The sequence below is a fragment of the Delphinapterus leucas genome, chromosome 5 (genome assembly GCF_059928025.1).
Source record: "Delphinapterus leucas isolate spDelLeu-1000000601 "Yukka" chromosome 5, BTC_Dleu_Yukka2, whole genome shotgun sequence".
In the NCBI taxonomy this organism is placed as follows: Eukaryota; Metazoa; Chordata; class Mammalia; order Artiodactyla; family Monodontidae; genus Delphinapterus; species Delphinapterus leucas.
In genome coordinates, this window is record NC_143133.1 from 28815921 (window position 1) to 28888009 (window position 72089).

A 72089-nucleotide genomic window follows, 5' to 3' on the forward strand; every position below is an offset into this window, starting at 1 on the left:
TCCACCATTAAAGCCTCTAACTCACTTAGGACTTAACCCTTTCTATCATCTATCACTATGAAATAGTTATTCTCTATTACCTTGCTCAAATCATTTGTCTTTCTAAATATTACAGATAATTACTCAAAGGTGCCCTTTTTCTGCCCTTTTATTTCCAGTAAGTCAGCTGTAATTACCAAGCAGTTTCCTGCCTGCGACATCACTGCAATAGACCTTTATCAGGCTATATAGTTAATCTTAGCCATAATGACAGAACTTGTAATATTCTAAAATCAAATCCATTTTACAGCTCATTTTACGGCTCCAGGGTTAGTTGTAACAGTGATAGCTCCTGTGTGATGAGATTAATATATCTTTTACTAAACATGTAAAACATTTGTTCAGCTAACTTTTGCTAGTGATTTTAATATTCTTCACCACTTCAATCAATGACTAAAATAGAAATAATAAGAAATGCTATTCATCTTTGAACTATGTCGGCTCTGAATTGTGCAGGATACACACACATACACATTCACATCATGAAGGCTTCAGTTTTAATTCATTTCACATTAATCTGCCTGAGGATATCTTCATATTGATTTCATGACACTTAATGACCAAGAGCCTTAGTTTCTTTTTTCCTTCCCTTTATTGGCCATTCAGTAAAAGAAAAAAAGTTATCAGAAACACTATGCCAAAAGAAAAATAATAATTGAGGACAGCTGAAGAGCAAGAGTAAACTACACTATTTAATTATTTAACAACTACATTATTTAATGTAGCTTCCTTTATAAGAAGACATTTGAAATCCTATAACGTATCCTGTTACAACTATTATTCTAATTTGTATATGTAACTTCAGTTCTATAAGTTAAATGTGAGCAATTAGTCGATTTTCTTCATAATAAGATTCAGAAAATATAAAATGTGAAGTTAGGTCTTATTTATTCTTATATTAATGATTATGATATATCCCAATTCAACTTATGATTCCTTATTTATAGTTTGACTTTTACCTTAGCACTCATATCTGAATAAAAGAGCACAAGTTAAAAATGATAGGTTTGCATGGGGTCTTCTCTGGACTTTAATGAATTAATATGAAGTAGTTAATGAATTAACTATGTGACCATAAATAATTTATCAAATCTAGGTCTTTAACTTTCCTCTATTAACTGGTGGTAATAACACCCATCTAAATCAATTTATCATGACAATAAAATGAAATGAGCAACCAATATGAAAGGGCTTTATCAATGGAAAAGCCTTCAAGTGTGAGGTATTAAATAAAGTTTGTCTTCTTCCTGACTGTTAGTGTGGGCCCAATGAGCCCTTTGCCTTTCAATCCCATCTGCCTAGAGGAAAGAAATCTTCACTCTGTGCTTTTCTTGACACTACTCTGTCAGAAAGGCCTTTTCTCTTCTTCACAATCCAAACACTTTCTATTCTTCAAGACTCATTTTAACTCCTGCTGCATTAACATCTCTCCTATTGTTTTCTGTCTGTGATAATCTTTTTTTTCTTGGAATTTATATAAGTTTAATATTTTGGTTTATCTGTATTTTCTGGATCGTCCATACACTGAACAAATATGTTTTGTGCAATGTACTCATAAAATAATTTTTGTCTCCTTCTTTTTCTTTGAATTTTTATTTTATATTGGAGTATAGTTGATTTACAATGTTGTGTCAGTTTCAGGTACACAATAAAGTAATTCAGGTATACATATACATATATCTATTATTTTTCAGATTCTTTTGCCACATAGGTTATTACAAAGTATTGAGTAGAGTTCTCTGTGCTATACAGTAGGTCCTTGTTGATTATCTATTTTATATATAGTAGTGTGTATATACTAATCCCAACCTCCTAATTTATTTATTCTATCTGTGTTAATCTCTTTAACTGTATACCTACTATCTTATGTCAAAAATAAAGACATTTGTTTTTTCCAAATAAGATCAATGTTTTTTTCTCTAATTACAATGAGAAAGACTGGCTTCAGGGTTCCATGATCACTTTACTTCATCCTTCATACAAATATTGCAGGAAAAATTAGTAAACTTTAATAAGTAGTAGTAGAAACTATTCAAAGTTGAACACAAAAGAACTAGAAAAAACCAGTATCATTGAGCTATGGGGCAATTTCAAGTGATGGAATATACGTGTAATTAGGGTCCCCAAAAGAGGGGAGATTAGGGGACTAAAAAATTTTGAAGTAGTAATAGATAAAATTTTCCAAAGTGATAGAAATTATAAACACACAGATTCAAGAAACTCAAAAAATCTCAAGCCCAAGAAACCTGAAGAAAACTATACCACAGCACATCATATCAAATTATTTAAAATCACTAATAACATGAAAAACAAAAGGAGGAGGAACCAGAGAAAAAGACACATTATGTAAAGGGGAATAAAGATAAAGAAGGCAGCAAATTTCTCATTGAAAACAGTGCACACTGCAAGTCATAGAGCAATAATACCTTTAAAGTACTGAAAAAAAAAAAAAGTCAAAACTGTCAACCTAGAATTCTTTACCCAGCAAAAATGTCTTTCAAAAACAAAAGCAAAATAGAGACTTATTCAAATGTACAAATGTTAAATAAGTTTATCATTAGCAGATCTGCTCTATAAGAAAAATAAAAGGGAGTCATTCAGGCAGAAAGAAAGTGATGCCAGGTGGACACCTGTACCTACACAAAGGAATAATATCATAGGAAATGATAACGACATGGGTTACTATAAATAATTTTGTTTATATTGTCTCAAAATGTGTCATAGACCTAAATGTAAAACTTAAAATTAATTCTATAATGCCTTTAGAAGAAAATATAGGATTAAATCTTTATGACCTTGAGTTAGACAAAATTTCTTAGATACCACTCTGAAATTATGACCCATAAAAGAACAAATTGACAAATTTGACTTCACCCAAATTTAAAATGTCCACCCTATGAAAGACACAATTAAAGAAATGAAAAGACAAGATACCATCTGGTAGAAAATATTTGCGAAATCTAGTAAGAACTTGTTTCCAGAATTTATAAAGAATTTCAAAACTCAGTACTAAGAAAACATACTACCCAATCTAAAATATGGGCAAAAGATTTAAGTAGACACTTCACTAAAGATACTATGTGAATGACAAGTAACTACATGATAAGTTAGTCAACATCATCAGTATTAGAGAAATATAAATTAAAGCCAAAAAAGTGCCTAGCCCAATGCTGGGCTTGAAATATGAATGTTTTCAGTAAATCACTCAAAAGTACAAAAAATATATTGAAAGTTAGGACCAAATGTTTTCCAACTCTTATTTTGAACAATACCAATGTATTTCCTATTATTCAAAGAAATGCAAAAATATCAACTCTAAAAATTAAATTATTTTTGTTTAGCTTAATTTAATAAATAAATGCCAAAAGGCATTCTTAGAAGTGGGCAGGGAAATGTTGAAAATTTTATGATACTGAAGTAGTGAACCATCATGATAGGCAAAGATGTCAGATGATATAAATGTTTCCTTCTGAAATCTTATTGTCTTGAATGGTCTGATGTAGAATATCACAGGATCCCAGATGTCATCTGCCCAAGGATATCACTTAATATGTGTATAACAGCGTTCCTCATCCAGTGAGTCTAGGCCACTTCCTATCATCCCTCATGGACACTGGTATCATTTTCCCAGATAGAGAATGTGGGAGACAAGCAACACCTCCAATAACTTTGATATTAAAAGCACCTTTATATTTAACTGTTTATTTTCTGAGTTGGTCTTAAGGAAGAGATATGTTTACCTCACTTAATCAGACTGGCATGATTCTCGAAGAGTGGAAATAGAGGAAATGTCAACTCTGAAACTGAGTCTTTAAGCCACCAAGTAGCAGTTTAAAACTCTGCTCTGCTTTTTTCTCCTCTGCGGCCAACTGAAGACGCCCTTGGTCTGTGAGTTGGACATTGAAGGGAGAAAAGAAGGCAGACAGAAAAGAGAACATATAAAATTAAGAGATGTAAGAGCAAGGACAACTTGAATTAAATATTATACTAGATTCACTTTTAACAATATTATCACAATGTTATGTAATCAAAGAAATATTTTATATGTTTAAAAGAGATCTGATTTCATTTAAATCCAAGAGGGGAGAGGAAAAACCAAAAGACTTAGGAATGTGATATTGAGGAGAGAAATTCGAAAACAAACAGTATTTTCCACTGTCAGCAGCAACCATAAAAAGGCAGCACACAGGTGGAGGGAAACTCCTCCTCTCTTGGCAAGCCGGAGAAGCTACCTGAAGTGTGAAGATTTTGGCTAAAACCCTGGAGAGGGCATTTTGCAATAAACAACTTGATACCACTTTATCTTGTACAACCCTGAAACTCTTCACAATAATTTGAAAATGTGCTCCTCTGCTTTGTACACAGGCAAAGCTCCCACTAATGTCTGCATAAGAAGAACAGGATCAAGCATGCTGTATCTAAGTGGAAGAGCCCTGGTCACCCAGGCAGCTCTCTAGCTTCGATTGTTGTATTAGCTCTAATTCTTCAAGGAAATCTTTAAAAAAGGAAATGCAAACACCACAACAGCTGGAGGAAACAGTCAAGTCCTTGGATTATTTCTAGGCAGTGTTTCACCTTAATGTTTTTGGAGGTTAACTGGAAACAATCAAAAGAGTCTATGCATATATATATATATATATATATATATATATATATATGTGTGTGTGTATATATATATATATACACACACATATATATATGCATAAATATGTGTATATATATACACATATATATATACAAACATATATATATGCATAAATATGTACATATACACATATGCAGATATATATTGGGTTGGCCAAAAATTCATTTGGGTTTTCCCATAACATCTTACAGAAAAATCTGAATGAACTTTTTGGCCAACCCAATACACTTATATGTATATATATGCATTCAGTGATTAAAATGATTATTTTGGCCTTCATACTTAAAAGTACTATAGAACACATTTAACATTTAACTATGCTGATGCAGATATTATTTCCTAGTGATAGTTTCCACTTAAAAGTTATCTATTGCTGATTAAAGAACACATCACATAGGTAGTTAAATACAAATATTGTACCATAATAATAATTCTTTGGCTCTGTCACAGCACATTTGAATAGAAAATACTTCAGTGATTATACTTTTTGTTCTGAAATATTATGCACCAAAGTAAACATGGTGGTAATCTCCAATTGTGAGAATATAGGTTTTAGTTGTTGTTGTTTAATTTTGATTGGCTTCTTCTCCTTTTTTCCTACAGTCATCATGATTTTGCTATTGCTCTACATTTTTTTTTTTTTTTTTGCGGTACATGGGCCTCTCACTGCTGTGGCCTCTCACTGTTGTGGCCTCTCCCGTTGTGGAACACAGGCTCCGGACGCGCAGGCTCAGCGGCCATGGCTCACGGGCCCAGCTGCTCCGCGGCATGTGGGATCTTCCCGGACCGGGGCATGAACCCCTGCCCCCTGCATCGGCAGGTGGACTCTCAACCACTGCGCCACCAGGGAAGCCCTATTGCTCTACATTTTTAATCTTTAAAAAGACAAATACCTTGTGTTGAATAATTTCTATTTGCCCCTCTAGACCCAGTCTCCATTATTCCTCCCACCTTCCTCTGTGCCCAGGAGGCTGATACATATAGAGTGCATGGGTGGGTTTTATTGTCATTTGGCTACCATTTTAAGTTTGGTCAATGAGAAGTAGCAGAAGATCACAACAATAATGAAATTCAATATTAATTCATGATTTTTAAATTCTTAGTAAGCTAGGAATGGAAGGCTTGTAATTACTTTTACTAACAGAGTCATAGATTTATATATTTTCTGCTTTTCTAAAGTTACTTAGTATTTTTTGAAGAATTTAGCCATTTCATTTAAATTATCAAATATATCTGTGTAGCTTATTAAAGTATATGTCTGTAGGAATTGTTTCTCTCTTTATCTTTCTTAATCTTCGTTCTTTTTTTCTTATTTATTAGTTTGGTAAAATAATAAAATTTCCCTTCAGATTAAAATAAGACAAAGATGTAAGTTAACATCACAGCTATTCATCATTTTGCTAAAGGTCCTATTAAGAGCAATTATACTATTGACTTATTTATATGCACTATATTTCTCAGTGCTTCAATCCATAAAAGTGAAAATGAACACAAACATATGTGGACTACGAATTTACGACAAATGAGCAAAGAACACACAGTGGAGAAAGAATCGTCTCTTCAGTAAATGGTGTTGGAAAAACTGGACAGCCACATGCAAAAGAATGAAATTAGACCACTTACATCACACACAAAAGTTAACTCAAAATAGATTAGAGTCTTGAATGTAAGACATTAAGCCATAGAATTCTTAGAAGAAAACATAGGTAGTAACCTCACTGACACCTTAGTGATGTTTATGTGGAACTGACCCCAAAGGCAAAGGAAATAAAAGTGAAAATAAACAAATGAGACTACATCAAACTAAAAAAAGCTTTTGTACAGTGAGGGAAACAATGATCAAAATGAACAGTCAACTTACTGACTGGGAGAATATTTTTACAAATCATATATCCAATAAGAGGTAAATATCCAAAATATATAAAGAACTCAAACAACTCAACAACAACAAAACAAACAACCCAATTAAAAAATGGGCACCTAGTGGGAAGCAGCCGCATGGCACAGGGAGATCGGCTCGGTGCTTTATGTCCACCTGGAGGGGTGGGATACGGAGGGTGGAAGGGAGGGAGATGCAAGAGGGAGGAGATATGGGGATACATGTGTATGTACAGCTGATTCACTTTGTTATGAAGCAGAAACTAACACACCATTGTAAAGCAATTATACTCCAATAAAGATGTTAAAAAAAAAAGGGCAGAATTCCTAAATAAACATTTTTCCAAAGAAGACACAGATGGTCAACAAGCACGTGAAAAGATGTTCAACATCACTAATTAGGAAGATACAAATCCCAAAACAACAAGGAAATATCACCTCACACCTGTTAGAATGGCTGTTATTGAAAAGACAAAAAATAAGAAATGTTGGAGAGGATGTGGAGAAAAGGGAATCCTTTTGTACACTGTTGGTAGGACTGTAAATTGATGAAGACACTATGGAAAACAGTGTGGAGATTGCTCAAAAAATTAAGAATAAACTTACCATATGACCCAGCTGTTCCACTCCTGGGTATTTATCCACAGAACATGAAAACACTAATTCAAATACATGCACCCTCATGTCCATTGCAGCATTATTTCTGATAGTATGTGTATATACATATAATGGAATACTACTTAGCCATAAAAAAGAATGAAATCCTGCCATTTGTGACAACATGGATGGACCATGGAGTTATTATGTTAAGTGAAGTAAGTCAGATAGAGAAAAACAAATACTATATGGTTTCACTCATATGTGGATTCTAAAAAAAAAACATCAAAAAAAAAGTAAAACAAAACAAAACAAAAACAAACTCATAGATACAAAGAACAGATTAGTGGTTACTAGAGTGGAAGGGGGTTGGCGTGTGGGCAAAAATGAGTGAAGGGGGTCAACTTTATGATGCTGGATGGCAACTAGACTTGTGGTTATGATCACTTTGTAGTATATGCAGATGTCCAATAATAACACTGTATGCCTGAAATTTATATAATAAAAATTTTAATTAAAAAAATAAAAGTGAAAATGTAGGCAGATTTTAAAAAGATAGATATAAGCAGATAGATATGACAAGTCATAGTTCTTACTGAAGCTCTCTTTTTGCCCTCAGGATATTCTCTCAGAAACTTTGCACTCTTTTACTGTATTGGCGGATGGAAGAGGTGAAACCATTAAATGAAGATTGTCATCACTACTGTACAATATACCTAGTTCAGCACATCCCAACATGAACCCAGATACTCTGTTTTTAATGCTGTAATTTAGCCTTAACAGACATTTGTATAAGATACAGAAAGATATGAAGTCACACTGTGCTTTGTTCATGTCTTGAATAAAGAGGGCTCTGCCAGTTACCTAAATATTGATTTGTGACTTCTTTTTTATATATTGCCAAGGTATCTTACTGAGATTCAGGATGGCTGAGAGGTATGTCTTTCTTTATAGAGTGTGAAAGGGGTAACTAAAAAAAATGTAAGAAAGGAGAATCTGTAAGATGCTTCAATTCCAGGCTTGTTCTACAGCAAATCAGCTTCAGAAAAGAGTGAATATGTAAGGTAGGATTTAAAAAGTTGACTTCCTCAATACTATCCATGCCCTCATAGCATGTAAAAGTCTTTCTGAACCTCCAGATATATGAGTAATTTGGTTTAAATGCTGCAGAGTATCTGAGCCCTAGCAAACACTCAGTTATGCTGGGTTTGGAAATATAGGGCTTATTATGTTGTAATGGAGGACAGCCATGAGTTTGCTTGGACAGCATGGTCTGGAGGCCTTAGCTACAAACTGAGACAACTTGCTAGACCCGGGAGGACCCTTGAAGGAAAGAAGAGGAGCGTGAGGACCATCAGCCTGGGGTAAGGGGACAGAGGCTTCCTCTGTGAAGCAGCAGAGTAGATGAGAAGCAGTAGGAGGTCCTATGTGCTTCCTGAAAAGGCCAGCCTCTAGCAACATCTCTCCCAGGGGTCAGGCGGGTGGCGATGCCAGCAACAATACCAGCAGAGAAGTAAACTCAGATGTGCTGAGAAAGGTACAGGGCCAAAAGGAAGGATGCCCTCCTTCCAATGAAGTCTCTGCCCCTTTAACCTGATGCAAAGTGGGCTAGGTATTTTAAGTCCTACCTAGGGAAATTTTAAAATTCATCTAGACTCTAAATATTTAATGTAACAGCATTTTTGACCCTGTTTGCTCAATCTTATATAACGTTTCACTAAAACTCCAGTCATCTTTAAGATTAGAATCTCCCTAGTTTGGAAGAGAAATAAATGAAAGAAATAGAACAGTTTCTTGAACTAATAGATATAAGTACAGCTTATGTTCCTTTTTATTCTTCTAAACAATGAGCTGGATAAGTTTGAAAGCCCAGAGGGAAAAAAAAAGTTTCTTATAAGAAACAAAGTTTAGGAACTCTCTATAATGTTCTCCATCTTGGACTCCAAATGACAGAGGTCAAGGTTAGCATTTGAAAAGAGAAAGGAAATGTATTCTTCCTTCAGATGAGAAGATGAAAGAACTGATGTAGCAAAAGAAGCATATTCAAGTGGGAAGGCATATTTGTGAGTGGATTATTTGGGATGGTATTGAATACAAACCTCAGCAGTCTTTATTTTCATGGATGTTTTAAAAACAACATCCACTGAAACATTTGTTAAACTACATGATTCTCGGGTCTGTGACAACTTTGTAGAAACTATTCATATAGTCAGGGGAATTTACTAAGCTTTGTAATTAGGACTGATTTAGTGTCGCTACATAGGTAGACTCTGTTCTAAAATGAGAACCCTAATTATTCGAATACTTCTTTCTAGCAATTGTGGTTATTTATCTAAAGTATTTTTTAGGAGAGGTCGGTTGAAGATGGCAGAGTAGAAGGATGTGCTCTCATTCTCTCTTACAAGAACACCAGAATCACAACTAACTGCTGAACAATCATCAACAGGAAGACACTGAAACTCACCAAAAAAGATACCCCACATCCAAAGACAAAGGAGAAGCCACAATGAGACGGTGGGAGGGGCGCAATCACAACAAAATCAAATTCGATAACTGCTCAGTGGGTGACTCACAAACTGGAGAACACATATACCACAGAAGTCCACCCACTGGAGTGAAGTTCCTGAGCCCCATGTCAGGCTTCCCAATCTGGGGGTCCAGCAACAGGAGGAGGAATCCCTAGAGAATCAGACTGAAGGCTAGTGGGATTTGATGGCAGGACTTTGACAGGACTGGGGGAAACAGGTAGTCCACTCTTGGAAGGGCACACACGAAGTAGTGTGCCTATCGGGACCCAGGGGAAGGAGCAGTGACCCCAGAGGAGACTGAACCAGACCTACCTGCTAGTGCTGGAGGGTCTCCTGAAGAGGCAGGGGGTGGCTGTGTCTCACCATGAGGACAAGGACACTGGCAGCAGATTCTGGGAAGTACTCATTGGCGTGAGCCCTCCCAGAGTCTGCCATTAGCCCCACCAAAGAACCCGGGTAGGCTCCAGTGTTGGGTTGTCTCAGGCCAAACAACCAACAGGCAGGGAACACAGCCCCACCCATCAGCAGTCAAGCAGATTAAAGTTTTACTGAGCTCTGCCCACCAGAGCAACAGCCAGCTCTACCCACCACCAGTCCCTCCCATCAGGAAACTTCCACAAGCCTCTTAGATAGACTCATCCACCAGAGGGCAGACAACAAAAGCAAGAAGAACTACAATCCTGCAGTCTGTGGAACAAAATCCACATTCACAGAAAGATAGACAAGATGAAAAGGCAGAGAGCTATGTACCAGATGAAGGAACAAGATAAAACCCCAGAAAAACAACTAAATGAAGTGGAGATAGACAAAATTCCAGAAAAAGAATTCAGAACAATGATAGTGAAGATGATCCAGGACCTCAGGAAAAGAATAGAGGCAAAGATCTAGAAGATGCAAGAAATGTTTAACAAAGACCTAGAAGAATTAAAGAACAAACAAACAGAGATGCACAATACAATAACTGAAATGAAAACTACACTAGAAGGAATCAATAGCAGAATAACTGAGGCAGAAGAACAGATAAGTGACCTGGAAGACAGAATGGTGGAATTCACTGCTGCGGAACAGAATAAAGAGAAGAGAATAAAAAGAAATGAAGACAGCCTAAGAGACCTCTGGGACAACACTAAACACAACAACATTCACATTATAGGGGTCCCAGAAGGGGAAGAGAGAGAGAAAGGACCCAAGACAATATTTGAAGAGATTATAGTTGAAAACTTCCCTAACATGGGAAAGGAAATAGCCACCCAAGTGCAGGAAGTGCAGAAAGTCCCATACAGGATGAACCCAAGGAGAAACATGGGGAGACACATAGTAATCAAATTGGCAAAAATTGAAGACAAAGAAAAATTCTTGAAAGCAGCAAGGGAAAAATGGCAAATAACATACAAGGGAACTCCCATAAGGTTAACAACTGACTTCTCAGCAGAAACTCTATAGGCCAGAAGGGAGTGTCATGATATACTTAAAGGGATGAAAGGAAAGAACCTACAACCAAGATTACTCTACCCAGCAAGGATGTCATTCAGATTCGATGGAGAAATCAAAAGCTTTACAGACAAGCAAAAGCTAAGAAAATTCAGCACCACCAAACCAGCTCTACAACAAATGCTAAAGGAACTTCTCTAAGTGGGAAACACAAGAGAAGAAAAGGACCTACAACAAAAACCCCAGAACAATTAAGAAAATGGTCATAGGAACATACATATCGATAATTAAATTCAACATGAATGGATTAAAGGCTCCGACCAAAAGACACAGGCTTGCTGAATGGATACAAAAACAAGACCCATATATATGCTGTCTACAAGAGACCCACTTCAGACCTAGGGACACATTCAGACTGAAAGTGACGTGTGGAAGAAGATATTTGATGGAAATTGAAATCAAAAGAAAGCTGGAGTAGCAATACTCATATCAGATAAAATAGACTTTAAAATAAAGAATGTTACAAGAGACAAGGAAGGACACTACATAATGATCAAGGGATCAATTGAAGAAGATGATATAACAATTATAAATATATATGCACCCAACATAGGAGCACCTCAATACATAAGGCAACTGCTAAACAGCTCTAAAAGAGGAAATCGACAGTAACACAATAATAGTGGGGGACTTTAACACCTCACTTACGCCAATGGACAGATCATCCAAACAGAAAATTAATAAGGAAACACAAGCTTTAAATGACACAATAGACCAGATAGATTTAATTGATATTTACAGGACATTCCATCCAAAAACAGCAGATTACACTTTCTTCTCAAGTGGACACGGGACATTTTCCAGGATAGATCACATCTTGGGTCACAAATCAAGCCTCAGTAAATTTAAGAAAATTGATATCATATCAAGCATCTTTTCTGACCACAACACTATGAGATTAGAAATGAATTACAGGGAAAAAAACATAAAAAACACAAAAACATGGAGGCTAAAGAATACATTACTAAATAACCAAGAGATTACTGAAGAAATCAGAGGAAATCAAAAAATACCTAGAGACAAATGACAATGAAAACACGACAATCGAAAACCTATGGCATGCAGCAAAAGCAGTTGTAAGAGGGAAGTTTATAGCTCCACAAGTCTACCTCAAGAAACAAGAAAAATTTCAAATAAACAATCTAGCCCTACAGCTAAAGGAACTAGAGAAAGAAGAACAAACAAAACCCAAAGTTAGCAGAAGGAAAGAAATTATGAAGATCAGAGCAGAATTAAAGGAAATAGAAACAAAGAAAACAATAGCAAAGATCAGTAACACTAAAAGCTGGTTCTTTGAGAAGATAAACAAAATTGATAAACCATTAGCCAGACTCATCAAGAAAAAGAGGGAGAGGATTCAAATCAAGAAAATTAGAAATTAAAAAGGAAAAATCACAACTGACACTGCAGAAATACAAAGGATTACAAGAGATTACTACAAACAACTATATGCCAATAAAATGGACAACCTGGAAGAAGTGGACAAATTCTTAGAAAGGTATAACCTTCCAAGACTGAACCAGGAAGAAATAGAAAATATGAACAGATGAATCACAAGAAATGAAATTGAAACTGTGATTAAAATCTTCCAACAAACAAAAGTCCAGGACCAGATGGCTTCGCAGCTGAATTCTATCAAACATTTAGAGAAGAGCTAACATCCATCTTTCTCAAACTCTTCTAAAAAATTGCAGAGGAAGGAACACTCCCAAACTCATTCTATGAGGCTACCATCACTGTGATGACAAAACCATAAAAAAAGAAAATTGCAGACCAATATCACTGATGAATATAGATGCAAAAATCCTCAACAAAATAGTAGCAAACAGAATCCAACAACACATTAAAAGGGTCATACACCATGATCAAGTGGGATTTATCCCAGGGATGCAAGGATTCTTCAGTATATGCAAATCTATCCATGTGCTACACCATGTTAACAAATTGAAGAAGAAAAACCATATGATCATCTCAGTAGATGCAAAAAAGCTTTGACAAAATTCAACACTGATTTATGATGAAAACTCTCCAGAAAGTGGGCATAGAGGGAACCAACCTCAACATAAGAAAGGCCATATATGACAAACCCACAGCCAACATCATTCTCAATGGTGAAAAACTGAAAGCATTTCCTCTAAGGTCAGGAACAAGACAAGGTTGCCCACTCTCACCACTATTATTCAACATAGTTTTAGAAGTCTAGCCACAGCAATCAGAGAAGTAAAAGAAATAAAAGTAATACAATTTGGAAAAGAAGAAGTAAAACTGTCACTGTTTGCAGATGACATGATACTATACAGAGAGAATCCTAAAGGTGCCACCAGAAAACTACTAGAGCTAATCAATGAATCTGGTAAAGTTGCAGATACAAAATTAATGCACAGAAATCACTTGCATTCCTATACACTAATGATGAAATATCTGAAAGAGAAACTAAGGAAACACTCCCATTTACCATTTCAACAAAAAGAATAAAATACATAGGAATAAACCTATGTATAGGGAGACAAAAGACCTGTATGCAGAAAACTATAAGACACTGATAAAAGAAATTAAAGATGATACCAACAGATGGAGAGATATACCATGTCCTTGGATTGGAAGAATCAATATTGTGAAAATGACTATACTACCCAAAGCAATCTACAGATTCAATGCAATCCCTGACAAATTACCAATGGCATTTTTTACGGAACTAGAACAAAAAATCTTAAAATCTGTATGGAGACACAAAAGACCCCGAATAGCCAAAGCAGTCTTGAGGGAAGAAAACGGAGCTGGAGGAATCAGACTCCCAGACTTCAGACTATACTACAAAGTTACAGTAATCAAGACAATATGGTACTGGCACAAAAACAGAAACATAGATTAATGGAACAGGATAGAAAGCCCAGAGGTAAACCCATGCACTTACGGTCAACTAATTTATGACAAACAGGCAAGGATATACGATGGAGAAAAGACAGTCTCTTCAATAAGTGGTGCTGGGAAAACTGGGCAGCTACATGTAAAAGAATGAAATTAGAACACTCCCTAACACCATAAACAAAAATAAACTCAAAATGGATTAAAGACCTAAATGTAAGACCGGACACTATAAAACTCTTAGGGGAAAACATAGGAAGACCACTGTTTGACATAAATCACAGCAAGATCTTTTTTGATCCGCCTCCTAGAGTGATGGAAATAAAAACAAAAATAAACAAATGGGACCTAATGAAACTTAAAAGCTTTTGCAAAGCAAAGGAAACTACAAACAAGATGAAAAGACACCCTCAGAATGGGAGAAAATATTTGCAAATGAATCAGCGGACAAAGGATTAATCTCCAAATTATATAAACAGCTCATTCAGCTCAATATAAAAAAAAAAAAAAACCCAATTCAAAAATGGGCAGAAGACCTAAATAGACACTTCTTCTAAGAAGACATACAGATGGCCAAGAAGCACATGAAAAGCTGCTCAACATCACTAATTATTAGAGAAATGCAAATCACAACTACAATGAGGTATCACCTCACACCAGTTAGAATGGGCATCATCAGAATATCTACAAACAACAAATGCTGGAGATGGTGTGAAGAAAAGGGGACCCTCTTGCACTGTGGGTGGGAATGTAAATTGATACAGCCACTGTGGAGAACAGTATGGAGGTTCCTTAAGAAACTAAAAATAGAATTACCATATGACCCAGCAATCCCACTACTGGGCATATAGCCACAGAAAACCATAATTGAAAAATACTCATGCACCCCAGTGTTCATTGCTGTGCTATTTACAATAGCCAAGTCATGGAAGCAACCTAAATGCCCATCGAGAGCCGAATGGATAAAGAAGAAGTGGTACATATACGCAATGGAATATTACTCAGCCATAAAAAGGAACTAAATTGGGTCATTTGTAGAGATGTGGATGAATCTAGAGACTGTCATACAGAGTGAAGTAAGTCAGAAAGAGAAAAACAAATATCGTATATTAACGCATATATGTGGAGCCTAGAAAAATGGTATAGATAAGCCGGTTTGCAGGGCAGAAATAGAGACACAGATGTGGAGAAGAAATGTATGGACACCAAGGGGGGAAAGCCGCCAGGGGGTTGGGTGGGGGTGTGATGAATTGGGAGATTGGGATTGACATGTATAAACTGATGTGTGTAAAATGGATGACTAATAAGAACCTGCTGTATAAAAAATAAATAAAATAAAATTTAAATAAATAAAGTAATTTTTAAAGGGAGGCACCTGCCTTAAAAATGGTCAGTGTAGCAGCTCTTTACTAAGCATACAGTTTATTTTTTATGCATTAGCCAATATATTACAAAATGTGTACCTGAAAATACTTCTTTCTACACAAATACATGTGCACACACAGAGTTTTATCAAGATTTGTTGTCTTGACTGTAAAATACTGCTTAATTGCTCTCTAACGGCATTGCAATAATTTAACTTCTATGAGTCCCCATTCCCCAACCCTCCCTTGCCAACACTTAACGGTAGCAGTCTTAGTACTGTTGATTTGAGAGGTATGAAACTTCGTATTGCATTATTTTCATATTAATTTATTTGGTTGCTATTAAGGTTGAATATATTTTTTATCCTATTGTCCACTTGGTTTTCTCCTCTGAATTTCCTGTTCATATTCTCTTCATATTTTCAATGAGTTGTTTAACTCTTCCTTAATGATTTGTAGACGTTCTGTGACGTCAATTCTTTGTGATTTTTATGGGATGCAAATATCACTTTCCAATCCTCAGATTGTAAATTTATTTCTATTTATATGTTTATTTATATTTATGCTTCAATGTCAGTCGTTTCCTCTAATTACTCCTTCACGTTTCCAATTCTTTCTTTAGATGATTCTGATCTCTTTTTAAACACTTCCATTGATATTTCTATTTCCTTGGGTAACAGTTTCACGTCTAGAATTTCCATTCCCTTCCGCAACCAAATCTCTTTTTCATTTTTCATAGTGTCTCCATTTCCTTGAGATAATCCCTTATATCCTAAACTGTGCAGGTCATCTCCAGAACAGTGTTACATTTGTTCTGCCAGGCATCACTACCCAGAGACCAGTTTTGTTGTTGATACTCTTGTTCATTTCTTAGTTGGAATATGTGAGTGGTATGCAGTGATTTCTCATGGAGGAAGCTTTTTTTTGCCACCACTGTTTTTGCAGCTACTTGATGCTCCAAATTTTATACAGGGTTTTCAGTTACATTTTGTCATGTCATGACAACTCCACATACCCTGTTTCTTTCATTGCCTGAGGATAAAAATTCAAGCCTCTATATTTCTAAATTTGATAACTCTACCTATCCCTATTCCACCCCACCAGCAGAGAGCAGCATTAATATCTGCTCAAGTGCTTATACTCTGAATTTTGGGTTCTTCACTTTTGGCAATAGGATATATTGATAGATGTATACATATATGTATATATACGTAAGTATATACATTAACCTCAGCTATACAATTAAAATAACCCCAAATATATTTTATTGATTTGGCATATTTAAATTGGGTGAAATATCATATTATGTTAGCCTGCTGTTTGGTTTTTTTTTTTTTTTTTTTGCGGTACGCGGGCCTCTCACTGCTGTGGCCTCTCCCATTGTGGAGCACAGGCTCCGGACGCGCAGGCTCAGCGGCCATGGCTCACGGGCCCAGCCGCTCCGCGGCATGTGGGATCCTCCCGGACCGGGGCACGAACCTGTGTCCCCTGCAACGGCAGGCGGACTCTCAACCACTGCGCCACCAGGGAAGCCCCTGCTGTTTGGCTTTTTGCTTGTTTTTTATTGGTTTTTCCCAGAGCTATGGATTTTCCCTATTTAGGTATTGTGCTCATGGTGGGGACAGACACACACATATGCACACTCAGCTTACTAGGAAGTCATTCCAGATGAATACATGTGTCAGAAATTGGCTTCAGAAAATAGAAGCATACCTCCTCTTCCAGAAAAGCAAAAAGAGGTTTTTTGTCCTTCAACAATTGGTATGAATGAGAAGGGTGCATCATGGTCACCTTCAGAACAGAGAATCAGTCAATCAACTCGCACACTTATTGAGTTTTCGACTTCAAATAAATCCCAACTTTAAGAACAGTGTTAATGAATTCCTAATACATCACCCTTCTTACTATTCGTATATAAGTTTTATAGGCCAAAAGATATTTAACAAATGATATTTTCTCATGAATACACTATCTTTCTTTTATTTGAACTTATCAAAGATATCAAACTGACAATAATATAATTGTGATTTTGAAATGATTATTCACAAGCCACAAATCAGAAAAAAATTAGCATAAAGTAGTCTTCCAGTGCTACGTTGTACTATTTTGCTTTAATTCAGCAAAAAAATTAAAATTTAGTACATAACACAGATCATGCTAAAAAATATAAATAGCTTTTAAAATAACTGCTAACAAGCAAATTAGCTACTGAACGGAGTGGCAGCAGATCAATAATGACAGTAAAACTACAGAGTTCTTGCTGATCTCATATCGTCTGTGAATGCAAACTGTAAAAGAGGTCCCCACAGGACTCCAACAATAACCTACAAAGAATGAGACACAAAGGGTATCGAGCATAAAAATAGTTCAATTTCCCAAGACAGCCAGCTCTTGTCACATCAAACTACCTATTAGTCACAAACTCATACAACTAAGAATTCTCTGGCCTCCTGAGATCACCTGTCATCTTGAAAAAGATAATACCAATGAAAGGTACCAGTTTCTTCTGTAACATATTCAGTTTATTGTTTCCAACAGATCAAGCAATTTATGATGTTGCTATTACATATAAATAAGGTGCTATACTCTTAGATTGGAAAATGGCATTAATGTGTCAGTAAATGGAAAAGGAAAGGTAAACAAAATAAATGTGGAAATATAGTAATATACCCCAAAGGACACATATCTTCCTATTATTTCATATATCTTTATATTATTTAGAATTACCCAAAAAGGTGTTAATCAAATAATAAAATAAAATGTAAGAAATTTTAGCTTTCATAGAGTAACTAAAAAGCTTGTCTAATCTCCCTATTCGATGGATATAAAAAATGAGGTTTAATGAATTTAAATAGGGTAACACAGTAATTTAATAGTAACATAGGGACAGGACTCTCAAGTCAACGTTTGAACACCTTTTAGAATGATTTAGTATGCACATAATCTTAAAACATTTCCTATATAGGTAGAGTTATATATAGGCCATATGATGCAACAGGAAAAGCAACAAATTTGTTAGTGAATTGTCATCTTTATAAATGAGTATCGAGTGGCTACAGTCTGTCAGGTTGTGAGCGAAATGCTGGGGTTCTAAAAATGATAATCCATCCTCAAGAATTATGTAGTATAATGGGAGAATGCAGACAGGTATTTCAAATGGGAAATAATTGGGGTTTGTTATGGCTGTAGGCACAGGTATTATTTGAATACAGAGGAGAGACATCTGAATTGCACTGCAAAATGGGGAGGATTCTAAAGGCTTTCTAGAGAATGAAATTCTTGAATTAAGTTTGAAATATAGTGGGAGAGACCTAGAGAGGAATAAAGGGGCTAAGAGTATTCCAACAAGAGACCACAGCAGAAATGAAAGGAGAGAGGAATTAGAGAGGGAGGTCAGGGTACGGTGACAGGTGGGGTGCAGAGAATTAAAGGCCTTGTGGATCAGGCTTAGTACTTTCAGGGTTTTTTCCTCTTTGATATGAAAACAATTTAAGATTTTTAGCTAAAATGTCGCTTTGCAAGCATTGTGGAGGGTAAACTGAAAGATAGCGAGACTAGAGGCACAAAGAAACTCTAAAAGGGTAGTGGAAGCCAGAGGCCTTGTCAATGGGTAGGGCGGAAAGGAAGGTCTGGATTAAAAAAGGATATGTGGAAGGTGTGGTCTACAGAACTTGGTTGCTATGGGGTTTGAGAGAGATGACTACAGTTGTAGCCAGGTTTCTGTCTTGGTTTCTCAAACAGTAAGGAAGTACAATTAAAAGAGAATGTTTCAGGGTGAGAAAAGGGAATATTTCTATTAATTATGGGCATGTTGTATTTCAGACAAAAATAGGACATCCAAGTGGAAATATTGCACAGTTAATGGGGTGTAATCGAATTTAGGTAGCAAAGATTTGGAAGTCATCAGTGCATAGGAAGATCTGAAGTCATATGTTTAGATAAAGAGAACATATAAGGATAAGAAAGCAAAGCTTTCAGGAAAGACTTCTAGGGCATCCAAACTTTTGAAAAGAAAGCAAAGGACAGAGGACCCAAGCAAGGAACTATGGAGTTAACGGAGAAACAGAAGAAGATTAAAAAACCAAAAGAATAGCATCATAGGAACCAAGGTAGAAAAGTTTTTTAAAAGAGGAAGCATTTATTAGCCTCAATGCTGTAGAAAGGCCAAGTTGGAGAATATAAAAGTGTCCAATAAATCATTTTAATTTGAAGGCCATTGGCAACCTTAGTGAGAAGAATTTTAATGTAGCCTCTAGGTGAAACTGATTAAATTAAAGAGTAGGAAACGAAGAAGTGGAGAGTGCATGTATAGATTGCATTTCCAAGAAACTTACCTGTGAATTAGTACTATGATAATAATTATTACAAGGTTAAGCCTTTTGAGTGGTTACTATGTGCCAGGCTCTGTGCCAAGCACTCTGTAGTAACTAACCCATTGAATCATTCAAAATCTATAAATATTACTATCCTCACTTTACACTGATAAAACTGAGGCCTTTAAAGGTTAAGTGATATGCCTGAACTCCCAGAGTAAATAACATTCTTAACCACTATTCTGATGCCCACTAACAGATGGAGAGATTTACATCTAGAAATAGAAACAATAGATTGAGGAAAGGCATTTTTCTTCAATATAGATATGAGGTGAGACTGATCATGTTTCTACATGGATGGAAAGGACCAGGGTCAAGGGAAAAGCTGAAAAAAAAAAATTGAAGGAAAGAAATCTTAGGGAACACCAGAGCTCATAGGGTTTATTACATAGTTGGTGGGACCATCCTCGTGTAAGAGATAAAAATGAATGCACCTTCCAGGACAGCAGGACTCAGAGAGATATAGGATTATACCTCTACTTAATATCTTAAAACTTCAGTTTTCTCAACTAAAAAAGGGGGATGGCAATAATTGCTCTACGAATTCTGTTTGGATTTTATGAAGAAAAATAAAACAAGAAAAGCTGAAGAATTTCAACTGGACCACGCATTTCAAAGAGTGGGTGTAACAGTAGTCTGCCGGCACATATGTGTGTGTATTAGAATACCAGAGCATTCCTGAATAGAACTGGATCATTAGCAAACTCGACCCATCCACCATGCAGTTATGGTTTCTAGGTACAACCTGTCTCCAATTGCTCAAAACCTTTTCTTCTCCCCTTTTTTCTTCTCCCCTTTTTGGAGCTTGTTGACCATAGCAAACATTCCAGGTCTTCCTCTTGCTCCCCATAATGCTCTAGAGCATTCTCATAGCACTCCTGTATCTACAGATCCATAACTCTCTGTCTTTGGTCACACAGAAAATGTCCCCTGATCTTTCCTTAGAAAAAGGGTTGGCGTCTCATTTTAAAAACTACTCTCTTTACCTGTGTCCTAGACTTCATCCCTAAAGACTTGGAATAAACAACAGGCAAACAAAACTGAGGTGTAGTCCTGCTTCTAGTGCATATTTAAGCACGTGACTTGGGACAATACTTTAATCCTATTAAATTTGAAAGTCCTCATTTGTAAACTGAGGATAATCCCAATTCGTAACAGCATTGCTTGAGGCTGAAGTTAGGTATTACATATGGAAGTGTGTGAAGAGTCTGTTCTCATTCTGTTTCCTAATCCTCGAATTTATATATTTTTTCCTACAGTATCTTTTTATCTCTTAGTTTTCCACTATTTAATCTCTCCTTGTTTTAAAAAACTATCACCATACTTTTATTTTTCTCTTCTTCCACAGTCTTTATCTAACTTCTTGAATAAATTGTTTATATGGCCAATCCTCACTTATACACCATTTTCATATCTACCCCTCCCCCCAAATTAAATCTTCTATAGACCTCAGCAGAAGGCAGGCTACATAAGAAGTGCTTGTTGGATTAATGAATGGAGTAAAGAACGTCTGTTTACAAGTTCATTTTATAAACACTTCAGTAAACTATATCTTGATTACAAAATCAATAAGCTAAGCTACACATTTGGTTTATACAAATGAAAACACAAAATGGCTTATTATATCAATATCAGTAAATTTAGATGTCAGCTATGGCAGAACAAAGATCATCCCTATAATGGCCCAACATTTTACACTTTGCTAGTTACATTGATTTAGTTCAGAACGCAGGTTAGTGATGCATCTGGAAGAAACATAAGGACATAGCTGGAAAGAGACAAGCAAGAAAGGGAAAAAAGGAGTTTGCTATTTCACCTTTCACTGAGTAATTGCCATTCCTCTTTCATGATAATTGTTCATCAAAATGGATTGAGGGGATTTTATTTATTCTGTTTTTTTAATCATTATTTATTAAAAACCATTTGTTCTTTTAGAAAGTGATGCAGTAAGTGATTTTGGCTTTCAATAAAACATAGTAAGGTTGATTGGTTGCCAGAATCCCATGTGAGGGCAGTGTTTACTAGTTTTACATATTTCTGTATATCATGAGTTTTCATCTCTCCATTACTCACCGAAAGGAGAGCGTAGAGGCAAGCATTTCAAGGACCTCACAGGAACTTTTGTAGCATGCACGGTACACATTTTCCTGGAAACACCCAGAAGACTACTTTCTTAGTATACATCCCTATATGACTCAGTCATTATTCCCGGATCAAGTAATATATACATTGGCATGTGCTGTGATTTGAGAAGTGCCAGAAATTACCCTCCCATACCAATAACTCATCCACCACCTTAATTACCAAAACAAGTTAATGACATATGAATTATCCTCATGAGAGGATAGTCAAAATGCAGTTTGATTGCTTGATTAAATTTTTTACCCATTCAGTATTGAGTGCCCATCTGGAGCTTACACAATCTAACCAAGTAGACAGGAGAAAAATTAAATAACAATTCACAGCAGTCTATAATTAGGGAACAAACAGAATCATATATAGTATGGGTATGGTTCAGGAAATATGGTCATTGTAGCCATAAGCAGTGAAAGAAGTAATCCAAACCACACTTATATCTGTCTGGGGAAATATCACAAAGGATACAGGATGTGCACAGGATCTTGATGCATGGGTAGCATTTGAATAAGCTATGGGTATGAGAAAGACATTCCCAATGGAGAAACAGCGTGGATATGTGCACAGCTTGGAATGAACTGGGTGTGAACGGTGTCACCTAGGGTCAAAGACTAACATTTTGGAGCCATGAGAGATAATGCTAAACATACACACAAATTTTGGGACATCTAGTCCAAAGAACTTAAGTGGTAAGATATAGAAAATTGAATAGATGAATGGTAAAACTCATTAAGCAGATCTAATGCCTGTTTATATGGATTTAAGAGAAAGAGTTTCAAAGGCCATCTGATAAGAATAAAATTTTGAATCAAGATGTTTTTAAAGCTTCCTTAAAAATACTCCTTATAGGCTCTATACTGATAAAAGTTACTAGTAATATGTTGTACATACGGTTTTATTGTCATGTTATAAAACTGTTCCTGAGGGGGAAGAAATTATTGATTGCATAACTTTTATACAGGAGGACTTCTGCATACACATTTCTTTTGTTCCAGTAATAACAAGTAGAAGGTAAGCTTCATGAGGTTAGAAGTTAGTCTGTCTCGTTCACTGCTCTCTTCGCATCTCCCTGAACTTTACTTGGCATATGGAAGTGATTCAATAAACATATATTGAGTGAAGAGTTAATATTGGAACAAATAGTATGATCACTATCTTATGAATAAGAAAGCTGACATTTTTACAGAGTTTCATTCATGCCAACTTGACTCTAAAATCTTCCCTCTTTACTTGGAAGGATAAATGAGTGACAGAATCAGAATTAAGATTATCAATTTGCAACTCCTATACCTTCCAGCTATCTGGCTCAGCCATAGCTCAGGGCACAAAGACATCATTCAGCATGACCTTTACGTCTTAACAGGGGGAGAGAGAAAAAAATGATTCCCCCCCCCTTTTTTTTTTCTCTTCATTCCCTTTTTGGCCCTCCTGTTAATTTGGCATTTCTTTTTTGTGTGTTTCCATTCACTTTATTGAATTAAAACCAGCTCAGCCTCTAGGAAGTAAAAAGTTACTACCATATGATTTCCCCTTTCTGTTCCATCTATCTGTCTATCTATCTATCTTTCTATCTATCTATATATCTATCTATCATCTATCTATCATCTGTCTCACATATCTCCATCATATCTGTCATCTGTTGTGAGACTGTCAGATGGAATCGGGTTCCTCCCTCCCAGTCCCCGCGGTCCCTGAATCCGTGACTGCATTTGTGAACAATGTGGACTCCTAGACTGAAGGGAGTGAAGAGAAGACCCTCATCCCTCCTTTCCTTCAGAGTAACAGTATTTCCACAATTCAGTTGTTCAGATGAAAAGTTAGCATGGGTTTTATGTTAGCCATTAGAAGTGTGTCTTTTAAAGCTGCCAATAACTATTCTTTTTTTCTCTCTTTATTTAACTTGTACAGCAACAGAAAAATAAATCAAATTACTTGTTTTTGTGATTTGCTTATATTTTCTACTATTAAACCTGTATTCAATTCAAAAACTTAAAAGATAAGTGTAGCTGTTGATTATGGTAATGTAACCAATTTTAGTAATGTAACCAATTTTTAAATGGGTGTTTGTGTGTATCTGTGTGAGAGACACACAGAGAGACACAGAGCGAGACAGAGACAAACACAGAGGCTGCAGATATAAAGGTGGCAACAGACGGAGCACAGGTGTAATGAAAATGCAAATCCTTCTTGACCCACTGCTGACTTGGGGAAGTCTTCAGTGGCTTGGTTGGCCTCAGAGTCTATTTGATGTGGCTCTTTCAACCCTTACATGTGTTTACATAGCCAAATCCACTGGGCTCTTTTTCCAAACCACATTTTTTAAAGGTCTGTTTCAACTAGCAGTTTGGGATCACTATCCCAACTGAGATTCACCAATTATGTTGGCAATATCTAGGTAAAAGTAAGGAAATCACATATTTAGCAGAATACTAAAATTAGTATTTTTATTTGGCAAGTGTAGAAATTATTTTATTTTCATATTAATCATAACTTAAGTACACACCACAAACTGGATTGAAAAATAAAAGTTTAAAGCAAGATTTAATCAGATTAATCTCATAGAATCCCCTGGCTCTCTTTTATAGTGCTTATCAACATTTTAATGTATTAATCATGCAATTTTCATTTAATGTCTGCCTTTCTCCCTTATAATTCCATGAGGGTAGGGTCTCTGATGTCTCTCTCAGCAATATACCCTGCTTCTATATAGTGTCTAACAAATAATAGCTAAGTACTGAATAATTATGTGTTGGTTGAATAAGTGAATGATCATTGAGAGCTTATTATGTTTTTAGTACTCCACTTGGGGTAGAAACAGTACCAAACAACATAATTGGTTCAGTTAAAATGCTGTAAATGTTCAGAGGAGTACAACAACCTGCTCAAAAAAGAGCATAGCTTTTGTGGTGGTTTATTTGAGGAGACATGACCAATATGTGTCTTCAGTTAAAAAAACTCTTGGGGACTTCCCTGGTGGTCCAGCAGTTAAGACTCTGGGCTCTGAATGCAGGGGGCCAGGGTTCGATCCCTGGTCAGGGAACTTCATCCCTCGTGCCACAACTAAAGATCCCGCATACCACAACTAAGACCCGGAGCAGCCAAATAAATAAATAAATACTTTTTTAAAAAAAGAAAAGAGGGGCTTCCCTGGTGGTGCAGTGGTTGAGAGTCCGCCTGCCAATGCAGGGGACATGGGTTCGTGCCCCGGTCCGGGAAGATCCCACATGCCGCGCAGCGGCTGGGCCCGTGAGCCATGGCCGCTGAGCCTGCGCGTCCGGAGCCTGTGCTCCGCAACGGGAGAGGCCACAACAGTGAGAGGCCCGCGTACCGAAAAAAAAAAAAAGAAAAGAAAGAAAACTTTGGGATTCCTCTCAGTTTATGAACTACCACATCAATCAATCTGTATGACCTTCGTGTACAATAGTCTCTGTTAAGGACAAATCTGAGGTTACTTTAACTTTGGGAGTTTCCAGATAAAGCAACTCAATTTCCCATCATATTTTAAAGATTAGTAGCCACAGACTATAAGCTTCTTGAGATCAGAGATTTCAAGTTTCTTGAAGGTTCCACTATAGTGTTAGCTCTGTGGTTTATGCATAGGAAACAATAAAGAAGTGTCAGTCAGCATGAAGACTCTTTATAGCACATGGAGATTGTGCTACGTATGTGTCTATTATTGCATTGACAGCCCTGGGCACTTAAATGACCTGCATTTTTTGTGAAGCAAATATTATTTCATAATGAGGTGACGGGGGACACACATTCCAACAGATACTGGGAAGCAAGCAAAGGCTATAGTTAGATAGTTCTTTTAGTACAAATCCATGGTCCCTTTACCTGCCCTTGTTACATGGAAGATAAATTCAAAATGAGAAAAGCAGTAGTAAACAAGGCTGCCAGGAATGCCTATAGATTCTAGAGAAAGAAGTAAAACAGAGAAAGGTGGTCCAAAAAGGAAGAGACAATCAGAAAAGGAGCTGAAACTAGAAGAGCACTCAATGCAGAAAGAAAAACTTTTTGCCTATTTTTGTGTCCTACTAAATGTTCCCATTCCTAGTTCTTGATTGATTTATTTTCTTGAACTTGTCTTATATTAGCAGCTTTCTCCTCATTGGGGATTTTTCTTCAACTCCTGCTAGAAATTGGAGCCTAATAATATATACAGTCTTTTCCAGCTCCCCTACTCTAAACTCAGCAGAAGTACTGACCATTGCCCCTTCAAATTCATTTATTCACTTGGCAAATAAATACTATCTGCCTACTATGTGCCAATTACTGTTCCAGGTGTTGAGGATCCGGTGATAAACTAAACAAAAAGGTCTGCCTTCACAAAACTTAGTAAATGTGATCTCTGACAGCAAGAGCTACGTGCCAAACTAAATGCTTTATGTCAATTATTTCACTTAATCCTTCAATCCTTTGGGATAAGCACTGATATTATTCATATTTTACAGAGGAGGAAACTGAGCTTTGATAATTAAAGCTACTTGCAAAGATTACATAGCTTGTAAATATGAGTCAGGAACCCAATCCAGTCAGCCTCTAGAGTGCTCACCTGAAACAGCACTCTGCATTGCTCCTTTCATATCTGAGAATGGGTGCAAAAACAAATCCTTTACCTTGCCTAATCTCAGAGCACCTGACTCTCCGGTTTGAGGTCTATAGCTCTATGACGCTAACTCATAGTTTCCTTCTTCAAGAATGAAATTTGGGATAAAAGCCTCATTTCCTCATCAAAGAGCCTCTTTAGTAGTTCACTGGACACTTGCCCAAGCAATTACAGAAGAAAGTTAGAATTGAAAACAAGGGGAACATGCTTTCAGAACATCATGGTTATTAAATGACTGGAAAAATATAAAGACCAAAAAGTTTTATAGCTACTTGACAGCTATTTTAAATCAGTACTAAACGTGGAGAGAAACAAAAATACATTATATTTTCAACTTCTATTGGCAATTTGTTATAATAACTGAATGATGGATGAAACAAATCATCCACAGTAAATATAATCATCATTATCAGTTATTATTAAAAACATGCTTCAAGTAAACAAGAGTTAAATCTACTTAATATATCAAAGTTTAAAAATTCTTATAACATTTAGAAATAAGAATTTAACTTGACTTGGATGAATCATTAAGCTTCATACACTAGGCACCCCTCTGCTTACTATCTTCCCTTGCCAAAATTCCTACCAACAGAGCAGCTACTGCTTTAGTCTCCACTGTCTTTGTCTCCAGCACAATTCTTTCCTTTTTGCATTTATACCACTGCCCCTAAGGCAAAATTTTGTCTCTGGACCCCATAAGTCTTCCAATCCCTCCTAAGATGAGCCCTTGAATTTCACATTACCATCACCAACAGCCTCCTCCCAGCCAGTTTTTTCTTTTTCCATCAGCAGACAGAGTTCTACGCTCCTTCAAAGGATCATCAGCCACAAAATTCTGGCCCACTAGAAGCACTTCTTAAGGCCCCAGTCAAAATGTACAAACTTCAAAATAAGACTAACAAGGTAGGTCACACCAAACAAAAAGCAATTCAAATGTTCTAATCTTTGTGTTTCAGAGAGGAAAGAGGAAGAGCAAGGTTTACTCCAAACATGACAATAAAGAACATTTTCTTTAAGAATTAGGTAAAGCCCACAAATTATTCCTTAAGATGTACATGTGTTTCCTTTGCGTTTTCTAACTAGCCACAAGCTTCCTTCTCCATGCAAACCAGTCATCAGGAAAGCAAAACCAACAAAAATCAAAGTGGCCTCTGTGTGGGGAGAGTCTTAGTCTATCTAGTGTTAAGCTTGGACCCAAGGGATGTTATCTCAGATGCCACTAGAACGAAACGGAATTAGCAATTACACAGATCTTCTCCACTAGAATTGCATTTAAAATAATTTAACATACTTGTTACGTATACTTTAATCATGTTATCCCGTAAGTAACGAGACACTGGTCTCAAAGGTCAGTATATAATTACAATGTATGTACAAGGGGGAATACTAGCCCTAGAATTTGGAATGTAATGTTGCCTCTACAATTCTTTTTTCCTTCCTTTCTTATATAGTTCATCTGAAGAAGCTATCTTCTTACCTCTCTTCGTCAAAATTATGAATGAGAATTCTTAGAGGAAAGGTGCTATAGATCTGGCATGTCGCTTGAAATATAACAAAAATACATTGTCTTCACATACAAAGATAATATCATCATTAAATAACTTTGTTGCCATTGTTTCAAATCTAGTATATGCAGAAGTATTTATTCTACCATGGAATGGAGAATCTCAATCCACCATATATGTGTATATTTAACTCATGACCTTTGCCAGGGATGCAAAAATAAATGTATATATTTTTTCAACAATCTTGGCTGTGTGCTCCCATAGCAAACTGCACTTCACCTTCACAGATTTTCTCAGAGTTAGAACCTGTAGCGTGCTCAGTTCTTGAGCATGGAATGGGAAAATATCCTCTCTGTTACTTATCTATCCAGGAGTCTATTATTGAAACTTATACCAAATAAGCCAGAAAAGGATATTGCCGCCCTATGTCGTTTTCCGTGTTCAAGAAATTATTCATATATGTTCCTTTATGGTACATAAGAAGCTCTGTTATTGTGCACAGAGAGCCAGAGATGATGTGATAAAAATATAGTCTAGCTTATTAGGCTTTTGCTCTTTCTGGCTCTCCACTCTTAGACTGCACAGCAAACAGGGTCTACAACACAGAGAAAGGATGATGAGATATATATATATATATATATATATATATATATATATATCCCGATGCCACTACCTTCTATGTGAGTCTACTTTGAACACCAAAGGAAAAAGTGCCAAATGCCCTTCTTTCAAAGCAACATTAACAAAGTAAGTCAGTTCCTCTTATTCTGAAAAGGGAAGCAGTAATATGCCTAGCTTCCAAAGCTTAGTGAGAAGAAAACAGGGGAAAACCTATCACTTACTGACTGAGTTTTATGGTGAAGAATTCTAGGCACTCACATATTGGTAATCTGATAAACAGTCAGTTCCCTAGCGTGTATTTTCTCTACATGCTGATAATTCTACCCCAAACTCCCTCAAATTGTGCCTTTAATACTTTAATATTTTGTGCATAAATGATTTGCCTTTTAGCTCCTAAATCTCTGATCTTTTCCAAGTTAAATATGTCACCAATCTTATATTCCTCAAAAAATATGTTTTTTTCTATTTAAAAAATAGATGATAGATAGATAGATAAATAGAACACTAATAAAAACCAGACAAACAAAAATTCAGATGTTAGACTAGGGATGATTACCAAAAAAAAATTGAGAACCTTGAGTAGAAACATTTTTGTTTTTTTGTTTCTTCTTAAGAGAAACATCCCAACCAACCAGAAAATTAAATTATTACAAAATTATGCCTTTCTCCCTATCTCCTGAGTACATTGCCTTAATGATAGAGTAGCTACAATAAAATATGTTTTCTGGCCTTCTCTCTAATTAGGACCATATTTTGAACTAGCTGTGTGTCTTTCACATACATTACACATATGTATAATGGGTATCATCATGCTTTATAATATAAAGAAATAGCCTATGCAGTTGTCCAATTAATATTTAAATGTCTGAGCTTTGTTTTTTGGGTTTTTTTTAGTTCTCTCATCCTTTTGAGTGTCTGGTAGCTTGTTGCTCTATGACATGTCCATTTTTGGCTGCCCCATGTCAATGTTAGTCATCCCAATGGTTTTAGCTGCCATGAGTCACTGTTTGCCGAAGTTGCCTGTTACCACTCCCCAAACATTATAAAGGGGCTATTGTTCCCAAGTGTGAACCTTAGTGTTTCCAAATGTGACACACTGAATGGCCATGATGAGTTCAAGACAGGATCCCCATTTCTCTGTTTTGCAAGTAAGCAAAACATGGGGTTTATGAGAGCATTCTTCTCTCAATTTTCTCAGCATTTTCATCTACCTTTTCCTGCTCTCTCATGCCAGTAATTAGTTTCCATGGCTGAATTTTTAACCTGTACACCTACTCTAGACATTTCTTCCTTCATGATCTCATTCTCTCAGTTGCATCTTAAATCAGTCTTTTACTAGATCTACTCCTCTACCTGTAAACATAGTCAAGCTTCCACGTCTTAGGAAAGAAAATTATAATTTTTACCAGTCACCACTGTATATCCTTGCCTGAACTATTACAGTGGCTTCCAGCTTGCCCCCTCTTCTTACTCCAGTCTTACTCCCTGCAAAATAGTCTTAATACAACAATCACAATGATCTTTTAAAACTATGAATTATATGATTAGCTCCTTTGCTCCAAATCCTCCAGATAATCTTTCCTGGTTTTCTCACACGCTCCACTCTGGGTCATGTTCCCCACTTTGTGCTCTTATAATATCCGTGTATACTTCTATTATGCTAGGTTGCAATAATCACTTTGTGTCTTTCCTCCATTGAAATCTTTGAATTCAAGTTACAGTATATTATCCATTTTTGTATCCACAATGCCTAACAATAATAGGTGCTTAATAAATATTTCCTCATAAATGAAAAAATAAATGAATATATTGTGAAGAGCTCACATTTTTCCTTTATCAACACCTTCTGAGTGTTACAGTTGCATGCTTTCTCATTCCTTAGTATTCTCCAACCTAAATTTAGCTTTTCATGTCTTTCACGTTTCAAGCAATCATAGCAAATGATAATCAGTCTCCAAAGAAAGACAAAGATTGTCCAAGGGGGAAAAAACTTGGGCTTAGAAGCAAAAGACCTGGATGAAATCTTTCAGGATTTCCCCAGTATATGCCTTTGGTTAAGTCACTTACTTTCTTAGTTTCTTCATCTTAAAATGAAATTATGGACTCGTTATAATAGTCAAAGGGTAATATCTGAGAAAACATTTTGTAATGTGTCAACTTCTACACAAATGATAATGCATGTATGTAAGGGTTTATAATTTAGGCAGCAGACATCATTCTAACAGCATCAACTGTTTTAACTTATTTAACACAATAGCTTTTGAAAGGTGACATGAGGCACAGAGATATTATATGAGGCACTTATGAAAACACAGCAGATAAGTGACAGAGCCAGTGTTTGATCCTAAGAGATGTGACTCTAGATTCTGAGTTCTCAACCTCTATCAAACAAACAAACAAAAAAACCTCAACCAAACAAAATATCAAGAGAAAGAGAGGCCCAGAAGCATCATGGAATGACCATAACCTACTTCACTGTCTAGTAGGCATAGTATCGTTGAAAAATATTTTAAGGAAGGACAAGGAAGATTGAGGATACTAAAAGGATCATTCTTCTTTTCATACTTCTCCTGTGTTCTCTGGTCTCCTCTTTTCCCACATCAAATCTCCCTGGCTTTTTGCCCCTTGCAGTTCACAGAGACACTGGAGCCAAAGGTGAATGGTGGGGCTGCAGCCTACAGACAGCTGCCAACAGGGCCTGGGCCAGCAGGCAGCCCGAATCCTGGCAAGCCCTGAAGGTACATCCCAGGGCACTGCAGGAATTCTGCAGAGGCATAACAAGAAAGGATAAGTCTGGCAGAAACTCATCAAAGAGAGGGACAAATCATCTCCAAACTTGGAAAAAAATGTGTGTGGTCTTTTCCTGATACTCACCCCAGTGATGAATTCAGAACAACATTCAGTTTGCAGGTTTTACTGAACCCAGGAGCACAGCATTTGAATAAAGGTAAGAGTGAAGAGACTTCTTAATTAGGCAGATTCTCAGAGACCAAAGAAAAATCTGCTATTATCGAGTGTTTTTCTTGAATGGTAGAGAGGTATTTAGATACTAGAGCTAATTTGTAAAGTTAGCACCTCATAAACTCAAGGATGGAGCAGCCAAAACATTGGAAAGGAGTTTTGTATAATCATTTGGATTAAAGTAGTGATTTTTGCAGTAGCTTCAATATGACAAACTGAAAAAAATAAATTCAATATAGTTTAGCAAATGCAATGCAATGGTTGATAATTAAAATCAAGAAATTAAAAGTAACAGTTATGGAGAGAGAGAAAAGAGAATTAATGATGCATGCCTCAAAATGATTCACTGTAGTTTTCACTAGACAACTCTATTCCTAAAAAAAAACAGGAGCTAAGAGCTATGGCCATTTTCAAGGACTGCATCAAGAACAATTAAAACTGCTCAGTGGAATTTTTGTACTTGCTCCATGATGTAAAGGTAAATACAGGTCTTAAAGGCTCTAGAAGGAAAGGGAAGAAGGGAATGTAAAAGGAAGAAGGATTATTACTTCAATTTTAAGTTTGAAACAGAATTCAATTTGAAAAATAAAATTTCCATTAAGTCTTAGCTGTAATTTCTCAGTACAAAAAAAACAAAGTTAAATATATTTAAAAACGTGTCATTTAGAGCTTATTAACAGCAAATATATAAGGCATATTTTGATAATGTTTGTGATGTTAATTTTAAGTAAATTTTGGTTTTAAAATTTGGGGAAAAGTATTGTGATTGCCAAACATGTATTACATTCTTTTAACTCAAATCACTTGGGGGGAAAGAAACAAACAGGAATTGCCCCAATATTTTGCCTTCCTTGATATAATCTTTATAATATATTCTCTTTGCTATGCCTTATTTCTTGGACATACATACTCTACTCAATGCAAAATAATTCTTCTAAATAAATCTTATTTTTCAGTGCTTTGCATGAAAAGCAGCTGTAGTTTCCTCTCCAACATTACATGGTAAAAAGTTTGGTTAAGGTCATATAAAAGATGGTCAGAAATTCTAAAGCAGATTGTTAAAAATACATTGAAAGAAGCAATGATAAGATAAAATAGTGTCAAAAGCTTGTTATAGTGAACAAAATTTTAAAAGCATGAGGGTAATGTAGTCATTGAATATCCCAATATTAGAGTAACCTAAATAAAGAATAAAGTATATATTATTTTGAACCTTTTCTATATCTAGGATCCAAATAAACATCGACAACTGAACATGATCAGTATCAGTTTGAGTTTTGTCACGGTTAACAAGCTAAACTGATGCAGATCAAAACACCTTTTTCATGTCAGGAATAGAGCCTGGTTGTCAAAAAAGCATAGTGATGAGTGACCATGGGGAGAGATCCCAGCAATAATCAATCGCCAATCAGTCATGGAAAGTGCTTATTCTGCTCTTGTACGAGCCTCTTCATTACTCGCTGTGCACCAATCTCAGGAGAGAGAAGATAAAGGTTCCTTTCAATGAATAAAGCAATAGTTTCTACACAGAGAAATGGAGAGAAAAGCAACCTAGATTGCGTTTAGAAATTACTTTTTTTTTTATAATGGTTTTGGGCTTTTTCTTTCCCATTTAAAAAGATAACTTTTTTAAAAAGTGACAATAGAAATAACTAAAATGGTGCTAAATTTGCTTTCCTCAAAAGGGGTAATTCAGCATTTCCTTAAATAAATGTCATAAGTCAGAGATCTAAATATGAACAGTAGAAACTGACTAATTGCAGTGAATATGTTCTCTTTAAATATATATGTGTATATATACACATATATATGAGAATATTTCTCTGTGTGTATATATGGTGAATGGAGTGATGGTACATGGCAGCGATATCTTAAGAATATTAAAAGGTTAATCAAAATATTAATTTCAGGTAAAGGTTACATAGTTAAATGTGTATGATTCATAAATGTAACTGCTAAAGCAGAACACTCAAGTGGCTTGAATTTACAGATGCTTTTTTTTGGATATTAAAATTCTCTTCTCTTGGGATCTGTACATAATAACACTGAATCCCACCAGAAGGCCAAAAAAAAAAAAAAAGTTATTTCTTCTCTTCTGCCTGTTTATTTTTGAAGCAGATGCATTCTCTTTTCCTTAAGTGAGTCCCCAACCACTTTGGCACCTACCCTGAGCTGCTCAGCATAACTAAATGCTTATGGTAGGAAAGCTGGTCAGGGAAATGATTTTAAACGTATTTTCATAGTGGAAAACAGGTTTGCCAAAATAGTTTGACTTTATGAAAGGGGAGAACAGCTGTATTTGGTTTATAATAAATCTTTCACAAATCAGTAAAAGCAAATAGACAGCACAACTGCAACCCATAAAAGTGGAAAATATTAAACAACAGGCAGTGAAGTTGTTAAACTTTCCCACAGACACTGCATGTTTGAAAAAGAAAAAAAAAAAAAGCATCTAGAAAACCCACACGTGCAACTCACATGAAAAAGTGGATGGAATCACATCAGAAGGAGAGAAGGAATTATTGCTGATTAGAGGAAAAATCCTGTTAAGGTGACTTTTCTAGGCATCAGGATGAAGGTGTCCATGGCAGTTTTCCTCCTCCTATTATGGAATGTTAGTGCAGAATAATTACTTGCTTGCCCAAAATGACAGGACACTGACCCTGCAGACTTATTGAATTCTCATTGCCTGCCTCCAGGCCATGTCGGGGGTTATTCAATTTTGCCTGAGGAGGACAATCTATTATGAGAGTTGAGTCAAGGAGGCATCCTCCTTGATTGCCCACCAAAACCATTATCGTAGCACAGAGAGGGCATCAGCAGGGAGTGGACAGACAAGAAGACACTGATCTCAATTACCCAGGGACAAGATACAATTTACATTGCTTGAAGCCACAGGACAGAGGGCAATCAGCCCTGGGAATCAGGCGGCAGGCCTGGAGCGAACAGGTATTAACAGCAGAGCTGCATCTGAGCTACTTGCTTATGCCAGTCATGACCGTTAGCCTGACCAGGTAGTAACTGATTAGTTTGATCTGTAATTATGTAAATCATTTTACACTGAGAAACAGGATTGTTCTCAAAAATGAGAAACAAAAACCAGACTGCTAAAATATGAAAATCTATGGATCATATTGACTTCAACATATCTGTCTTAGATTTTCTGTGCTAAGGCAGTTTCACAGCCATAGCAGTTATTTTGACCCAGGGAACTTGTTGCAACCAAAATTGTCTACCAGTAGAGAAAACAACAGCTTCAGTCTTACCACGGCTGCAATCCCTACAGCCTACAATGCCTCTTTTTTCTTTTTTTTTCTCGAAGTTCTGGATAATGAATGAAAGTATCCTTTAAACATAAGGCCCCAGTGTGCAATGTGCCCGGAATGATGCTGTAAAATTTTGATTTGAGAGTCTGCTCGATAAGCCAATTTTACGGGGCTAATGATAACATATAAAGAAATCGAGTAATGCTCTCTCTTAGACTGGATTGTTAGCTAAACCTTACGGGATCCCAATATCTTGTTAAACTATCCTACTAAATTGGAAATCGTACACTATTTTTATTTCAGTCAATGAGAAATGCCTTATTACATGCTTTAAAAAATGATTTAATTGAGAAAGAGAAATTTTTTACATTTTTCTGTGGATTATAAGGGTCAGGGACTATGGTAGGGGTTTCTAAATATAATGATATGTTCAATTTAACATATTGGAATAATAGTATGCTCAAAAGACCTAGTAATGGGTAGATTTTTCTAATCTTGGGAGTTCCTGTCAGCACGAGATAAAATTCCAATAGAAACAATGGTTTGCATTTTCTAGATAATTATATAAGAATCCATGGGAAACTGCTTCAAATATGAAAAACAACCCCTGTTATTTCAGAATTCTCCTGCTATGCTATTAGTATATCTGCAGAAGCTGAAAAGCAAATAACCTCTCATTCCCCCATGAACACTGATTAATTAGGGCATGAAACGAGGGTGATTTGTGAGAGAGCTTTGCAAAACAAAAGCTTTGTGTGATTTTATGCTTCAATCCTATTCTGAATCAGGCTAGCAACTAAAGAAAATTATATTAAACCACTGACTTAAAAATTAGAATATGTGTTAGAAAAGGTTCAAAAATAACTGTCAGCCCCTCTTTTCAAGTTAGAATTTCTTAAATAATCAGAATGCTTTGTTTGGGTTCAATCCCAGCATATACACAAATTGATATGCCCTGAATTCCATATCCAAGACACATATGTCACTCACTTCAAATGGTTCATGAAATTGATATCAAGAAAAAAAGAAGAAGAAAAGTTGCTACTAAGTTTGATACATAGTAAGCACGGAAAAAATTTGATTGATTACATAAAACATAGATTTTTAGCAAGCATTGGATTAAAGATCACAGAATATTAAAATGTGCAAGTGGCCCTACATTTTACAGTCAAGAAGCTTAACCCTCTAGTGTTAAGCTTGCAGGGGATGTAAAATTCAGGAGTTTAGAGCACATCCCTGGAGTTAGACTCTCTGGTGGAATCATACTGTGTAGCTTTGAGCAACTTACTTAACCTCTCTGTGCTTCAATTTTCTCATACACAATCTAAGGATAATAAGAGTACTTACCACATATTGTTGTTGTACAGATTAATTGGGATAATATACTCATAAGAGACATTTATTAGATACTTGGGACAAATTATGCTCTCGATAAACATTAGCATTTACTGTTCAGTGTAAAGCCAAAGGTCATTCAGTTGGGTGATGGCAGGGCATCAATTAAAAAACAGGCTACTCTTTTATTAAAACACATTATCACCCCTCCTGAGGGACTTTTAGTGTTAACTGCATCAATTTTGTACATCCAGTTTAGAAAAAGTAGAAAATTCAAATCAACAAAACATATATATTGGGTTGACCAAAAATTTTGTTCGGTTTTTAGTAAAAGTAAGACACATTTTTCATTTTCACCAAGAATTTTATTGAACAAGGTATCTACTAACCAAATGAACTTTTTGGCCAGCCCAATATTTTTTTGAAGTCATCCACAATCCCAACACCAAGAAAGAAGCAGAGTCAGCAGCTTCGCGTATGATTTACCAAAGCATATGCCAAGCTGGTTATCTAAACAGGAGACCAGAGTGTCTGGTAATCAACTGACAATCCCAAGAGCTTTATCGCAAGGTTTTACTTTAAACACACACATGTGTATGTTTGTGTGCATTTTTTATGCATATGAAATCATGCTATGATTCATACAGTTTGGCTAGTCACTTCTTTTAACAGTAGATTATGAACAACATTCCATGCCAAAACTATATCACACCAATTTAAATCTCTGGCTCTGGATTCAAACAAATCTGGGTTCCACTGTTAGCTCTGATGCTTACTAGCTGTGTGTTCCTGAGCAAGTTACTAAGCCTCTATTTTCCATCTGTTAAAAAAAGGGACATTAATCACCCCTATCCATCAGTTCCTAGTAAACATTAAATAGAATAATCCATATTAAGCACATAGCACAAAGGCATAACATTTAATAAGCTCTCCAAAAATATTAGTTTAAAAATTTTTTTATCTCTATTTTCATTTTAGATGCCTGGCTGGTGGTCCATTTTGTGGCTAGAACACAGTTATCCAGACTTTAGACATTTAGAGTTCTTCTGTCTTTCTTTCATCACTATCATTAAAAATGTTGTCATCTTATATATACATTTTTTCCACTTGTCAGATTCTCCCCTAAGAATCAGTTACTAAAAGCAAAAGTTCCTGCATCAGAATATAGTCTTTTAAAATAAAAACATGTTTTATCATATTTTGAAATTGCTCTGAGAGAGATTATAATTATTCCCTTTCTACCAACATTATGTAAGATTTCCATTTCCATATTGTCAATTTTTCTAAACTGAGGTGCGATCTATACAGCATAAATTGCAAATTCTTAACCATACAGCTGCATGGATTTTTACATAATGTATACATCTATGTAACCACGACCCAGATCAATCTACAGAATACCTCCAGCACCTCAGAAGGAGTCCCCATGCCTCTCTCCAGGTAATACCTCCCAACTCAGAGGTAAATTCTATTCTGACTTCTACAACTATAAGACTAGTTGTTTCTTTTTTTAATTTTTTGCTTCTTCTTGAACTTAAAATAAATGAAATCACACAATATAATATGTTATTTTGTATACGCCATCTTGCGCCCAGAACAATGTCTTTGAGATTTATCCCACTGTGTACCAGAAGTTTCTTTTTCTTTATGTAATTCCTCTATATGAACATACCTCAATGTGTTTATAAATTTTCTTATGTTTGGAAACTCAGATTGTTCCCAATTTGGAGATACTAAGAATAAAACTGCTGTCAACAGTCATGTATATAACATTTGATGGATATACAACCTCATTTTTTGAAAAATTCATCTCTGAATGGAATTGCTTTTTCATTAGAGTAGGCATATATTTGGCTTTGGTATATACTATCAGTTTTCCAGAATACTTAAAACAGTTTATATTCTCATCAGCAAGCTTTGAGAATTCTAGCTGCTCCACATCTTTACTGACAACTGATCTCATCGGTCTCTTTTATTTTAATCATTTTGATGGGTATATATCTCACTGTTTTTAATTTCCATTTCTCTGATGCATAATGGCATTAAGCACTTTCAAAAATATGTTTTTTAGCCACTTTGTAATCTTTTTGTAAACCACTTATTCAAATCTTTGCCCATTATTAATTAGGTTGTCTTTTTCTTATTGACTTGTAGGAATTTTTTAGATAATGTGGATATAAGGCCTTTGTCAGATATATACACTGTGAAGTACCTTTTCCTAGTTTGTGGCTTGTCTGTTTATTTTTTTAGTAATGTCGTTTGATGGTAGAAGTTATTAATTTCAATGAAGAGGGCATATTCATATAGAGAGAATATCTGAAGCAATTTATAAATATATTAGAGTAAAACGTAGCTTTCAGCAAGGTCTCTGGATTTAAGGTCAATGTAGAAAAATCAAAAGAATTTCTGTATACGAAAGAAGAATTTGAAATTTAACTTGAAAAGATAATATGAATTACAAAAGTCTCAAAAATATCAAATAGTTAGGAATAAATGTAAAGAAGAATGTGGAAGTCTTTACAATAAAAATTAAAAGATATAGGTCAAATTAAACATATAAATAAATGGAGAACTATGACATTTTAATTGGATTGGAAGATCCAAAATTGTTAACGTCTTGATTTTCCAAAGTTGATTTAGATTCAATAAAATTTTTTTAAAAAGTCACAGCAGAAATTTTTGTTAAAACAGATAAGCTGATCTTAAAATTTATTTGGAAATGCCACGGATTTAGAATAGACAAGCCAATCTTTAAAACAAACTATAAAATTTCAATAGTCATGATAGAGCCATAATAATTATGTAAGTGTGATATTGGCATAAAGGTAGATGAATAGACCAAGATAATGGAACAAAGAACCAAAATGTAAACTGGTACATATATATTCACTTGATTTGTGTCAAAGGCATCAGCATCATTCAAAGAGAAAAAAATTCCAATATATCATGCTGAAGGAATACAATATTCATAAAAAAAAAAAAGAAAACCTTGATCTCTACCTCACACATACAAAAAATTTAATTGGAGATTAAGGTTTTTTCCCTTATGAATATCCTATTTCTAATTTAATACATGAAAACAATGTCTTGGTGATACTTCTATTTGCATTTCTTGGAATACTAATATAGTTTAACTTCTTAAATTTTCTGCTGACATTTTTTTTCTTTATGATATTCACCTTTGGATTTTTTCTCTTATTTTTCTATTAAGGTACTGTAAGGGTAAGTCTACTAACCCCTTTTCATTATATATGTTATTAATTCATAGCATGGTATTCTTTTTTTTTTTTTTTTTTTTTTGCTGTACGCAGGCGTCTCACTGTTGTGGCCTCTCCCGTTGCGGAGCACAGGCTCCGGACGCACAGGCTCAGCGGCCATGGCTCACGGGCCCAGCCACTCAGCGGCATGCGGGATCTTCCCGGACCGGGGCACGAACAGGCGGACTCCCAACCACTGCGCCACCAGGGAAGCCCCTTATAACATGGTATTCTTGACTTGTAAAATTAATAGATTCATTTTATTTAGGAAAATTTATTAATGTTTTTCCTTTATGCCTAATGCTGTGAGTGCATGCTTAGGAATTCCTCTTCCAATGTAATGAAGAAAGTATATTTTCTTTCCATAGTTTATGCATTTAAATATCAATTCACTAAATATTAATGTTGCTGTTTTGTTAGAATTATTGCTATCACTTTATTTTTAAGCAATAGTTATCCTGTTGTCTCAATATCATTTACTGAATTGTTAATAAATCTTTCCAATTTTTTGAGAGGCCATCTTCATACACTTCTAAAATTGCATGTATTTTTACATCTATCTTGGACTTTATAGTTTATTCCTTTGATCTGTATGTTTTTACCTATGACAATACACCTACATAAAATACTATTTATAGTTTGAAGGGGACAGAGAGAACTGCCTCTAGCATTGGCTAGAGCTTAAAGAGCAATGCTATAAAATCGGTAACAGCAGCAATCCTAGTGTTGTGGCTGCCAAAGCCTCCAGAAATGGTTAGAAGGATCAGATGACTAACTCACACAAGAAAGAAAGAAAATCCAAAGTCATGCTTTTTCTAGAACAACTTTTTAGCAGCAATATGACCACAAGAGACAATAGTTAGCATGTTAACAACAGTTGATAAATAGGAAAGTTTTCCTGTGGGCCTTCTACTGTCTTGATTCAGCCAAGAAACATGGGTAGGTACTATACCTGGTTGGAACTTTGCAACAAAATAAAACAAAAAACAAATCCCTATTTTGTGTTTTTTATATCACAGACATTATTGTGATTCATAGAGCAATACTAACTAGTTCAAAGTATGGATAGGTATCTTCATGTCTCAAAATGAACATAGGTAACATTTGAAACACCAATGGTCTAGAATAATGCAGGAATCTTGCTACTGCTTCTCAAGAAAGGCAGAAGGGAATAAGATAAAGGTAAGTAAAATGATAGAAATTAAAGATACTTCCATACATATAATTAGAAGTTTCACTTATGGTTTTAAATATGTGGAGGGTATAAGAAGGATAAAAACAAGTAACATATTCCCAAATGGCAGGAAAAGAAGGAACTCCTTCAACCTTGAAAAGGTTTGTTGTGATGCTAACAGAAGTATATTACATATTGGGTGGTAAATATACAGAATCCTGTATTTCATTATGTGATTACAGGTGTTAAATAACATGGCTTCTATGACTTTCAAAATTAAAAAGTTAGATATACAGAATAGATTTAGAAGTGGAATATGGAAATGTTATTCTAAGCCCTCTGAAACCAACAACTGGGAGGAGGAAATCTTTGCTTCCTTCAAAATTTTCCCTGGTACGATCAGCAAGAGGGAGAACACTGAGATGAGAAACACATTTAGTCTGACAACCTAAGCACACCCCCTCATTGTCCCATTCATTTTTATGTTATTGCTTTTCGTGGAACAAGAGAGCAGATGCTGCCCTATTTAAATCCTACTTTAAACTGCAGAATTAGGTCTATATCCCCTACAGAAGGATAATAGAAAAGTATTCCAAGTTAGCTCTCTATGAAATGTCTGTAAATTCGTGAAAAAGAACAACCCTCTGGTTCTGTGTACAATAATTCTAGTGTGCATATACTTACAGTAATTTAATGTATTCACCTATTCATTCATCTGTTCAACAGTCACTGTGGAGCTCTAGGTATATAAACTGGGCAAGGCTTTGGAGCTATCAAATGTCTTTAGATTCAGAACTATTCTGCAAGAGTTTACAGTCTAGTGTCTAGTGACCAACAAAAATGAAACAATTTGGTAACTAAGATAATGGGCTGACTAGGCACAGGAAGGGGAAGAATCAACACCACCTAGGAAGGGGATAATTCCAAATGGTCTTGTAACCAAAAAGATCAGGACTTTGTATCTTAGTTGTGTCGCTAAATAGCTATGTGACTAAGGGCACTGACAATCAGCTTACTCCTCTGTAAAGTATATCTTTACTAATAACTACCTCATAAGAGGGACTATGTGAGTAGACTATGATGAAAACATGAAGTCTTTAGCAAAACCTCCATTACGTGATATGAGTGAAAGCTCTTTTTATCAATGGAGGCTGTCCTCAATTTCCATTCATTCAACTTTTACAACAATTTGACATTGTTTATTTTACTCTGACCCCCCCAAACTGCGTTTTAAGTATATAAGGGAACCATTCATACCGAGGCTATCAGTGGCACAGTGGACCAATCAAACATTCCATGTATGTGGTCTTATCATCTGTGTGTGTTCAATAGAGTTTGATAAATTTTTTGACTCTTTAATTGTAAATTTCCTCTACTTTCTTATAAAAACGTTTAAACATGGGGGGAAAAGTGAAAGTGCCAGGAAAACACTAGTCATAAGAAGTCTAGTTCTCATAAAATTATTGTAATTTAGGTAAATTTCGGAATCATTAGGAATGACAAAAAATTGATCTTTAATCTCAAAAACCTTTTCTGCAAATTGGTATCTTATAAATATGTTAGGAATGCATCATAGACAGTGGGAAAGTACCTGTCATAGCAGGAAAAGTTAAAGATAATTCTACGATTTGATCATGAGTATGGGCATGCCATTTTAAAAAGAAGAGGAGTATCTATCCAGACAGAGGAAATGTGGGCAAAAGCTTTAAGGCATGAGTATGCGTCACACGTCAATAGAGTAGTGAGAAGTTCCATGTAATCAGAACATGGGCGTCATGGATGGAAGAGAAGAACATTAGTTGAGAGAGGAAATGGATGAAATTCATGAAGGACTTTTGTGTCAAACTAAGGAGTTAGAGTATAATTTGGGTGCATTTGAAGAAATGATAAAATGGGACCATTCCATGGTTAAGATTTTGCAAGGACACTTTCTTAAGTATATCTTTACTAATAACTACCTCATAGGAGTTATATACAGGGGATATGAATAGGGGGTAGGTAAAGTCAGGAAGAAAAGAGGAAGAAATGGTGAGAAAAACATACTTGGGAGAGTAATTTTCGAATGGTAATTTTAGAAGGGATTTTATAATCTAATACAGGAAGACTTGATCTGTTTGGGCTCATTAGTATATATCCAAAGGTTACCATGGTACCTGATTCATAATAGGCACTTAGAAATCATAGCATGAATATAGAAGAGTTTAGAAACAAGTGGTTGGAGCTTATCTTTGGAACTAAAGCCAGGAGATACCATTTTATTACTTTTGCTGTGAACTGAATTCCTTGATTCTGTTACTAGGGCATTCTCCACCACAATTACAAATGAATATGCTTTGGATATATATTACCATAACTTTTATAAATATATTAAGGCCCTTGTCTTAGAGCTAAAGAAAATTAAAGTTCTCCATTCCTAAATTGAGTTTAAGAAACATATATTTTTTAAATGTTTAAAATTATACCCACTTCTTTAAGGGTATAATTTCCCTGTACCCAACTAGTAAATATTTGTTTAAAGAATATTTATCAAGATCTAAAAAGGGCACAGAAATTCACAAAACTAATACTTTGGAAATTTCCACGCATTGTTTCAGAACAATTCTCACTCATCCTATGATTTGGGACAAGTGATTTAACTTCCCTGAGTTTCACTTCCCTCTCCTTTGGCAGAAGAGACTAGCTCTATTAATTACTTAATATTGGCAAAGATTATTAATATGTGAAGATACAAATTATTATGGCTTTATCTTTCTCCTCCTAATTTTACATTTCCAGAATGAAATTTAGTTTGATTAATTTTGGTAATTGCGAAATTAAACTTTATTTTTTTAGCTATCACTTATTAAGCTCCCGTTATGGGCCAAATAGTGTACTAAAACTGTAACAAGCATTATTTTATCCACCAAGAACACCCAGGTAAGTAATATCCCCATTGTATAGAATGGAAAAATGAGGTATAAAGAGATTAGTAATCTCCTCAAGGTTACACAAGTGTAAATAGAGAAATTTGGAACCTGTGCTCAAAACTAATATATTAAAGTAGCTACTGTTAGTGTTTGATGTTCTATATCATAAACATTAATGGATCTGCTGCTTCTCATAATCCCTAGAGATTACAGTTTAGCTAATCAATGTAGTTTATTCCTTACCATCACACATCACGTAGGTAATAGCCAGTCACCTATTGTTTCTTCACTAAATTTGTTAACTCTCTGCATATATCCCCTGCAGAACATGTTTAGTAAAATAAGTACAATAAAGTAAGTCTTGTTTAGTAAAATAAGTCAGGTATCTTTATGGGTTCTATTATTTCCAAATCAAAAAATAGTTTTTATTATTACCAACAGCAACTCCACTAATGTTTCATTGCTCTAGGCTTATCAACTGATATGCTTATTGATTATTACATAAATCAATACACATAAATATTATTCATTTGATATCTCAATACATAGTGACTTTCTATTTTAAAGAGTCTGAAATAGTCCCTGGTACAGGAGTTTTAAGGACTAAAAAGTTGAAATTCTCACCACTTATGTTTTAGCATATGCCAACGACAGCCTTTTATTTTCATCTTTTGTAACGCTAATCAAAAGACTTTTCCTGAAATTACCATTATTAAATGGCAAGGCACCTTTTCCTATTTTTTGGATTTCATATACAATTCTTCTTCTTCAGGTTTAATTTCCTCCTAATCTTTATAGAGTCTATTTCACCTACCAGTTTTGATATTCCAGTTAAGGCAGTGTTATCTTTCTGTTTTTATTATGCTCAATAGGTCATATTCTCCATAATTTAAAAACGTTTCCAGTTAATCTTTTTAATTTCCCATTTACTCTGTAGTTACTTATAGACAATTAGGTCCAGTATGTTAATATTACTTATCATTTATCTTATATTTCATCTTTGCTTGTAGAACTCCCTTTTCTCTCCATTGTGCATGTTGAGATTATTTGGGCTAAGCAAAAGATCTTCCTTTAATACCCAATTTAAAGCCAACTTAATGAGCCCTGCCAGTTCTGAGCACAACAGGGAGTTTGGTATCCCATCTGGTTAAGTGGAGACTGCAATAACTTCCATGATGAGGACATCTGTTTAGACAAATCAGAGTCCCATAAATCCAAAACTTGCCTTCCTGTACCACTAACACACCCATTATTTGTGCTTTATCTTTTTTCTCTTCATTTATGACAGCAAAGTCTTCAAGATGACTCTCTTTCTTCAATCCCCTTAACTAAACTCCTTGACAGATATAAAATTAAGCATAAAAAAGTTGAAATCATGTAACAAGTTCAGTTTTGCTCTTTTTACCCCACTGTGTTTATTCGTGTCAAGTACATTTAGAAAGTGATAAACGTATAGACTTGATGATAGTCATAGCAATAATAATCATCAACATTTATACAGTGTTCACTGTATAAAAGGCACTTCACTAGGCAACCTATGTACAGTATTTCCTTTAAACACCATCTTAATCTTAGGACGAAAACAAATGAGCATTTTGATTGTCTCTTCCACATCCATTCATTCCTCATCAATTGTGTAGCAAGCAAGGACATAGTTAATAAATATACACTGTAAAAAATTTCCACACACACACATACAAAATCCCTGCCCTCACGAAGTTCCCATTCTCTCATTCTCCTGACACCTGACCGACCTTTGGAAGCCTGGCCTATTCTCATGTACGAGCCAAGAAATTTCCTCATGTTACCTAGTTCAATGTTACTGGTACGATTTTACAGTGAAAACAAAATGAGGTTTGTCCTTTGGTTATATAGATGTAGGAAAATAAACCTTAGGTATGAATACCTAACCAAAACAAAAACAACACAAAAACATACCCTTCTATTTATGACAGTTCAACTCAGCACTACTTTTAGGACCTTTCACATGCCAGATGTTGTGATAATCACTGAAAATACAAATAGAGTGAAACACATGCCCGCATTTTCAAGCAGAATACATACAGAAGATACCGTAAAGTAATAAAAGTCTCTAAAGTAAGTAAAAGTAAGTAAAAATATTTATCTCATGAATATTATTCATTAGAAAAAGGCTTAGTCTCTCTCTCTCTCTCTCTCTCTGACCTTATTTACCTCTATGTTAAATACCATTTTATTGTCTAGAAGAGCATAGCATCTTCTATAGAAGAAATTAGAAGAATGACTTGCCTTTTGGAGTAAAAAGTGATTATAGCAACAGGAGAGAGGCAATCTTTTTAAAAGAAGACCTACAAAGTTAAAAAAAAATGTTAATGGATATATACAGCATAGAGGCCAACAAATTATCAATACAATGAACCATAAGGAAACTACTATAACACACTGAATGATTAGTGATCATAATAATTTCAAGTCATAAAGTAGAGTGAAATTATGATCAGTGCATTGCATTTGAGAAGTCACAAAAGTATACAGTGCATTTTACTTTTTTAATTTATTATTTTAAAATAGATCTTTATTGGAGTATAATTGCTTCACAATACTGTGTTAGTTTCTGTTGTACAGCAAAGTGAATTAGCCATACATTTCTTTTTAAATGAATATTGTCCTTTTAAAGGGTTCAGCTTAAGGGTATTAATCTGCAGTTATCCAGTAAACGTAGCCATGCTACATGTAAGATAAGCTTATTTTTGAAAGTTAAATAATCTTAGTAATTGCAATCATTCTCCAATGGCATCATGCAACTTTGGAATCTTCACTTCACTTCCCTTCCCCACTGATTTGTAGGTATTTCCCAGGAGAGCTTCAAGAGTAACTGGGTCTTAAAACTTTTACACCAATCAATGCTTTTAGAAATTAAAAATCAATTCTTTATTTTTGTCCACATGTATGTTCTTCCTCACAGTTGTATGGCTTTTACTGATAAGTTTCTGGAAAGAGTTCGCTCTACTCACTCTTTCCAATTTTTAACCTACATCTCCATTCTGAGCCTATTTCACTCTGGCTTCAAACCATCTTATAAAAGCCATAAGTGACCTCTATATTTTTTCATGTCGCATCACATTTTAACTTTCAGCAATATTCTACATGGCTGCCCATTTCCTCCTTAAAATAGGCTATTCCCATGGCTTTTGAGATATAATCCCCTCTCTGGCTATTATCCTCCTGTCATACTCATTCTCCTCTACTTGCCTCTTGCATGTCAAATTCCTTGAGCCTAGGATCTCTCATTCTATACTTTCTTCTCAAATGGTCTCATTCAACTATACAGAGATGATCTATAAAATTTAACTCCAGGTCAGGCTCCTCTGAGCTTCTGACTCTTAAGTTTTTCTCACTGTTTAGCATCTCTTCTTGACTATCTCAAAAGTATCACAAATTCAGTATAACCAAGACTATATTCATGATGCTTTCATTGCCTCATTTCTCTAACCAATGAATGACCTCACATCCATCCACTTATAACAGCCAAAAGACTAGGACTATTTTCTGATACCTTCCTCTCCTTCAATGCCCTAAACAACCCATCAGTACAGTCTGTCAATGTTACCTACTAAATATTTTTTCTAAATATTTTTTGACTCTTTCCATGTCCTGCCCCACCCCCGCCCCGCCCTGCCCTGTCCGCCACCACCTTAGGCCAAGCTGTCATCATCTCTTGCCTAAACTCTTCTATTCTACTAATCTGGTTACTTCTCATTTGTCTACCTCCATCCATTCTGGTTCCCTTCCCACGCCTTCCCCACAAAACAACCAAAGCAGTCTATTCTGTAAGCACTCTATTCCGTAAGCAAATCAACTAACATCACCTTCTTGCTTAAAATTCTCCAATACTTTCCCGCTGCTCATAAGTAGTCACAGCTCAGCATGATCTATCAGGATTCGCATGGTCTGGATTACTAGCCCGCTCCTACCTTATCTCTAATCATTACCATCTCTCTTCTTCCTGCTCCAGTTATATTAACTTTTGCTCACTATTGTGTATATTCACCATGGTTTGTTCTGACACAGTGCTTTTGTTTATGCTGTTCCCTCAGACTGGCACACTATTTCCTCCCCTCTTTACCTAGCTAACTCTTGTTTAACCTTCAGATCTCAAGTATCACTTTCTTAAGAAAAAGCTTATTTGACTTCTCTGAAAAGATCAAATCCCCATATGATATAATATCACTCTATTTTTTAAGCCCCTGTTGCAATTTTACATTTGGTAATGTGAGTGTTTGATTATGTTTATGTCTCCCACTACCTAAGGACAGGAACTATGACTGTTTGCCTCACTGTTTAATCCAAAGACCCAATACAGTGCCCAGAGCAGAGTGTCCATTCAATAATAAAGACTGAATGAATAAATGAATGACTAACTTCAATCTCTTGCTTAGTCTGAATAAATAAATGCTTTCTTTGGGATTCCACTAGTGCCCAATCGTCAACATCCTCTTCCATTTCAGATATTTTAAGCGATAGCCCATCTTAAATAACTTTTAAGGAGTGACATCTTGAGAAAAAATGAATTTATTTTATTATATACTCTTTATATCTCTTTTCATCTTTAATCTTTTAAAATCTTTTTATTGTGTTAAAAGTCACATAATATAAAACATACTATTTTAACCATATTTAACTGTACAGTTCAGTGACGCTAAGTACACTCACGTTGTTGCACGACTCTCACCGTCATCCATCTCCCAAATTTTTCACCTTCCTAAACTGAAACTCTGTCCCCATTAAACATTAATTCCCCATTCCCCCTCCCCTCTCCCCCACCTCCTAGCCCCTGGCGTCTACCGATGTACTTTGTGACGCTATGAATTTGACTATTCTAGGTACCTCCTATAAGTGGAATCAAACAGTATTTGTCTGCACCTAATGTATATTGGAATGCATTTTTACGGTTAACTTGATATATGTCCAACAAACAGATTGTAACTTCTTTTTTATTCCCCCTGTGCTATACTGTAGGCCCTCACCAGCCATCAGCTTCATACATAGTAGTGTATATATGTCAATCCCAACCTTCCAATCCATCCCACCTTCCTCTCCCCCCTTGGTGTACATACATTTGTCCTTTACTTTCATGTCTCTATTTCTGCTTTGCAAATAAGTTCATCTATACCATTTTTCTAAATTCCATGCATATGCGTTAATATACGATATTTGTTTTTCTCTTTTTGACTTACTTCACTCTGTATGACAGTCTTGAGGTCCATCCATGGCTCTGCAGATGGCACAATTTCATTCCTTTTTATGAATGAGTAATATTCCATTGTATATATGTACCACATCTTCTTTATCCATTCCTCTGTTGATGGACATTCAGGTTGCTTTCATGTTCTGGCTATTGTAAATAGTGCTGCAATGAACATTGGGGTGCAAATATATTTTGGAATTATTGTTTTCTCTGGGTGCTGTTTTCTCTGGGTATTAAAGGTGCTGGGTCACCTTTAATCTTGATTTTAGAAATTTATACTTTCAGAAGCTTCTACCCATGCATTGTTTTGTACTAAATAAATAATACTTTTGACACATAAATAGTATCTCTTGTTAAGTGATTTACCTAATATTATACAACTAAATTGTGGTAGATATAGGTCTAGAATGCTAGTTTCCTACATTCAGTACAGTTCTGTTTTCACCTTGCAGGCAACTATGAATTAACCCATTTAAAGAGAGAATAGGTCATAAGAATTGCAGATAATTCTTCTAAAATATTACATAGGTCAATTTACTCCTTTCATGATCCACTCTTTTTCACTTATGGGAAGCATGAAGTTTTCCACTGTCTACTAGAGCTAGCTCAGTTATACTATGTCCCCAAGAAATTTGGCAAGATACTTTTGTGGCTTCATGAAAAGTTATGTTCAGTCTTCATGTCTGGTATCCCTTTCTATTCTAGTGGTACTGTGGGTCTTTGTCTACCTTTCAAGAACAGGAGAAAAATAGAAAATGCTGGCTTAGTGTATGACTTCAGAAAGATTTCTGATTCTTTGTCTATACCAAACCTAATTTATCTGATTTCTTAGAGAAAAGATAGCCAAGAAAGAATCGTTCAAATTCACAGATTCATATCTCTTGTCTCGAACACAGATATTTTTAGTTAAAAATTTAATTATTTTGATAGAAATGTTTCTAAACTATAGCATATACTTTCTGGTTTTATTAAACTATATTTTTCAAAATGGAATGAAGCTTTAGTAAATGTTATCACTATGAAAAGCACAATGATCCCATACAATTTGCATGGTACTTTGCACTTATCAATGCTCTTTTTAGTACTTTTGTTGCAATATGCTGTAGCTCACAATGCTCTCAGATGGCATCAACATAGGAAGGATACTTACCCGTGACAGGATATAGACTTGAATCACTATGGACTTTGAGACTATTATAAAAATTATATTCAAGGCACACCCGTTTTGAGTAATATTGGGAGAGAGTCTATGTCTAGAGTGACACATGAAGAATTTCCAAACTTGTGGCCATCCCTCTATTTCTTGTTTTTCTCTCAGTCATTGCTCCTATTTCTTATGTACTGTTTTCTCCACTTTTGTTGTAATATGTCAGCATCCACTTTTTGCCTCTTAGTCATGGAAGAACAAAACTCAGGGTTTGCGTGGCAAACTAAATAATCAAATTCTGTGTATTTTCTATTAATAGTAATAATTTTATAAGGATACTACAATTGGAGGCAAATTTTAGCCACCTAAAAAAATTCATTCCCCAGTGATATCAGTCAAATGAGATATTACTATGCTTACTATTTGCTCATATAAGAAATATGTATTGGGCAGTGTATCATAAATGCTTTAAGTCATTACCCTTTGACAGTATACAAATGCTAAATCAAATGTGGTATTTTATTTATTAAAATATTAGCAAATATATTCCAAATATAAACTTATGTCATATATCCACTGCCTTTATGTATCCTTCTTCAATTCCAGTTCCTTGAGAATCATTGATCATCTATAAACAAAGTTTCTCTCTTTTATGGAACTTACTAAACTCTGATTAAATAGCAAGACATTAAGTGGGCCATCAGGAATGGACAGGATTTCAAAAGGGTGGGATGGTGGCAGATAAACTTCTTCATGATGGGACTAAGGCCCAAAGAAATAAAAGACTGGCTGTGTTTATTCAAAAAATGGTTTTGTTAGAATGGTTTGCTAGGTTACAAAAAAAATAATTTTATCATTTAAATCATTTCTTACTATATTATCTAAGTTTTTTTGCTTTGTTTTTGTTAACAGTTTTAATGTTTGTTTTATTGACATTTAATGATAATCACTTGTTTAAGTGTATAAGTCAATGATGTTTAGTATATTTATATTACTTATATTTATATATATTTATAGCGTGCAATTATCACCACAATGAAATTTTAAATTTATTTTACCACAATGTAATTTTAGAACTCTTCAAAATTGTCTTATGAATACTTTTTTTAAAAAGCGATTTAAGATAGAATACAATTTTTAAGGAGAAAAATGACCCTACAACATTATTTCTAAATGTATAAAATAGCATTGGAATATAGATCCAGACTAAGTAACTAATTTTCTACTTTTTAAGAAAATGACTAAAGTGAGTAGTTTGAATTTAAAGTAGTTAATATCAACTATGAAAGACGGTATGCCTGCAGTTATCAAAATCACCATCCTACCATTCTTTTGTATAAATTAGATGTGACTTATAAACTCTAAAATTGGTTTCCTTTAGATTTTAAGACTAGGGGTAAATGCCAACAAATGAGTTCCTCATTTGAAGCTTAGTGTCTTTTGCCTGATAAGGGTGTGAGAGTATGTACATGACCAAAATATTGAGAGTTGAAAACTTCCAGAAAAATGGGGGGGAAAGTTGGTATACTTAACCCCACAGGTGGACAGGTTGATTTTAAAACGCTGGACTTATCAGAGATCTGGCAGTATTCTTCTAACGTTACAACCCCCAAATCAGTGGCAGTATATTGAGAGATTAGATTCTACACCATTTAAGTTTGCTTTTCCCAGATTCCAGTGACATTCTCACTTGCCAAAATGGAGACATTCTCCCAAAAAGAGAATATTTAGGAAACTTCAATGACATGGATCTCATTTGTATCCAAATCACTATTTTAAGAAAAATGGGGGCTTCCCTGGTGGCGCAGTGGTTAAGAATCCGCCTGCCAGTGCAGGGGACACGGGTTCGAGCCCTCATCTGAGAAGATCCCACAGGCCGCAGAGCAACTAAGCCCGTGCGCCACAACTACCGCGCCCGCGTGCCACAACTCCTGAAGCCTGCGTGCCCAGAGTCTGTGCTCCGCAATAAGAAAAGCCACTGCAATGAGAAGCCAGCACCACAAGGAAGAGTAGCCCCTGCTCGCCACAACTAGAGAAAGCCCGTGCACAGCAATGAACACCGGATGCAGCCAAAAATAAATAGATAGATAAATAAATAAATAAATTTATATAAGAAAAAGAAAAATAGGTCATATGCTCTGACTGCAAAACCCTTTTGCACATCTAATCCCAGCGTTTATGCTAATAAGGTCCATGTCACCCCATTCTTCTCAAGACTTTGGTAATAGTGCTACATCATTCTCCATGCCCATTTTTTTTAATTTTAAAAATAGTTTTACTTTATGTATAACTGATACACAATAAATGACACATATTTGAAGTGTACAATTTTGACATATGTATATACCTACAAAACAATCAATACAACCAAGAAAATAAATGTATCTATTACCCCAAAACTTTCCCATGCCCCTCTTTAATTCTTCAGTATCACCCTTACCTGTCACCCTCACCTTTGCCCTGGACTCAGGCAATCACTGATCTGCTTCCTGTCCCTATAGATTACTTTGCATTTTCTAGACTTTTAAATAAATGGAATGCATCAAGTATGCATTCTTTTTTGTTTAGCTTCTTTCCTTTTTATTAATGAGTAGTGTTTATTTGGGGATATAACATAGAAATGGATAGATATATCATACATTCATCTGTTTTATTGTTTGTCTGTTGTTTCCCTGTGCTCATTTTAAAGCCCATACAGGAATATGGATTTTACAGGTTTGCACATATTTGTGTCTGCCTGTGCCTATGAATGCCCCAATTATTGGTTCTCAAATTTGGCTGCGCAATGGAATCACCTGCAGAACTGTAGCCACCACTGGTGCCTAGGGTCTCACCTAGAGATTTTAATTTTATTAGCACGAAGATTTTTAATAGCTCTCCTGGTGATTCTAATAAGCAGCAAAGTTTGAAAACCACTGCTCTAAACTACTTCTGAAAATTTAGAACATGTTCATGTTCTATGACTGGTACTAAGAACTAATTCTGCTGTGAATGCAACACTGAACACGTGTAAGAATATATATATTCTTAGTCTGAAAATGAGAGACAAGAGCTTCCTGAAGCAACAACAGTCTTTGCCAGAGGGACTGATACACTTTCCATTTCAAAATATTTCTTCCTTGACCTTTTGCTGTCGACCAGATGCTTCATTATTTCTTATTATGAGTTTTACAGAATCAGATGAGTGCTATTTGCATTGGCCTCCATCACTTCCTGGTTAGGGGCAGATTAAAATCCCTATATTACCTTTAGAAGAATTTCTCTGTTGGCACCAGTTATATTCAGAAGACCTTTTAAAAGTAAACAAGAAAACCCTTCCTAATATAATCTATTTTGGGGTCGGGATTTGTGGTTGATTGCATTCACATTATTATTTAAAAGAAATGCAAAAGAGAGAAAAGGCACAAAATATAAAATATTAAGATAAACCTCAACTATGACATTAAGATAAATACGTGAATTTTGGAATTCATTTATTTTGACTTATTTAACAATTTTATTTGAAAAGAACATTTAAAAATACTTTTAAGCTGTTGAATTTGAAGTTTTTCTGAAGCATCTTCTTTTTTTTCTGCCAGCAGAATTCTCTGAGGCAAATCGAGTGAAATATTTAGCTGGAGGGGATACTTTACTTCCAAGAAGCATTCCTTTGCATCATGAAATATATCAAGGAAAGAAAAAAAAATCAAAGACAATGCTAAAATTTGTGGCAGGCAAAAACATTTAATATTAATACGGTCATGAGATCACTAAACTGTCCAATAGCTTAAATCAAGATTTTTAAAATATCTCTGTTAATTATTCAAGTATTAAAACATGCACCCACACAGTTTTCACTTCTTTCATTTAAATATTCCTTTTTTTTCCCTTTGATGACATATCAAGGGAAGAGAATGCCCTTTACTACTTATCTCAGACATCTGCTGCTAAGGAAACTTCTGCTAATTATACTGACATATCTAACCTGTGAGGATTTTTTTTTTCTTTTAAATGAGCTAGAGACTAAAAGGTAAAAAGAAAATAAAAGGGGAACTACACTTAAATCATTCAATAATTGAATGATATGTCTAGGTCATTTTCCCATTAATAACTTGGTTTTCATATATTCAGAGTCTCTAATTTAAGGTCTAAAGATTCAGAACATGCTTTATAAGCAATTGGGAGGCAAGGGAGATGATATATCAAGTGTAAGAATGTTCTTTTTGTGTTTAAGGCTCTCCTTCTAACAGACTGTGTGTGTGATTTTTTTTTTTTGTCATAGTTAGTACCTCATGTCCTTAATAGTGTCTTGCATTATTATATTAAGGAGGTTCTTGCCTGAAGGAAAAGAGAAGATTTATTCCTATGAGATTTTCTTAGATATTGTGTGGATCGTAGATGGCACAGTTTTACATTTATTGAAATTGTCTTTCCCCTTGGGTCTTAAGAAAATATGCCTAAAGCTATTATCGCATCTATCGACTCTGTGGGATTTCATGTACGTGGTTTTTCGTCCCAAGTGGTTCAAAAATGACCTTTATGAGCCAAAGTTCAAGCTGAGTGAAGGTTCTGAGACTGAGATTAGAGACCTGTCAGTTGCCTGGAAGGATAAAAGTGTAAAATCATATGTGACGCTCAGTTCAGTCACATCAAACACTAAGAAATGTTTACTGAATGAACTACACCATCCCTAATCACACTTTTCCCTTAAGTATCCACATTATCATGGGCCCCAAACACCAAGAGAGGTTGCAAATGCAGAGCTCCTAATAAGTATGCACCAATTACAGCAGGCATGTGCACGCACCTTAATTTCTTACAGCAATTATTTTTACTGTTCAAATGAATTTGACTTGTTGTTAGACACTCTCCATCCCATTCCTCCACTTCTTTTAATTAACTTTTCAAAATTAAGAGAGAACGATCTGAGACATCATAGACATTATTGCATATAATGGGAAAAGCAAAGCAAACTACATGCTTACAAGAGCAAGATAAGAACGTTTTCTGAACCATAGTGCTCTTAAAGAACAAGTTCCCTTTCTGCACAGTTCTATAATATCTAATTCATGGGAGTAAAAAAGGGGAGTTTAAATAACAAATGCATAGTAGGCAACTGTGAATGTAAGATGTAATTTCTGGAGGTCAGATACTATTCTGCTGCAGATATCACTCCCACTGACAGTGAATTAAACTGGAGTGGAGATCCTCAGTAGGAATACATCCCATCCCCCTTTCTACCCACCACCGTGCTGTCACAGTCTTTTAATTTGCCATACCTTGGTTGTATACTTTCACTCTCTGAATGGCTGAAGACATACTGCATGCTATACTGATGCATCATTTGGAAAAAAAAATTGGCACTAACAGGCTTGTTATATTTACATGATGCAGTATTTTGTGTTTGGCTATTTGAGACATATATCTTTTTTAAATTTTATTTTCTTTTTTTATATAGCAGGTTCTTATTAGTTATCTATTTTATACATATTAGTGTCTATATGTCAATCCCAATCTACCATTCATCCCACCACCACCACCCCAGCTTTCCCGCCTTGGTGTCCATACATTTGTTCTCTACATCTGTGTCTCTATTTCTGCCTTGCAAACTGGTACATCTGTACCATTTTTCTAGATTCCAAATATATGCATTAATATATGATTTTGTTTTTCTCTTTCTGACTTACTTCACTCTGTGTGACTGTCTCTAGGTCCATCTACATCTCTGCAAATGACCCAATTTCGTTCCTTTTTGTGGCTGAGTACTATTCCATTGTATATGTGCACCAAATCTTCTTTACCCATTCATCTGTGGATGGGCATTTAGGATGCTTCCATGACCTGGCTATTGTAAACAGTGCTGCAGTGAACATTGGGCTGCATGTGTCTTTTTGAATTATGGTTTTCTCTGGGTATATGAGAGCAGTGGGATTGCCAGGTCATATGATAATTCTATTTTTAGTTTTTTAAGGAATGTCCATACTGTTCTCCATAGTGGCTGTTATCAATTTACATTCCCACCAACAGTGCAAGAGGGTCCCCTTTTCTCCACTCCCTCTCCAGCATTTGTCATTTGTAGAGTTTCTGACGATGCCCATTCTAATCAGTGTGAGGTGATACCTCATTGTAGTTGTGATTTGCATTTCTCTAATAATTAGTGATGTTGAGCAGCTTTTCATGTGCCTCTTGGCCATCTGTACATATCCTTTGGAGAAATGCCTATTTAGGTCTTCTGCCCATTTTTTGATTAGGTTTTTTTTTAATATTGAGCTGCATGAACTGTTTATATAATTTGGAGATTAATCCTTTGTCCGTAGATTCGTTTGCAAATATTTTCTCCCATTTTGAGGGTTGTCTTTTCGTCTTGTTTATAGTTTCCTTTGCCATGCAAAAGCTTTTAAGTTTCATTAGGTCCCATTTGTTTATTTTTGTTTTTATTCCTATCATTCTAGGAGGTGTGTCAAAAAAGATCTTGCTGTGATTTATGTCAAAGAGTGTTCTTCCTATGTTTTCCTCTAAGAGTTTTATAGTATCTGGTTTTACATTTAGGTCTTTAATCCATTTTGAGTTTATTTTTGTGTATGGTGTTAGGGAGTGTTCTAATTTCATTCTTTTACATGTAGCTGTCCAGTTTTCCCAGCACCACTTATTGAAGAGACTGTCTTTTCTCCATTGTATATCCTTGCCTCCTTTGTCATAGATTAGTTGACCATAATTGCATGGGCTTATCTCTGGGCTTTCTATCTTGTTCCATTGATCTATATTTCTGTTTTTGTGCCAGTACCATATTGTCTTGATTACTGTAGCTTTGTAGTATAGTCTGAAGTCAGGGAGTCTGATTCCTCCAGCTCTTCTTTTTTACCTCAAGTTTGCTTTGGCTATTCAGGGACTTTTGTGTCTCCATACAAATTTTAAGGTTTTTAGTTCTAGTTCTGTAAAAAATGCCATTGGTAATTTAATAGGGATTGCATTGAATCTGTAGATTGCTTTCGGTAGAATGGTCATTTTCACAATATTGATTCTTCCAATCCAAGAACTTGGTATATCTCTCCATCTGTTTCTGTCATCTTTGATTTCTTTCATCTGTGTCTTACAGTTTTCTGAGTACATGTCTTTCACCTCCTTACATAGATTTATTCCTAGATATTTTATTCTTTTTGTTGCAATGGAGAATGGGATTGTTTCCTTAATTTCTCTTTCTGAACTTTTGTTGTTACTGTATAGGAATGCCAGAGATTTCTGTGCATTGATTTTGTATCCTGCAACTTTACCAAATTCATTGATTAGCTCTAGTAGTTTTCTGATGGCATCTTTAGGGTTCTCTATGTCATCTGCAAAGAGTGACAGTTTTACTTCTTCTTTTCTAATTTGTATTACTTTTATTTCTTTTTCTTCTCTTATTGCCCTGGATAGGACTTCCAAAATTATGTTGAATAGTGGTGGCAAGAGTGCACATCCTTGTCTTGTTCCTGATCGTAGAGGAAATGCTTTCAGTTTTTCACCATTGAGAATGATGTTTGCTGTGAGTTTGTCATATATGACCTTTAATATATTAAGGCAGGTTCCCTCTATGCCCACTTTCTAGAGGGTTTTTATCATAAATGGGTGTTGAATTTTGTCAAAAGCTTTTCCTGCATCTACTGAGATGATCACATTGTTTTTAGTCTGCAATTTGTTAATATGGTATATCATATTGATTGATTTTCATATATTGAAGAATCCTTGCATCCCTGGGATAAAGCCCACTTAATCATGGTGTACGATCCTTTTAACATGTTGTTGGATTCTGTTTGCTACTATTTTGTTGAGGATTTTTGCATCTATATTCATCAGTGATATTGGTCTGTAATTTTCTTTTTTTGTAGTATCTTTGTCTGGTTCTGGCATCAGGGTGATGGTGGCCTCGTAGAATGAGTTTGGAAGCATTCCTTTCTCTGGAATTTTTTGGAAGAGTTTGAGAAGGATGGGTGTTAGCTCTTCTCTAAATGTTTGATAGAATTCACTGTGAAGCCATCTGGTCCTGGACTTTTGTTTGTGGGAAGATTTTTAATCACAGTTTCAATTTCATTACTTGTGATTGGTGTGTTCATATTTTCTATTTCTTCCTGGTTCAGTCTTGGAAGGTTATACCTTTCTAAGAATTTGTCCATTTCTCCCAGGTCGTCCATTTTATTGGCATAGAATTGTTTGTAGTAGTCTCTTATGATGCTTTGTACTTCTGCAGTATCCATTGTAACTTTCTTTCATTTCAAATGTTATTGATTTGAGTCCTCTCCTTTTACTTGATGAGTCTGGCTAAAGGTTATCAATCTTGTTTATCTTCCCAAAGAACCAGCTTTTAGTTTCATTGATCTTTCTTTTTTTTGTAATTAATTAATTGGGCTTCCTTGGTGGAGCAGTGGTTGAGAATCTGCCTGCTAATGCAGGGGACACAGGTTTGAGCCCTGGTCTGGGAGGATCACACATACCATGGAGCAACTAGGCCCATGAGCCACAACTACTGAGCCTGCACATCTGGAGCCTGTGCTCTGCAACAAGAGAGGCCGCAATAGTGAGAGGCCCACGCACCGCGATGAAGAGTGGCCCCTGCTTGCCACAACTAGAGAAAGCCCTTGCACAGAAACAAAGATGCAACACAGCAAAAATAAATAAATTAATAAACTCCTACCCCCAACATCTTCTAAAAAATATTAATTAATTAATTAATTAATTTCTTTTTGGCTGCGTTGGGTCTTTGTTGCTGCACACAGGCTTTCTCTAGTTGCAGTGAGTGGGGGCTACCCTTCATTGCGGTTTGCAGGCTTCTCATTGTGCTGGCTTCTCTTTGTTGAAGAGCACAGGCTCTAGGCATGCGGGCTTCAGTAGTTGTGACATGCAGTCTCAGTAGTTGTGGCACACGGGCTTAGTTGCCCCATGGCATGTGGGATCTTCCCAGACCAGGGATCGAACCCATGCCCCCAGCATTGGCAAGCAGATTCTCAACCACCACACCACCAGGGAAGTCCTTATTGCTCTTTGCTATTGTTTTCTTTGTTTCTATTTCATTTATTTCGGCTCTGATCTTTATGATTTCTTTCCTTCTGCTAACTTTGGGTTTTGTTTGTTCTTTTTTCTCTAGTTCCTTTGGGTGTAGGGCTAGATTGTTTGAGATTTTTCTTGTTTCTTGAGGTAGGCTTGTGGAGCTATAAACTTCCCTCTTACCACTGCTTTTGCTGCATCCCATAGGTTTTTGATTGGCGTGCTTTCATTGTCATTTGTCTCTAGGTATTTTATGATTTCCTCTTTGATTTCTTCAGTAATCTCTTGGTTACTTAGTAACGTATTGTTTAGCTTCCATGTGTTTGTGTTTTTTTACGTTTTTTCCCCTGTAATTTATTTCTAATCTCATAGCATTGTGCTTGGAAAATATGCCTGATATAATTTCAATTTTCTCAAATTTACTGAGGCTTGATTTGTGACCCAAGATGTGATCTATCCTGGAGAATGTTCCATGTGCACTTGAGAGGAAAGTGTAATCTCCTGTTTTTGGATAGAATATTCTATAAATATCAATTAAATCTATCTGGTCTATTGTGTCAATTAAAGCTTGTGTTTCCTTATTAGTTTTGTTTGGATGATCTTTCCATTGGTGTAAGTGAGGTGTTAAAGTCCCCTGCTATTATTGTGTTATTGTCTATTTCCTCTTTTATAGCTGTTAGCATTTGCCTTATGTATTGAGGTGCTCCTATATTGTGTACATATATATTTATAATTGTTGTATCTTCTTGGATTGATCCCTTGATCATTATGTAGTGTCTTTCCTTGTCTCTTGTACCATTCTTTATTTATTATTTTTATTTATTTTTGTGGTACACAGGCCTCTCACTGTTGTGGCCTCTCCCATTGCAGAACACAGGCTCTGGACGCGCAGGCTCAGCAGCCATGGCTCACGGGCCCAGCCGCTCTGCAGCATGTGGGATCTTCCCGGACCGGGTCACGAACCCGTGTCCCTTGCATTGGCAGGCGGACTCTCAACCACTGCGTCACCAGGGAAGCCCACCATTCTTTATTTTAAAGTCTGTTTTATCTGATATGAGTATTGCTCCTCCAGCTTCCTTTTGATTTCCATATACATGGAATATCTTTTTCCATCCCCTCACTTTCAGTCTGTATGTGTCCCTGGGTCTGAAGTGGGTCTCTTGTAGACAGCATATGTATTGGTCTTGTTTTTGTATCCATTCAGGGAGCCTGTGTCTTTGGGTTGGAGTATTTAATCAACTCACCTTTAAGGTAATTATCGATATGTATGTTTTTACTACCATTTCCTTAATTGTTTTGGGTTTGTTTCTGTAGGTCCTTTTCTTCTCTTGTGTTTCCCACTTAGAGAAATTCCTTTAGCATTTGTTGTAGAGCTGGTTGGCGGTGCTGAATTCTGTTAGCTTTTGCTCGTCTATAAAGCTTTTGATTTCTCCGTCGAATCTGAGTGAGATTCCTGCTGGGTAGAGTAATCTTGGTTGTAGGTTCTTCCCTTTCATCACTTTAAATATATCAGGCCACTCCCTTCTGGTTTGTAGAGTTTCTGCTGAGAAATCAGCTGTTAACCCTATGGGAGTTCCCTTGTATATTATTTATCTTTTTTCCCTTGTTGCTTTCAATAATTTTTCTTTGTCTTTAATTTTTGTCAATTTGATTACTATGTGTCTTGGTGTGTTTCTCCCTGGGTTTATCCTGCCTGGACCTCTCTGTGCTTCATGAACTTGGGTGGCTATTTCCTTTCCCACATGAGGGAAGTTTTTGACTATAATCTCTTCAAATATTTTCTTGGGTCCTTTCTCTCTTCTCCTTCTGGACCCTACAATGTGAATGTTGGTGCATTTAATGTTGTCCCAGAAATCTCTAAGGCTGTCTTCATTTTTTTTTCATTCTTTTTTCCTTATTCTGTTCCGCAGCAGTGAATTACACCATTCTGTCTTCCAAGTCACTTATCCGTTCTTCTGTCTCAGTTATTCTGCTATTGATTCCTTCTAGTATATTTTTCAATTCAGTTATGGTATTATTCATCTTTGTTTGTTCATTAATTCTTCTAGGTGTTTGTTTTTTAATTCTTCCAGGTCTTTGTTAAGCATTTCTTGCTTCTTCTCGATCCTTGCCTCCATTCTTTTTCCAAGGTCCTGGATCATCTTCACTATCGTTATTCTGAATTCTTTTTCTGGAAGGTTGCCTATCTCCACTTCATTTAATTGTTTCTCTGGGATTTTATCTTTTCCTTCATCTGGTACATAGCCCTCTGCCTTTTCATTTTTTCTATCTTTCTGTGAATGGGATTTTCACTCCACAGGCTGCAAGATTGTAGTTCTTCTTGCTTCTGCCGTCTGCCCTCCGGTGAATGAGTTATTTAAGAGGCTTGTGCAAGCTTCCTGATGGGAGGGACTGATCAAAACTTATATATCTTTGTTTGAGAAAGAATACGTTAAGCTAATGAATTACTTGGGATAGTAACCAAACTACTGAAAAGACAATAATAAGAGAAAAAAAAAGCTAAACTCATAAATCTGAACTCTGGAAGTCCTATTATTTAAACAGCTGCATATTTTTATTAACTACTTAAAACTAGTTTTACTGCAGTATTCTCCATAATGTGTTTGGAGGTCTTAAAGCACATGTGTTTCCTTTAACATTTATCTTTAAACAGATTTCTACCTTATTATTAGTTTTTTTGTTTTTTTTTTTTAATGCTTACACAGAGAAATGATTTCCCTAATTTATAATTAAGTAACTCTTGGTCTTCACTAATTCCAAATTGTGTAACATCATAAAATAATCTAATTAAAAAAGCAAAAGCCTCTATTTTACATAATGTAGTCAATGAACAAAAACTAAAAATTCCTGTGATTTTTTTATCTTAAGGGAATTATATAGACAAAAGCTTAATTAAAGTTGATATCTCTTTATTTTATATCTTTACAGATAGAGACTTCTTGACATGGTTCTATTTTTAACTGGAGGAAAGATTGCTTAAAATCTGTTATCCAAAACTAAATTATAAACAGGAATTAGTATCTAGAATGCTTAAGCTATTTAGAGCATTTCACCTCTCCCATCAAAATGTACATTTGTGGGACTTCCCTGGCAGTCCAGTGATAAAGAATCCGCCTTCCAATGCAGGGGACGTGGGTTTGATCCCTGGCCAGGGAACTAAAATCCCATATGCTGTGGGGCAACTAAGCCTGCAGGCCACAACTACGGAGCTCACATGCTCTGGAGCCCACATGCCACAACTAGAGAGAAGCCCGCATGCCGCAATGAAGAGACTATGCCCCACAACGAAAGATCTCACATGCCTCAACAAAGATCCTGCATGCTGCAACTAAGACCAGATGCAGCCAAAAAAAAAAAAAAAATACAACAGTGTACGTTTGTACCTCATGTCCTCTCTTTCAAAAAGATCATAGATTTAAATAATATATGGACTTTCTACCTAACAGTCAAGAGAATTATTATCAAAAATACATTTTAAAAATATGTGATGAATATTTACAGAATTATTTCTGCTTTGACAAACCATAAAGTTACAACCTGAGGAAAGTTATAAATCCTTCCAACCTAAAGATCAGAGAAAAATCTCCTCCTACTTCTGGCAGGGGGAGAGGAAAAGTAATCATTTTCAAAATATGCCCAGAACTCTCTGTTTTCCTTAACAAGGCCTGCCCTCAAAGAAAACTATTTTCCAAAACCTAACTGACCTGAAGAAAGGGAAATACCCAACTCCAGCTCTTCTAGCCTTCAATGTGGAACAAGAGACAGAAAGACTGAGACCTAATCATAAGACTATAGGGTTTGCCCCCTGCCCCACACCTCACTCAGAGGATTAAAGCTAAAAGAACTGCAAGCCTCAGTTCCTGAGGTTTCCCTAAGGAGTCTTTAGAGAAACCCAAAGACAACAGGGAAAACAAAAACAAAGACACTAGAGGAAATTTTAGCCTGTGACACCACAGATAAAGCAAACAGGAAGCACCATATAACTGCCAGCCATATAACCAAAACTTTACACTAGAGGCCTATTTACCTCAGTTTCTCTTTCCTGATACGTCACGTCCAAGTTTCAATAAAAATTTACAAGTCATGCTAAAAGGCAAAAAACACAGTCTGAAGAGACAAACATCAGAACTAGACTCAGATATGGCAGAGATTTGAAATTATCAGACTGGGAATTTAAAGTAAGTTTTAATATGCTAATGGAAAAAGTGGACAGTGGCAAGAACAGATGGGTAATTTAAGCAGAGGATGGAAACTCTAAGAAAGAACTGAAAGGAAATGCTAGATATCAAAATCACTGTTACAGAAATGGAGAATACCTTTAATGGGGCTCACCTGTAGACTGGATGTGGCTGAAGAAAGAGTCAGTGAGTCTGAAGATATATCAGTACGAAGTTCCTAAGCTGAAAAACAAAGAGAAAGAAGATGGAGAACAAACAACAACAATAGAATAGAATATCCAAAAACTGTGGGACAATTACAAAAGATGTAACATACATCTAATAGGAACACTAGAAGGAGAAAAGAAAAGAGTAAGGAGAAGAAATAATTGAAATAATAATGACTAAGAATTGTCCAAAATTAATGACAGACACCAAACCACAGATCCAGATATCTCAGAGGACACTAAGCAGGATAAGTACCCAAAAAAATCTATGCCTGGGAAAATATATTAAACTGCAGAAAATTGAAGACAAAGAGAAAATCTTGGAAGAAGCCAGAGAAAAAAAATCTTATCTGTAAAGAAAGAGATTTATATCGGATTTCTTTACAGATAATTATGCAAGTATGAAGAAAGTGAAACAAAATATTTAAATTATTAATAGGAGAAAACATCAACTGAGATTATGTATTCAGTGAAATTACCAATCAAAAGCAAAGCAGAAATACTTTCTCAAACAAAGAAAAATTCAGGGAATTTGTCACAAGTATACCTACCTTAAGAAACGTTAAAAGAAGTTCTTCAGAGCAAGGGGAAATGACATATGTCAGAAACTCAGATCTACATAAAGAAAGGAACAGTGTTTAAGAAGGAATAGATAAACATAAAACAAAAAAAATGGGCAAAAGATTTAAATCGGTTCATCACAAAAGAAAATATTCAAATGGTCAATAAACATAAGAAAAAGTGCTTAATATCATTAGTTAACAAGGATGTGCAAATTAAACAATGAGATGCCACTAAATAACTCCCCACCTAGTCACCCATCGACAAAAGCTAAAAGACAAAAATCATTCAAGTGGTGGTAATGATGTGGAGCAACTGGAGTTCTACACTGCTGAGGAAATAGAAACTGGTACACACACTTTGAAAAACGATCTGACAGCATCTTCAAAAACCAACCGTATCTGCTACATTCCAAGGCTCTGTAATCCTCTCTTAAGAATATACCCAACAGAAATGCAAATATAAGTTCACCACAAGGCATGTTAAAGAATGTTTATAGCAGCAATTGTTTGCACTATCTGAAATCTAGAAATGCCCCTCTTCAATAGACACAATGGTATAGCCACACAATGAAATACTCTAAAGAGAATGTACTTTATATAACAGAATAATATGAGTGGATTTCAAGTGTAATGCTGAGCAGAAGCAGCCAGATACAAGAGAGTGTATACTGAATGAGTCAGCTGCGTCATGTTCAAAAACAGACAAAATTAATCGATAGTATTTGAAGTCAGCCCCTGAGGGTCTTTTTTTTTTTTTAACATCTTTATTAGGGTATAATTGCTTTACAATCGTGTGTTAGTTTCTGCTTTATAACAAAGTGAATCAGTTATACATATACATATGTTCCCATATGTCTTCCCTCTTGCGTCTCCCTCCCTCCCACCCTCCCCATCCCACCCCTCCAGGCTGTCACAAAGCACCGAGCTAATATCCCTGTGCCATGCGGCTGCTTCCCACTAGCTATCTACCTTACTACGTTTGTTAGTGTGTATATGTCCATGACTCTCTCTCGCCCTGTCAAAGCTCACCCTTCCCCCTCCCCATATCCTCAAGTCCGTTCTCCAGTAGGTCTGCATCTTTATTCCTGTCTTACCCCTAGGTTCTTCATGACATTTTTTTTTTCTTAAATTCCATATATATGTATTAGCATACGGTATTTGTCTTTCTCTTTCTGACTTACTTCACTCTGTATGACAGACTCTAGGTCTATCCATCTCATTACAAATAGCTCAATTTCGTTTCTTTTTAAGGCTGAGTAATATTCCATTGTATATATGTGCCACATCTTCTTTACCCCTGAGGGTCTTAATGGGAATTCCAGGGACTATGGAGAAAGAAGTTTGGAAATTACTAGTTTAAAGAATAAAAGGAAAATGCCCCCCAGATCTGCTTGATCATTTGGATCCTCAAAGAGCTTGTTCATACATATAAGACTCATCAAGACTTACTAATCAGAATGTCTGGGGTCATGGTGAAGGCTTGGATATCTATGTTTCTAATCAACAGTCTTGATCATGTTTATGCTGAGGAAAGTCTGGAAAATGCTGCTCTGGAAGCTATCTTAGAGCAGTGGATCTCAAACTTCAATAGGCAGACTCACTGGTGTGCTTTCAAAGGCTAATTTTAGAGCCCCATTCCATAAAATATGAATCAGTTCTCGTAGGGTAGAATCCAGAAATACGAATGAACATGTTCCTTATTCTGGGAAACATGCCTTAGAAGTTGTATGATTACAGCCAAGGAAAATCAGACCTTAAGAGGTTAAAGAACCACATTAAGGTCACAAAGCAAATGGTGGGACCAAGAATGGAACTAAAGTCTCCTGACTAATAGTTCAAGACTCCTTGTACAACATCCCTCTCTATCCATGACTACCCATTTCCAGTTCTTTGATCAGAGACTGAACACATGCTATATGTTCTCTGATTTAACTTCATCAGGAATCTCTTACAGAATCAAATTTCACATTACCCATCAAACTACACGGAGACACAGAACAGAGAAATGGCAAAACCCTTCGGACAATTAGAAAATCTATTACTTTCAGAGGCACTCTGTGGATTATCCATTTTCCTCCTCCTCCTCTTATTGCTACCATAAGCAGAAAGGCTTCTATGTGGTATTTTGCTTTCTGTGTTGTAAGAAATAATCAGATAAATTTTATAAACTCTCTGGGACTCAGGTCAAAGGTGAAGTGGCCCTTCACCACTAAAGAAAGATCATTAGTGTATATATTATTTTGTAAAAAAGGAAATCCAAAAAAGAAAATTCTCCATCATTTCCAACAGGGATTTTAGCCTCACCAAAATTAGTCATGGAGGTTATGCCTACTGAAATTATGGACAAAAATATTTGTTGCATTAGAATTCTGCTAATCAGATAATTAAGCAGTCTTTGCTTTTGTTTTAAAAATATTTCTCCAAGATGCAGAGGTAAATAACAGTAAACATATACTATCAAAACTAATGTGAAAAAGATAAGGGAAATACCAATGTTGGTGGGCTGTTGAGGAACTGGAGCTCTCATGCATTGAAGATGGGAGTATAAATTAGTACAAACACTTTGTAAAACTGTACAATTAGTTTTAAACACACACATGCCTTATGATGTACAAATTCTGCTCTAGGTAAATGCCCAGTAGAAATGCATATATGTGTTTACCAAAATAACATAGATAAGATATTCATAGCAACACTATTCCTATTAGTCCCAAGTTGGAAATTATCCAAATGTCCAATAGTAAAATGGATAAATATGCTATCTTACAGTCCGGTCAAGAGATATTATCAGCAATGAGAAGTGCTAACAACAACTACACATAATAAACTGGTTGAAACAAAAATTGAGTATAAGTCTGGCATGAGAGAATACACTCTTTATGATTCCATTTACATTAAATTCAAGAACAGACAAAACTAACCTGCATTGTTCAAAGACAGGATAGGGATTACCCTTTGGGGGAATAGTGACTGCAAAGGGGTCCCCGGAGGCTTCTGGGCGCTGGTAATGTTCTGTTTCTGGATCTGAGTTCTGGTTACAGGGGTGTTCAGTTTGTAAAAATTCAAGGTATTATACACTTATGAGTTATGCATTTTTGTATATGTATATCATACTGTGATAAGGTACTTTTAAAAGGCAAATAACACACACATACAGTCTATTACAAGTGAAAGTCTTACAGATGCTTTGCTGAGATACCTGCTTCTACATAATCAAGGCTTATCTGGGCCTTGATTCTCTCTGAATACCTGCCTTGTCTCTGGATGGTTGGTTGGGATAAGCATCCGTACTTATAATGGAAGAATGTTGGGCTTGAGAATTAGATAGACTTTGGTGCAAATCCCTGTTGGGTCTCTTCTTAAATTTGTGATCTTGAGGATGTTAAACAATTTATTTGAACTTTAGTTTCCTCGTGTGTAAAACGAGGATAATACCACTGACCCTGTAGTAACCCTGAGAGGTTAATTGAAATTATTGAAGTATTTAGTGTATGTCTGACACAGAATAGGTGCTCCAAATTGTAGTTATTGTGACATGGAGATGCTTATGGGAATATTTCTGTCTACTTGCTAATCTCTGCCTTCAGTGAATATATTTACCTCAATTAGCCATCCCTGACTTGTGTCAGGGGTGATTTTCCTTCTTGATGATCCCATACTGATACTCAACATTCAGACTTCCAAGCAGCTTTCAAACCGTTGTGTATTTTTGCATCTATGCAGAAAAATGCAATGCTTTTGTCTCTGAGGTTTTTTTTTTCCCTTTCCAGTGTAGCTCCCTTTGCATTTACATTTTCAAAATTGTATACAGTGCTAAACTTTTGCTGAGAGCCACTGCTAATGAAATTACTATTCTCTGGGAATCAAAAACCCTCTTCCTAATGGTGCTGCCTGATCTAATGCTTCATAAACATGCTGTTGCCTCTGAAGAGAAAGAGCGTGAATTGCCCACCACATGGAATCACCTCTTACTCAGGGGTCTCAGCTGCATATTTGTTTAACCTGGTTCACCTCAAATACTGTGTGCATTTCTGCTGTCACCTACATGACCTCTCCTATTTTTTTTTCGCTTTCCATTTGTATTTTTAAAGTGCTTCTCAAACATTCACTGCCAAACCTCCCAGCCGCTAATAAAATAGGTCAATGTTATTAGCCCCATTTTACAGATGAGGTTAAGAGAGTTCCCAGAGGTTACAAGTGAGTTAGTGGGAAGGGAGCTAGCAATTGACATTTTCTTGGATCTACAGTTTTATGTTATACGGTTCCAGGGCTACAGGGAGAACGTTGTTCCCTGCTTTGTGGAGAACAAACCAGAATGGCTGAGGGTAACACTTGACTAAACAGGAAACTTTTCCTGAACACATTTTGTTATAATGGCATCTGCACTATTAAATTTCTAAGACAATTGTGTTCTTAATGATGTTTTGCTACCTGTGATCTTACAACTAAAATATCTGCTGATCCATCTATCTACCTCCCCATCACATATCTAGCTACTGTTCTCTCTCTAAACATTTCAGTCACTTTCAAATTACAGAATACTTATTCAACAGAATCTCAAAATTCCTAAAAGCTAATTATCGGAAATTCTTTACAGTTATAAGGTGGTAGCATAAATAAGGAAGGCTATTAGTTCTGACTAGATTTTACTAAATGTCCGTGACGAGGAAGGAGAGACTTTTGGGAAAACAACTCAGCTTTCCCCATCCTCCCAGAGGTGGCAGTTTCCAAGGCCATCTGTCCCCCCTCTTTCCACACCAATTCCAGGTCATGGAAGGGACCTCAGTTACACGGAATGGAATTACTGTATGTCAATACGGAGAACACCGCTTGTTATTGGGATTTTTTTTCTAAACTAACAGTTATGTGTTTTATTTAGTTATGTGCTTATTTAAAGGTGCTCAGTTGAATGCAGTGAAGCCTTTTAGGTTGAATGGAAGATCATGAACATGGAGCAACAAGTAATTTAATGTTTTTATTTGAAGCTGCCTCAGATTCCACTATAATAATAAACGTTTCAAAACACTCTGTCTGAATCTTTGCCCTCCAAATATGCAAATTAATTGATTTAATAAATGTGAGGTAATAATGTCACGATCTGATGACAAAGCTCTGGAAAACCCAGCATGTAATGTCATGATAGATTATGTTTCTATGTAAAATAAAATAAGAGTGTGTGTGTGTGTGTGTGTGTGTGTGTGTGTGTGTATGAGAGAGAGAGAGAGAGATGTGTGAGGGGTAGGTGGTAGAGAGAAAGGAATACGTGGCAATATATTTTAAGGAAAAAAATTATTCAAATATAATTTTTGAGTTAAGGTCAAATGTGAAGTGATGGGAACATGTAGATCTTTAAGAAACATGATTTAATGTGGATTTCTAGAATGAAATATGTAATAATAAATAAACAACATGCCTAAAATTGATACACCAAATTTTTATAAAAGTAGATTTGTGTAATTAGTATGATACTATGAAAACATTTGAAGGGAACTCACACAGACATCACAGTATATTAATACTTACACACATTAACTGTCATATGTATTAGTGCCAAATAACTAAAAATATAAAGAAGTTTATTTCAACATATCTCCATGAAAACACTATTATGTTTCTTTAAATATTAAATTAAACATTTGCGCTTTAATAAGATTATAGGAAAAGTTTCTTAGCTTATAACTTTTTCTTAAAAACTTACATTTTATAATATATGTACTTAAAGGAAACTTTCTGAAGATTTTTAAACTTGTAATTCAACAATAGTTGGAAGGTTTGCTTTGGGTTTAACCTATGCCAGGATAAGCCATGCTAACTCTTTCATCATGTTTTCAGCTCTAATAAAATGACTTTTTCTTCATTCAGAAGTCTCACTGCTTATGCAGAGTCCTTTTCTATTTATACTATGATGGAAGTGATAATTTTACCTGGTTCTCCCACCTCAATGAATCCTCTCAGTTTATTCATTCCAACTTTTGTAGAGGCATAAAATATTCTATAGATTAATGCCAATAGGCTGCTTCCTTTTGATAGTGTGAATTTGGGGAAAAAATCCATTTAAAAAATTAAGTGATATGCAAGGAAAGCTGTGGGAAACCAAATATGCTTTTCCTTATTATTTTGTCTTTTATAATATTGTAATAATTTTTAGTCATGCCAAATTTGTTTTCTGATTTCTCTAGATGTTGGTGATTCTTTTAACTACTTTTTTTTTTTTTTTTTGCGATACGCGGGCCTCTCACTGCTGTGGCCTCTCCCGTTGCGGAGCACTGGCTCCGGATGCGCAGGCTCAGCGGCCATGGCTCACAGGCCCAGCCACTCCGCGGCATGTGGGATCTTCCTGGACCGGGGCACGAACCCGCGTCCCCTGCATCGGCAGGTGGACTCTCAACCACTGCGCCACCAGGGAAGCCCTAATTTTTTTAAGACAAAACTCTATGTCACCACCTTTGTGGAATCTGCCTATCATTGGGTATTAAAATATGGATATTTCCCAGTAGGTCTTTCATCAGGTTACTGCTGAAAATGGCCATCAGTTCTAATAATATTGAAATTTATATTCTATTAAAATTAAACCTTTGCTTTCTTCTGAGATTTAGACTCTAAGGACTAAAAATATTGTAAAATGTGAGTTACCAGGACATATTCTTGAAGGGCCAGGCAATGACTCAAGTATGACAAATCAGAGACACAGATGTAATATTTAAGTTGGCCTTTCAGGAGAATGAACTGACATAGAAACCAGTTGATATGTAGACAGTAGTCCACGCAGTTGAAGATTTGGAATTCCATGAAGAACTGTCTGTATTAGTTTGCCAGGGCTGCCAAAACAAAGTCCTACACACTGGGTAGCTCAAAACAACAGAAACTGGCTTACAGTTCTGGACACTAGAAATCCAATATTGAGGTGGCAAGGAGCAGGTCCATGTTCCCTCTGAAACCTGTAGGAAAATTCTTCCTTGCCTCTGGTGATTTGTTGGCATCTTTGACATGGCTTTGGCATGGCTTTTCATGGCTTGTAGATGCATCATTCCAATGCTTGATCTCCACACGTACTTCTCCTGTGTCTCTTCATATCATCTTCCCTCTGTGTGTCTCTTTGTCCAAATGTCCTATTTTTTATAAGACCTGATATATTTGTTTAGGGCCCGGGAAGACCTCCTTTCAACTTGATTGCTTCTGTAAAGACCCTATTTCCAAATAAGGTAACATCCTGAGGTACTGGGGCTTCAACATATCCTTTTACGGGGGAACAATTTACCCATAACCCTTTCAATGAAATGGACAGAACATTCAAACCTTCACGAGAAGTGACTTCATAGAGAAGGACAAGGTAAAAAATAGCAGGAATCCTGGGGAAACAGATGAGAGCTGAGGTTCAGTATTAGTGGTGGAAGCAAGATTTTAAGAGCTGAGCCTGGAGGAGCAGATTGCAGCAACTTTTTGTAGACCAGCTATCCCCACAGGGGAAGCAAGTTTTTAAAGACACGCAACACACTCGGTCAGGACACAATCCTCTCATTTCAGTGAGCAATATTATTATGGTACATTGAATATGTCCACAAATCATTTGCAGCTTCTCCTGACAGGAGACAGAGTTAATTTCCCTGTGACTTGAATCTGGGTTGGCCATATTGATTCTCAATAGGCTGCAACAGAAATAACATTGCCTGAGTTCCAGAGCCTAAACCTCAAGAGGTCTTGGAGCATCTATCTTCTTTTTCTTGAAAAAGTGCCCAGGAACTGCCATGGGAGGAAATCAGTCTAGCCTACTGGAGGATGAAAGACCCTATAAAGAAGAACTGAGGCATCCTACAAGATAGAACCAACTACCGAACATGAGTGAGGTCATCTGGAACCTTCCTGTGCAAGCAACCTGCAGTTAAATGCAGTCACAAGAGTGAGCGTAAGAGAAACTAGTAGAGAACCCTCTCAGCAGCCTATGGAATCATAAATCCGTGATAATAAATATATATTTATTTTTATATATAGGTGAGATATATAGATAGAGATAGATAGATAGATCTATCTATCTCACCTAGTTTCAGAAATGTTTTTGTCAGATTAAAAGGAAAAATAAAATAAAGGGATAACTTGAATTAAAAGTAGGGGAGATAAAGGGAAGAAAAATATTGGTAGGGTCATAAAACGGAGCCAGGAATGAGACCTCTAAAAAAATTTATACCATAAAGACTTACTACTGGTGGGCTTCAAATCTGGCCCT